Consider the following 72089-nt stretch of genomic DNA (forward strand, 5'->3'; position numbering starts at 1 on the left):
AATCCCAGCTATAAATACAAGTTGATGGGGTGTGAACTGGCAGAGACTGACCAGGAGAGAGATCTTGGGGTCGTGGTAGATAACTCACTGAAAATGTCAAGATAGTGTGCGATTGCAATAAAAAAGGCCATGCCATGCTGGGAATTATTAGGAAGGTAATTGAAAACAAATCAGCCAGTATCATAATGCTCCTGTATAAATTGATGGTGCAGCCTCATTTGGAGTACTGTGTACAATTCTGGTCATCGCACCTCAAAAAAAGATATTATAGCATTGGGAAAAGTGCAGAAAAGGGCAACTAGCATGATTAAAGGGTTGGAACACCTATGAAGAAAGGTTAAAATGCTTGGGGCTCTTTAGCTTGGAGCAACATCGACTGCGGGTTGACATGATAGAGGTTTACAAGATTATGCATGGGATAGAGAAGATAGAGAAAGAAATACTTTTCTCCCTTTCTCACAATACAAGAACTTATGAGCATTCAATGAAGTTGCTGAGCAGTCGGGTTAGAATGGATAAAAGGAAGTACTTCTTCACCCAAAGGGTGATTAACATGTGGAATTCACTGCCACAGGAGGTGGTGGTGGCTACAAGCATAGACAGCTTCAAGAGGGTAATGGATAAGCATATGGAGCAGTGGTCCATCAGTGGCTATTAGCCACAGCTTATGGTTGGAACTCTCTGTCTGGGGCAGTGATGCTCTGTATTCTTGTGCTTGTGGGGGGAGGCACAGTGGAAAGGTTTCTAGCCCCACTGGTGGACCTCTTGATGGCACTTGGGTTTTTTGGCCAGTGTGTGACACAGTGTTGGACTGGATGGGCCATTGGCCTGATCCAACATGGCTTCTCTTATGTTCTTATGTAATGGCTGCAGTCTCTGGATTTAAGCATCCACAGATGGGCCATGTTCAGAATTTGATATGTTGATTATCTGTATAAATAAATGTATTGGGTGTTGTTATTAGACAATATATGTACACAAAGCAAATGAATCTCCAGAATCCATTAAAAAAATGTAGAGCAGAAACCACTGTCAAATCCTTAAATCAATATTAAAAAATAAACAAAGCAAGGGACCCTAAATAAATGGTTTTCACACGATTATTAGAGTTGCTTGTGAAATTTCAGGAATGAAATTCAAAGCAAATTTGGATATTCCTTTACAAAAAAGCCCCCCCCCCCCAAAAAAAAAAAAATGGCAAGGAAGAGATTTTCAGTAATATTAGTAATATTTCTCTGGGGTTCCGCACACTCTAAAATGATTGTTTTCACAATAGTTGCCTACTTTATTTCTACAGTTGGTTGGATTAACATAAAAATTCATTAAGAATTTCTCTTGTTTTTTTTTTCCCCCTTGCATGCACATCAGCTGTATGTCACCATTATCATTACTATTGTTATGTGGGCCTTAGATTTCATCTCCTTCCAATTCAGTGGTTCTAATGTCATTAGTCTCTGTGTCACAGATAATTTCATATTCTGTTAAGAAATGGAATTTGAAATGAACATAAGCAGTGAAGCTTTCAGAAACCAAGTTTTTGTCTCTTTTGAAAAGGTCAAGTAGTTGTAAATCATTGTCATAATTAAAGCAGCACAAATGCCTGATAGTGTCAGCGGTCCAGAAATGCAGTACAGTTAATGGCTCAATAATGGAGTTCTGGAGCTTCAAAAAAGGCCAAAGGCTGGAGTTACTTTTCAAAATCACTGAATAAAAAATTATCCTTCATCAACGGGAAAAAAACCTGATTCTGACATCTTGGAAAAAAATAGGCTTGGCCCCTAAAGAGGTTTGACTAAACAAAGAAAATTCTAAGTGCTGCAGTAGACTGGTATTACAATGCTAGTGTGGATAAGACCAAATGATGTTCCTGTTGTCATCATTACTATGCTTGTTCTATAATATAACATGTAGGAATGGACAGATGAAGCTTTACATGTCATGGATGTATTCGTTATCACCCGGCATTTGATGTGAATATCAAACTGATATTATAGGGAGAGCTATAGTACCACCTGGCAGCCTGAGTGGAGGAATGGAAATGAGGCCTTTGGGAAGGGCGGTGTCTTAACTGATGTTGAAACAAAGGTAGTGTGACTGAAGCTTGACAGGTGTGGTCTGTACCCCAACCCACTATCTGACTAGGATTGTCAGGCAGTCCCTGACAAATGGCAGGGTAATTATGGGTGGAAAAATTAGGGGGGGGGGTATTATGATGGCTTTAGTGCCAGATTGCTCCTGGTAAAAGAAACTTAAGTTACACAGCTACAAATTGGCAGAAACTCCATTGTAACATCTAGAACTATCCTATGTCGCTTCTGTTTTTTAAAATCAGAAGTGACATTGAGCTACACACTATGCTTCAGGCAGGGCTGGTGCCAGGCTTTTTGGCGCCCTAAGTGAGGCCCCCCACCCTACTCCAGTGGCCTCCCATTCCACTGACAGCCCCCCACCCCTGACTTCCTGCCCCTGCCAACTGGTACCTGCTGCTGAGTACAATCCAGTCCTTGCCAGAGCAAGGTTGACCAGGCTCTGCAGGCAAGTGGTGCAGAGGACTGGGAAGAGCAGGGCCCTGGGGGGCATCATCTGCCACTCTGCTTCCCTCACCAGCAATGGCACATGAAGAAGCAGACCAGCCGTCTGTCAGGCACCTCCTCTCCTGCCCTTTAAGCTAAAGCAGAGGAGGGCAAGAGGCTCAGCTACCATCCACATGGCCGGTGGGTGGCTGAGGCAAAAGGAAATGTGTGTGAGAGAGTGAGAGAGTGAAAGAGGCAGACCAGGCAAGAGCTAGTTCCAGACAGACTCATTTTCTGCCTGCTGCTTCCCTTTGGAAAGTGCATAGCCCCTACCTACTGCCCTATTGCCTGGGAAAGAATAAGGCGCCTATGGCAAGCCAGCTCTGTCTCACCAGTGGAGGTGGAGGAGACTTCTGGGGAATGGGCAAGGCTGCCCCATAAGCTAGGATTCCCCAACTTTTTTCTCCTTCTTTCTCCTCCTTCTCCCACTCTTTTCAAGAAGCCTGTTTTGAGACAGGCACCAAAGGCTGGCAGGATTTCCAAAAGGATGATTCTGGAAGTCATTGCCTGCTTGGAGTCCTTTCCCAGCTCATCTCAGACACCAGGGAGGCTGTGGGGTTTAGCGATCAATAGAAGGGTACTTTGTGCAATCTCCGCTCAGGGGGCCATTCCAGACCTACTGCTGTGCACCAGGATGTGGGGTGGGGGGGGGGGGTAAATAACATTCTGGCAAAATAGACACATCGCTATAAGGTTGCCTTTTGAGAACAGACTGGGCTTCAGGTTGTTGTTTTTAAGAAGTATGGATTGAGTGAAAAAAGTTGCATGGTGCTTCTTACGCAAGACAAACTTACACAACAAAGCTTTTAAGCCCTCCAGAACTCTTCAGGCTGCCCCTGTGCCATCTTACAACAGCCCAGCACACTCTGGGCACCCCAGAACCCAATGCCAACCACTTCTCAACAGCAGGCCAGTCTGTTCCCAGCAGGAGGAGGATACAAGGAAAGAAGGGAGGGGCAGATAGCATGCCACCTTCCTGCCTTCCTGCAGAGCCTGGGAAAGGTGGGACAGCATGCCAAGGAGGCGCTGGGAACCCCAGAAAGGCAAGACAGCAAGGCTTCCAAACTTCCCCCTGGGTGAGGCTGGGCAAAACAAGGCAGCCATGGGGGGGGCATGCTGAGGAGGCACTGGGAGCTTTCTGTCAGCTGCTTGGGACATTCCAGGCTTGCAGAGGGGGGCACGCAGAAAGAGCTGTGTGAGGAGGGGGCACCTGCCACACCAGTGGTCAGATGGTGCCTTAGGCAGAGGCCTACCTGGCCTACTCAGTACCGCCAGCCCTGGCTGCAGGGTTTCCCACTTCTTCTGAGTGGTGGTGAACAACAGGAGCAGGGGAGGGGATGCCCCACCCTCAACTGGGGAATGGGAGCCCTATACCTGACAGACATAATCCAAGTGGATTTTAAATGTAATAAGTTCAGCACCCATGACTGAAAAAGTAAAAGAACACTAACTTTTATTTATCCCAGATATATGAGGACTAAGGTGTTTCAGAATAGCAAACAGAAACTATTTACAGGAGTAACACAGTCTTACTGGACCCATTTATTTATAAGGTTACAGCTGATAATCTAGGGATGCAGAGAGCAGTTAACTTTAACAGCCAGGTTTTCCAAAAAACTAGGCTCTAAGATTCTACAGTCTCCTAGCAAAGGATTTATTTTAGCCCACAGATCTGGAGGCAAAATCCTAGCTCTGCTCCTTTACTATTTTCACCAGTTCTCACTCAAAAGGCAAGGCTCTGAGTCTCCTGGGAAAGAATCTCTTCAAAATCTATCACTCTGGAGTTTCAAGCCCTATGTAACTAAAAACAGAGAGAATTTCCTTTTTCTCTCACTCCCCACACCCTTCCATTTTTCTCATTCAGCCCTTCTAGGGATCATTACTGGCTTCTAGCTCTTCGGCCTACACTCCAAACAGGACTAAAAGGGATTGTTGCTGCTGTTGTTGTTTTTCTAGAATGGGAAGCACCTTTTGTATATCAGTCACAGCATCTCAGCACAAGTTTTGTTGCGTAGAGGTAATTGAAAGTGCCTTGGTTATCCCTGGATAGTATTTGGATGGGAGACCACCAAGGAAATTATTATTATTATTATTATTATTATTATTATTATTATTATTATTATTATTACTTTCCATTTATATCCCGCCCTCTCCGCGAGCGGACTCAGGGCGTCTTACAACATCATAAAAACAATCAATCCAGTAAAACATATAAAACCATAATTTACATATATCAACTTTAAAACCATTCTATAGCGCTATTTCAGTCTAGTATAGGCGGTATTGACTTCTCGACTATGATTGCCAGCATTCTGTAGGATGTCCGGTGGCAGCCCTTTTTCAATCAAACCGCAAAAGCCTGTTTAAACAATTCGGTCTTACAGGCCCTGCGGAACGCAGACAAATCCCGCAGGGCCCTTATAGCTTCTGGGAGGGTGTTCCAAAGTTCTGGTGCTGTCACCGAAAAAACCCTGGATCTCGTCATACACAGCCTGGCTTCTTTTTAATTCAGGATTACTAGGCAATGGCAAACCACCTCTAAATGTCTCTTGTCTCAAAAACCACCAGAGGTCACCATAAATTGGATGTGATTTCATGGCACTTTGTACCACCAATGGAAAGTGTGTCATGGCAAGCACTACCATGCTGAAGTTTGAGTCAGCCTGCCCACATGATGGAAGGGAGGGGCTTGTTCTGGACTACTGTAGCACTAACTGTGGGTGCCTGACCTGGCATATTGAGTTAGAACTGCCATGTTGTTTTGTTTGTTTGCATGACAGAAGAGCTGTGTTTTGTACAGTGAACTGACAGGCTTAAATGAAATAGTTAAAGTTTTTCTTCATATGATGTTAAAGTAACCTGGATTCTATAGACCACAGAATTCATTCCAAAGATCTAAAGGAGCTTTAGAGCTGTGTGTATTTAAATAAAACAAACAGCACTTTAAACACCAACAACATTTATTCCAGCATGAGCTTTCATGAGCCACAGCTCACTTTTCAGATGCATTTAAAAAAATGAAAGTCATCGTCCTCATATCTTCACAGAAAAGGGAAGGCTTCCTGTGCCACATGATGATCCTATGTAGAAATAGGGGAGTTTCAGAGCAGTTTCTGATGGGCATTGGAATCTGGGCATGACCATGGTAGCTATTTGGATTTGAACTTGGAATGTAAAAACCCATTGCTGCAAAAGTACTTTCTGCCATATAGCTGTTAAAGACAAGGGTGGAAGGGAAAGCTTGTCTTGAACGTCATTGATTCTACCTCTGGCTTGGGTGTTAGGAATACTAGGTTTTGCTCCTACAAATTTTTCCTGTTGTTACGCAGTGTCCTTGAAGAATGATAAAATATTTGCTTGCCTGCAACTTAAAAGTTCTGTGTATAGGTGGTGTCTATTGTTAATGCATCTTTGATTGATAGAATATTAATAATAGTTAATATTCAGTTGATCTGATCCACCACTGGCAAAACCAGTCATTTTATTTTAATAACAAACTAATGGGAGATAATTGAAGTGTAGAAATAATGGAATAAATGCTTGCAACAGTAATTCCATTTACATTTTATTCTTATGTTAAATTCACTTCATCTGTTTTTATTCTTTTTCATTCTTACATAATTGCCAATAAAGACCTTTGCTTCCAATAAAGTACATGAGTGAAGGCATTAATATGTCAAATTCATATTATTAATTGATAGCAAGGCATATCTGTACTATAATACATAAAATGCTGAATTTGCAAAGAACCTTCTTATCTGGAAATAAATGTAGTTTTTTCCCCAAAAAGGATTTGCAGGAGGGAATCCTACTTGTATAAGTTATAGGATCAAGCTGTCTATATTAAAAAAACCCCACCATGCTTGCACACAATGACATGCGGTCTCATTTAACTAAGCCTAAAAAGATAAGAGGGAATGGAATACATCAGGTACATAGTTATAGGATAAGTTGTTTTTTTTTCTTTTCCCAGAACAGATAGTTTGTTAAAATATTTGATCCCGCTTCCATATAACTTAAACAATACATAGCATAGCATATGTGACATATATCAATACATCAAATGCTTCTTTTTTCCCCTTTTCCTTTTTATTCCCCCCCCTCAAAATGACCAGCAATAATACCTTGTTTTATTTCTGTAGTCATAAGCATACCTTTTGGAGTTTAACCAATATATCATTATCCCCCCCACACACACACTTTTAACCATCTTATATACTCAAACCACCTCTTCTTAACTTCCACAATCTTATCCTCACCTAGCTTTTCCTCTTTTAATAACAGTAGTAAATAGCCCCTATGCATAATTAATGAAGGAGGCATGGCCAATGACGTCACTTCCGGTGTCGGCACCAGAAACTGTGTCAACCCCATGCATAATTAATGAAGTGGGCATGGCCAGTGATTGCACATCCAGTGACATCACCGGAAACTGTAAACCCATGCATAATTAATGAAGGGGCGTGGCCAGTGATGTCACATCTGGTGACATTACCGGAAACTGCATCATCAGGGTCATGACCCCAATGACGTCACCCAGGTCATGACTCCACCCCCACGTGACCTAACCCCGCCAACCACCATCTATGCCCCACCATGACATAGCTACCCCACATAATTAATTAAGCACCTCCTCCAGGTCATGACCCCACCCCCACGTGACCTAACCCACCAATCACCATCTTTGCCCCACCATGACGTAGTGACCCCGCATAATTAATTAAGCACCTCCTCCAGGAAATGACCTTACTGACTCACACTACGTGACATAGCCAGGCCAATCAGCGTCTACGTCCACCCCGCTGTGGCGTAGCACCCCTGCATATTAATTGAGCAGGCCGGAAATCACATGTGCAGCCCCCTCCCCTGCCACCTTCTCCAGCGCCACCCACTGCAGCGTCATTGAACTTCCGCCTGTGGCACCCCACTCCCAGAAATTGGGGGCCACCACTGAGAAGGCCTGAATAGGTCTGTGTGACCCCTCTAACAACACATCCAGTCACCCCTGGCCAATAGCAAATGGGCTGGGGAGCTGGGGCCCACCCCCACCAGGTTAATTTAGGAAAGAAGCCATTTGGGCTTGAACACACATGTGCAGGCTCTTGCTGAGAACATGGAAACTCCGGCCAGGTCCAAGGTATTCACCACACCATCGCTATTGGGGAGGCCTAGCTTCAACAACATTGGCGCTCCTGGCAGGCAGCTGGTATTCAATATCCCTTCTGCATCTACTATGTACTTTGGCGGCATTGTCCCTATGCACTGTACTTAACTGGTCTCCAATGAGGCTGCGGAGATGCCCGAGCACTGCGCAACTCCAGAGGTAAATGGCAGAACAGAAAACACGATGATGCCTGCATGGAGAAGCCAGCACGATGTGTGGACGCACTTTCCAGCCGCCCTGAAGATGAGTTGGACTTGGGAATGCCCAACCTGCTGTGGTGTATTTACCGGGACCCTGCTGAGCAGTTTGAAGATGATGATGAAACTCCAGAGGGGGGTGAAAATGAAGAGGTTTTAGACGAATCCACGGAACAAGAGACTGCAGTGTCAATCTCACAGGTAATCAGGTAAAACAGTGTTTTTGAATGGGTGTATTATGAAGGCGGGTGATGAGCTTTTTCACTGAGCTGTTCTTTTTATTTTATTTTGACAGCTTGATGAGAATTTTATCCAGGCTTTCAGTAATCTTCACATCAGTAACCCTGTTGACGTGAATCTATCGTGTGTGTCATGTTTCTGTACCAAAGTTACCCGGTGCAACAAGAAAAAGAATAAAATGAATAATAAGTGGAAGAGGTAGTTCTGTTACAATAAAGACATTTGTTTTATAACCTTGTGTGATCATTTCTGAGTTAAGCGGGCAATGATGGGGGCAGTTGATGAAGAGGAGGCCTTAAGGCACAAGTATTATACACCCGGAAAAGCAGGGAGTTTTGGCGGGGTGAGGCCTCTCTTTCAGGCAGCCAAAAAGCAGTGTAAAGCTCTCACTCAAAATCATGTTACTAACTGGCTTTCAGAGCAAGATGCTTACACATTGCATAAGCAAACCCACGTCCACTTTAAGAGAAACAAGACCATGGTTTCTGGTCTCGATGCCCAGTGGCAGGCGGATTTAGTTGATATGCAGGATATTCCAAAAATAATGATGGCTACAAGTACATTTTAACAGTTGCTGAAATATTGTCTAAATATGCCTGGGCTTTGGCCTTAAAAAACAAGATGGGGGGAGGGTGTCAAAAGCCCTTAAGGAAATTTTTAAACAAGGTAGAATACCTGCCAAGCTTCAGACTGATGCAGGTAAAGAGTTTCTAAACCAGTCTGTAAGCAACGTGTTAAAGCAACACGGAGTCTACCACTTTTACACCCATAATGAAGTCAAAGCAGCTATTGTGGAGCGCTTCAATCGAACATTAAAAACAAAAATGTGGAGGTATTTTACTGCCAACAACACCTTCAGATATATTGACGTGCTGCCGCTGCTTATTAAAAGTTACAACCACAGCTTTCACAGGACAATCGGAGTCCGTCCTGCAGATGTAAACCACACCAACGCTCAGACCATGTGGAAACGTTTTACGGAGAATGTGTTGGGGCAAATGTAAAGGAAAGGCCTTTCATTAGAAAAGGAGATCATGTGCGTGTGTCTAAAAGCAAAGGAGTTTTTGTAAAAGGATATGAATGGAGTTTTATGGATGAACTATTTATAGTAGAACAGGTCATCTGTAGAGGCAAGAGGCCTGTGTACTTGCTCAAAGATTATGCCGGAGACCCCATCTTAGAAGATGAAGAAGATAAGAAGATATTGGATTTATATCCTGCCCTCCACTCCGAAGAGTCTCAGAGCGGCTTACAATCTCCTTTACCTTCCTCCCCCACACCCTGTGAGGTGGGTGGGGCTGGAGAGGGCTCTCACAGCAGCTGCCCTTTCAAGGACAACCTCTGCCAGAGCTATGGCTGACCCAAGGCCATTCCAGCAGGTGCAAGTGGAGGAGTGGGGAATCAAACCCGGTTCTCCCAGATAAGAGTCCGCACACTTAACTACTACACCAAACTGGCTCTGAATCTTAGGCTCATTCTATCCTGAAGAGCTGCAAAAAGTTAAGAGTAAAGCAGACAGAGTGTATCGAATTGAGAAAATCTTAGCCTCCAAAGGCAGGGGGAAGAGAAAACAGCATCTAGTGAAGTGGTTAGGGTGGGCTGATAAATTTAATAGCTGGGTTCCTGCTTCTCAACCCTATGATCCTATATAGAAAAAAATGGCTGACACCGGCTTCTTTATCACGCTCCCTAGCAACGCTTGTGCAAGTGTTTTTCCACAGAACAGTACAGCGACCTTTACCACCCATCTAGCATGGTCACTGAACCTTCCAGGGGCTGGGACGTTGGGCTTGTGGAAATACAGTATTCTCATAGTTGGAAGACCCTCACCGAAGACTCCACCATTGTAATAGCTACCAAGGAGAAACAGTGGAAATACAGATTCAGTAGCAGCTATTATAAAAGCATTCCTGACCTAGTGGTGAAACTGAACAACACCATACAGTTACATTCCCCCCCCCCCTGAACTGAGCATGGACTATGACCCGCTGTGTAGGAAGATTGGCCTAAGAGCACCGTCTACTAATACCTTTTCAGCTTCTAAAGAATTGGCTCACTTTTTAGGGGCACCCCCAGATAAGGCAATCCAAAATATAAACTTTACAGCAGACATCACATGGGGGTTCAACACTTTGTACATTTACACAGACATTGTGGATCACCAAATTGTGGGTGATGCATATATTCCATTACTGTGTTGTATCACTGTGCAAGGGGAGACTGGCGACTGTATCAATAATATCTATGACAAGCCGCACTATATTCCTGTGAATAAGCACCACATAGACACCATCACTATTGAAATAAAGACAGACCAGAACAAGGACGTGCCATTCCAGTTTGGTAAGGTGATCGTGAAGCTATACTTTCGTCCACGGAAAAGCCTGGTCTGTTAAGCACGCAAAGATGGTCATCGTAAAAACTATGGGGATCCTGACCTCTATAGGAATTACTATTTATTTATTTTTTATTTATTTCATTTGATTTATATCCCGCCCTATCCCACTGAAGCCGGCTCAGGGCGGCTTACAACATAAAACTCTAACAATAAATCAGCTTAAAATACATTAATAGTTAATACAATAAAATACATAAAAACACATTTATCAATATACCATGCTACATCTTCCCTAAGTCAGTTCTTCAAGTATTCCAATGTTCAAATATGCTGATGTTCATGAATTCAGATAATCAGGTATCGGTCAGTTATATGCCAGCCGGAAGAGGATTGTTTTACAGGCCCTGCGGAACTGTCCAAGATTCCGCAGGACCCTCACCTCTTCCGGAAGCTGGTTCCACCAACAGGGAGCTGCAATCGAAAAGGCCCTGTCCCTAGTTGTTTTCAGACAGGCCTCCTTTGGCCCAGGGATTGTAAGGAGGTTCTGAGACCCCGATCTCAGCACTCTCTGGGGAACATGTGGGAAGAGACGGTCCCTAAAGTAGGCAGGTCCTAAACCATAAAGGGCTTTAAAGGTCATAACCAGCACCTTGTACCGAACTCGGTATGCTATTGGCAGCCAATGTAGTCCCCGAAGCCCCGGCTGAATGTGTTCCCTTCTAGGGAGCCTTAACAACAGCCGAGCGGCGGCATTCTGCACTAGCTGTAGCTTCCAAGTTCGGCACAGGGGCAGCCCCATGTAGAGGGCATTGCAGTAGTCCAGCCTCGAGGTGACCGTTGCATGGATCACTGTTGCCAGATCACCGTTCTCCAGGAAAGGAGCCAACTGCCTTGTCCGCCTAAGGTGAAAAAATGCGGACGCGGCGGTGGCTGCTATCTGAGCCTCCATAGTTAAAGTAGGCTCCAGTAGCACCCCCAAGCTCCTGACCCTGTGTGCCACTGTTAGAGGCACACCGTCAAGGGCTGGTAAGGGAATCTCCCTTCCCGGACCACAGCAACCCAAGCAAAGGACCTCTGTCTTTGCTGGGTTTAGTTTCAATCCGCTCAGCCTGAGCCATCCAGCCACGGCTTGCAACGCCAGGTCCAGGTTTTCTGGGACACAGGCAGGCCAGCCATCCATGAGTAGATAGAGCTGGGTGTCATCAGCATACTGGTGGCAACCCAGCCCATATCTCCGGGCAATCTGGGCAAGGGGGCGCATATAGATGTTAAACAACATCAGGGAGAGAACTGCCCCCTGAGGCACCCCACAATCAAGTGGGCGCCTCCGGGACAGTTCGTTCCCGATTGCCACTCTTTGTCCCCGACCCTCAAGGAAAGAGGTCAGCCATTGTAAAGCCAACCCCTGAATCCCCACGTCGGTGAGACGGCAGGTCAGCAACCGATGGTCGACCGTATCGAATGCTGCCGATAGGTCTAACAACATCAGTACTGCCGAGCCGCCTCGATCCAGATGCCGCTGAAGATCATCTACCAGGGCAACCAGCACTGTCTCCATCCCATGACCCGGGCGAAAGCCCGACTGGTGGGAGTCGAGGATGGTACTACAAGAACCAGGCTGTCTATACTCTTCTTGGTTACCATGGTGCCCCAGTGATGTATGGGGCTGGGGTAGGTAGAATTTTCTGAAGCCTTTTCAGAAAAGCTGTCCCTCTTTTGAGAAGGGGGTTTGAACTCATGAAGCCCCATGTGAGAACCGCCACCAGAAATATAGCCAAAGATGTAGTAGGTCATGTTTCTGGTGCTGTTCTAAATAAAGTGAGTCCCCCTATGCCACAAGAGGGCTCAGGCCTCATGTACCTTAAAAGACAGCGTGGAGTTAAAAGAAAGGCATTGCAAGCGCAACTAATTGGCCCCCCACGCCCCTTTAAAAGAAAAGCTGTGAAGCGCAAGGTCCCTCAGAAGCAGAAGGCCAAGAGAAGTGCAGGAGGACATCTCCCGAGCCCCCGAGATATATTTTAAACAGCAATGGCCTTTATTCGCAGCGGGTCAGAAGAATGCACCAAATCTGAACTGGACCCATGCCAAATAGCCCCGACACAAACCAGCACTGAGAGATGTCTATATATTGAAGTTCCTCCTCTGGCTGCTTTGTCGGAATCAACCCCGTGAGTTTTTCATCGCTGGAAATGGAGATGATTATATGGATTTAAATAATACCCTGCTTTACCTGTGCTGCAAAATTGTGAAAGAAGATGGGACAGACCTTGACAGAAATGCAAGAGTTGGACAATGAAACAGCAAGCGTGTCCTGGAAACACGTAAAAGATAGTTACCTTATCTGGCAACACGAATGTTCTGATTGCATGTTTTACAACATCCTATGCACAGTTAGAATTGTATGAAATTTTAGACAGACTGCAGGACCGCGTCATTTACCATGACACCGATTCAGTCATTTTTGTCAGTAGGGAGGGAGAGTTTATTACGGCTCTCAGAGATTATTTAGGAGATCTGACATCGGAACTCCCACCATCTGAACATATTACAGAGTTCACGTCAGCATGTCCTAAAACCTATGGTTACAAATTGTCAGGTGGAAAGGTGTGTATGAAAGCCAAAGACATTACCCTCAATGTTTCTAATTGTGAAAAAATTAACTTTAATACCTTGAAGGACCTGATGTTAGATTACGCTGCCAAGCAGACATCTAAAGAGATCAGAGTCCAGCAACCCTCCATCATAAGGAAAAAGAATCAGTGGCTTATTGAGACAGGGCCACTTAAGAAAACCCTCAAAGTCGTTTATGATAAGAGGGTCCTTATGGATAAATACAGAACATTGCCATACGGCTGTTAAAATGGATGTACGGTGGAAACATCCATTTTCTGCAGTATTGGCAGGGCCTAGCAATTGTGGTAAGAACATCTTTGTAAAAAGTATTTTGGACAATGTTCAACATGTGCTTTCTGTATCACCTGATAATGTCATGTAGTTTTACAGCTGTTGGCAGAATCTGTATGATGAAATCCTCTGTAAATTCACATCTGTAAAGTTTGTTGAAGGGCTTTCTGAAACCCTAAATGATGATCAACTGCTCCCCGCTAATAAAGTAAGTCTGATTATAGTGGATGATTTGATGGACTCTGCTTCTCAAAACCCTGAAATTGAGAGAGCCTTTACCAAATACGTGCATCAGAATCTGAGCATTATATTTATTACTCAGAATATTTTCTTTCGTGGAAAAAGCACCAGAACCATAAGTTTAAATACAAAATACATGGTTCTGTTTAGAAAACCAGGGTCAAATTTCAGATTGCCACTCTGGTCCGCCAAATGTACCCAGGGAAGTCCCAATTCTTTCTGGAGGCCTTTGAGGATGCAACACAAAAACCTTATGGGTATCTGCTTGTGGATTTAAATGCGTGCACGCCAGATTCATTGAGGTTAAGAACGATGCTTCCCCCGCCCCGTGGCCTGCTGTGTATGTCTTATAAACAAAACAAGCTCCCAGTGGGCAAAAAAGGAAACAGCTGGTACACTAAACAGTCTGTCACCTCCGAATCCTCCAAAGGGTCAATATGTCCAGCCGTATAAAGAGGAATCTGCCCCTCCTTAAACTACTTATCAAGACTACCCCAAAACAAAAGAAAGCCATTCTATTCTCAGCTTCAGATGATCTTGTCGCAGCTATCTCAGAAATGGCGCTCAATACTTTAAAAGGGAACATTCCTCTTTCACCACGTCAAGTGTGCATGTTGAGGAAAGGCAACATTTCATTAAAAAACTGAGTAACAAGAGAGTACCACTGAAAAAGAAGAAATAGCTGGTGAAACAATCTGGCGGATTTATAGAGCCTCTGTTAAGCTTTGCTATTCCTCTCTTGACTGACCTTTTAACAAGCAGGTGATGGAATATGCAGAAAAAATGTACTTGGTTCCTAGCCATCAGCTGGAACACCCCCTTTAAGGAGGAGAACATCAGAGCTAATTCAATGCATTCCCTAGATACTGAAATGAAGGGTATTCTCCAAAGGCAAGATTTAACAGAGTTTCAAAAAGTAAGCCTATTTTGAAACTGCTGCAAAAATTTTTAGCTCACGTGATGCAGGAGGAAATGGAAAAATCTAAACTGAACCTGTTTCTGCCTCAGCCAGAGACAGCTTCTGGAGAAACCAATACGAGTTCTGATGTGGTCTTCCAGGAAATAATAGACAGCTTGCCTGACAGGTTTAAGATACTGTTAAACAAAATGAAACAGAACAAAATTATTTCTTCTTGGGATGGCAATGGAACCTTTGTATATCGAGGTGAAAATATAAAGGGATCTCATTTTATGGATTTGGTGAAGGCTGTCACTCAAACACATGACCTGCCTAGCCATTGCCAGCTTAAAGGTTGGGATGTTTTCATGAAGGCTATGGTTGAACTTAATGTTCCATCTTCTGTTGTGGGCGACACGACTAATTGCCATGCTTTGGAATACCTAAAGAACCCTGCCTCCATTCCAGAGATGCCACAGCTGTCTCACAGAACATCTGAAAAACACAAAGCTGCCACACACCCTGGCTGGATAACCATGTAATCATGTAAATAAATATTTTTAATTAAAAGAAATTTTGTTTGGTTAGTTTTTTTAAAAATGAACAGACAAAAGGTCAGGGTTTAAGTCCACAAGGGGGCGCTTTATTGAAATACAATGCTGTTGTTGTGGAACTCACTGCAAGATATACATGCCTGGGGTTGCACAGAGAAGTTTAGAGCGTGTCTGGGCATGTCCTTCTATTTTACAGATTGCTCCACCATTCAGTCATTCTATGCTAAATCATCAGAGTACAGCTCTTGAATCTGCTCAAAAGAAAGGCCTTTAAGAACATAAGAGAAGCCATCTTAGATAAGGACAGTCGACGTTTCTCCAAGCTAAAGAGTCCCAAGCGTTTCAACCTTTCTTCATAGAGAAAGTGTTCCAGCCCTTTAATCATTCTAGTTGCCCTTTTCTGGACTTTCTCCAATGCTATAATATCCTTTTTGAGGTGCGGCGACCAGAACTGCACACAGTACTCCAAATGAGACCACACCATCTATTTATACAGGGGCATTATGATACTGGCTGATTTGTTTTCAATTCCCTTCCTAATAATTCCCAGCATGGCGTTGGCCTTTTTTATTGCAAACGCACACTGTCTTGACATTTTCAGTGAGTTATCTACCATGACCCCAAGATCTCTCTCTTGGTCAGTCTCTGTCAGTTCACACCCCATCAACTTGTATTTGTAGCTGGAATTCTTGGCCCCAATGTTCATTACTTTGCACTTGGCCACATTGAACCACATCTGCCATGTTGACGCCCACTCACCCAGCCTCAGCAGATCCCTTTGGAGTTCCTCACAATCCTCTCTGGTTCTCACCACCCTGAACAATTTAGTGTAATCCGCAAACTTGGCCACTTCACTGCTCACTCCCAACTCTAAATCATTTATGAAGAAGTTAAAGAGCATGGGACCCAGTACCGAGCCCTGCGGCACCCCACTGCTTACCATCCTCCACTACGAAGACTGCCCATTTATACTCACTCTCTGCTTCCTATTACTCAGCCAGTTTTTGATCTACAAGAGGACCTGTCCTTTTACTCCATGACTCTTGAGCTTTCTAAGGAGCCTTTGATGAGGAACTTTATCAAAAGCTTTCTGGAAGTCAAGGTAAACAACATCTCCTTTGTCCACATGTTTGTTCACCCTCTCAAAGAAATGTAACAGGTTAGTGAGGCAAGATCTTCCCTTACAGAACTCATGCTGAGTCTTCCTCAATAACCCGTGTTCATCAATGTGCCTACTCATTCTGTCCTTGATAATGGTTTCTACCAACTTTCCTGGTATTGAAGTCAGACTGACTGGCCTGTAATTTCCTGGATCTCCTCTGGAACCCTTTTTAAAGATGGGGGTGACATTTGCTACCTTCCAGTCCTCAGGAACGGAGGCAGATTTCAATGAAAGATTACAGATTACAGATCCACAAGTTCAACTTTGAGTTCTTTCAGAACTCTTGGATGTATGCCATCCGGACCCGGTGACTTTTTAGTTTTTAATTTGTCTATCAGTTGTAGGACCTCCTCTTTTGTCACCTCAATCTGACTCAGGTCTTTCAACACCCCTTCCAAAATTAGTGGTTCTGGGGTGGGCAAAAAGTTCTCATCTTCCACAGTGAAGACGGATGCAAAAAATGCATTCAGCTTCTCAGCCATTTCCTTATCCTCCTTCAGTAATCCTTTTACCCCATGGTCATCCAAGGGCCCCACTGCCTCCCTGACTGGTTTCCTACTTCTAATATATTTGAAGAAATTTTTATTGTTGGTCTTTATGTTTTTTGCAATATGCTCCTCATAGTCCCTTTTGCCTGCCTATATGGCCTAGGACTTGCCTACCTGAAGGACCATCTCTCCCCACATGTTCCCCAGAGACTGCTGAGATCGGGAACCCAAAATCTTCTCGTTATCCCCGGGCCAATGGAAGCCCGCCTGCAATCTACCAGGGATAGGGCTTTCTCTGTAATGGCCCCTTCCTGGTGGAACCAGCTGCCGGAAGAGGTGAGGGCCCTGCGGGACTTTGCTCAGTTCCACAGGGCCTGTAAGACAACCCTCTTCCGGCTGGCCTACAACTAATCTGGCATAGGAAACTACTTGTAGCTCTATTAGATTTCTGCTTTGCTTTAATGCTTTGCTTTGCCTTGTTTTAATGTTTTTCTATTTTAAATGTCTTAATTGTGTAAATGCCTAAACTTAATTTTGTTGTGTTGGATTCCATGTGTTGTGAGCCGCCCTGAGCCACCTTGGTGGGAAGGGCGGGATATAAATCATAAATAAATCATAATAATAAAAAATCACAGGCAGGTTACTGTGCAACTGTAGAAAAAATATGCCGTGATATCCACAGACCACAGAGTCAGATGCCTGTAGTTGCCTTGGTTGGAATGCAGTCTCATTGGCATTTTTTCTCAAAAATCTCACTATGGATTTAGGAAATAAAACACTGCTAGGTGCATGTGCATATGAATCAATGAACTCGCCGCACCCATCCTCTGTCAAGTATATGGCAAGCTAAATCTAGGTAACATTCTGGCTTTTTTAGGTTAAATAGAGGGCATGGTTTCTCAAGAGATTGCAGCATCCATTATAGTTTGCCATTAGAAAAAAAGGAAGACATTATAATACAGTGGAGGATGGGTTGGTATATGCAATAAGACAAATCTTATTGCATATGCTAACCCATCCTCCACTGTATTTTAATGTCTTCTTTTTTTTCTAATGGCAAACTATAATGGATAATCTCTTGAGAAACCATGCCCTCTATTTAAACTAACAAAACCAGAATGTTACCTAGATTTATGGCACATAGCTCATGTTTAAAGCAACACTTGCTTTTAATAACATGTTTCCAATCACAGGTGTTTATCAATCAGGAAAAAGCTTAAAAGAGAATATTCAGTTCACCATTCCTCATACTGTCTATATAGTAATATAAGCCCCCAGTCCACTGACAGAATAATTTAGGACACTTTTTTATTGTTTTATAATGCAACAATTAGTCAGATGTTCTAACCATGAGTTTTATTATTATTTTCAGTTTGATTTTTCTCCTTCCCACAATAAAATGGTTGATATGATTTTATATCTTATGAAAGCTATAACAATAAGGAAAACACTTCTTAGGATTAACTGTAAGTATAAGAGGTAAATTACTATATAAGAGAGACCAAGGGAAATGGTTTTCTGATATCACACTGGTTAACTACAATGGGTAACCATATAATATTGTATATAAAGACTACTGTGTGAGCGGTAAGTAGTATTTTACAGTATGGATAACTAAATAGTATATAATAACTATATTACAAATAGTTTGATGAATTGATTATTTAATTACCAAACAGATAACTTACCTGGAATTGCACTAGTATCTATATGGGTATGTGTGAGGTAGCAGAAGTCTCTTGTATGTTGTGACCATTCAGTCATACTTAAGGAACAGCCTGAAGCCTTGGGTAAATTGAGCAGGCAGCAATATTATGATCCACTGGACACATCATATGACTCATATCAGGAGGAATATCTTTGGGTAGCTTTATCAAAATTAATGTTGGGGTTTTTTTAGAAGTATGCTGTAGTTTTGATGCTTATGTGCCAGCACCTATCATTCATATGTGGCATGAGATACGGCTGGTGAAACTGGACTGGTGCTCAGCCATTGTGAATGTCATTACGGAGTGGGTTAGAAAACAGGCTCTGCCTCCCTCATGCAAGCATTTGCTGTGTGGCTCTGAGGATGAATTGAAAACTTTTTGAAGCAAGTGTTGCAGCTTCCTTACTTTAGTTTCAAATGTGGGAGGAGAGGATCACCATATATTTTTGGTACAGTACTTTGGAGATACTGATCAACAACTGATTGCAGGAAAAACTGAGTGGTGACAGCTGCAGCATCTCCATGGAGAGGCAGAAGACAGTAGCTTTTTCTCTGCTTTTTGTAACTGGGCTTTATTGAGAAAGCTGTGAATTTACTATTGATGAGAAAGAGAACTTTTATGGTCAGAGAGCTTCTGCTATGAGTAGAAGAAAATTATTCCAGTTCCCTTTAATGGCATAACAAGGAAAACAGTACAATACGGTTTGACAATATAAAAGACAATATGAATACAACCTTTTGTGGTGCTACATAATAAGAGGGAAAAAAGGAATAATAATTTTAAAAACACAACAATCTCAGATAATGCAAAAAATAATTAAATAATGCAGTAAGAACTTAACAATCAGGGGGAGCATAATTAAATGATTTATGGACCTGCTTTCTCTCATTCACTCTTCCCCTTCCTTCCTATCCATTCCCCTCTTTCTTTTCCTCTTTTTCCACTTGCTCGGTTATTTCAAAGAATTTATCTGCTAGCAAGAATTCAATACCTCTATTAGGCTCGACCTTAAAAAACTGGAAGAGAGGACTGAGCAAACATATACACATCTGAGTGAAGAATGGGCAGTATAAGAGGATATGTTGCCTGTCCACCCCTTGAATGAAAACACTACACAAGTTATGGGTTAAACTGGGACTTTATTTACACTTAAGCTGATCTGCACCATAACATACATCATAAAGCATGGGTTGCAGTGAGCTTGCAAAGCAAGCTCCCTTACAGGGCAAACCCACCCTGGCTCAGGGCAAGGTCTGGAATGCTCCATCCCTTACCCATCACAGCCCGCAAGGTAGTGCGTAGAGGGGATGGGATCGCACAACCCAGCCCACGACTGTGAAGCCTTAAGGCTGTTAATATGCTCCCCCATCCCCGAAGGGGCCCCCAACTAGGCCACCCATACTGCCAAGTCTCTAGGTAGCCCTATTGTGGACCCCCCCCCACACCATTGCTGCTGTCTCGAGGTGCTTGTCAGTTAAAAAAAACCTTTTAACCTGTGCTTTTCTGCCACAGAGAGGGTTAGCCTTGGCTTAACTCCCCTCCCGTCATCCAGGGACCACCAGGTCACACAGATCACCCTGCAGATCAGCTAAGAAAATGTCCATCCCAGCCTCCGAGAGATGCACTCAATTGGATCTGAAGAGATGCGGCACCGAGAACTGGATCCCGGGGTGTGGAATGATGCTTCCACCCCCCGAGACCACTGCCCCTTATATGACATTGTTCAGCCACCATCTTGCTTTGTCCACCCGGGCTGGGCAATATACCCCCTCCAAACCCTCCGGGGCAACATGTTAGACCAGACCCACACTGTGCCAGGGAACTGCTGCTGCAGAGTCTTGAAATCATTCAAAACCTCTGCCAACAAGGATACTGCCTTCCTAGTGCCCAGATCATTTTTGCCCAAATGCACGACCACAACCCGGGGAGGTGCTCCTGTTGAGAGATGACCATAGAGAACAGCTGGCCCCAGAGCATTCCCCGCTTCCCAAGCCACTCAATAGTAGCACTGCTTCCAATGCCTATCTAGGTACCAATGGCGGAGTTACTGGCCCTCTTGCCTGCCCAATACATGATGGAACGCCCACAAATCAGTATACTGGTGGTCTTTTTCCTTGTGCCGCATTCTGCAAAGAAACACAGTGTCAGCCTTTACCATTTCCTCACATACACCCAATATGCCTGTGACCTCCAGCACCCCAAACACTGTACCTCCATGAGGCTAAACCCCAGCCCGGCAGCTGTGGAAGTCGCTCCAATGCAAAAGGAGTGTGTATCAAAGTTTCCTGCCTTCAGACCAGCCAAACTCAAGGCCCAGTGTAGCACAGCCCTGTGTCAAAGGAAGCCCATTTTCATGTTGAAACAGCTGACCTGACCTCTCATCCATCACTTGTAACCAGCACTACAATCCCTGTATTGGGCACAGCATCTCCTCCATGTTTCTGTACAGGGTTACCATTTGCCCCACATCCTTCTGGTCTGTTTTTGACTGCTGCAATCTTAGCATAATGGCATTTACCCCCAGCCTCACATCAGTTATCCGTAAGGCCCTGTCTCTGCCATCCCAGCGTGACCTAACTACCAGCTCACTTATCCTCAGTGCAGCAAAAAATGCTGTAAGCGTAGCTGCCCTAAACAACTCTACCTCCCACCCAGATGTACCGATATCCCTAAACAGCCCTAGGAGTGTCTGGATAATCCCTGGGGTAAAGGGTTGCCTGGTGTCATGCACTGGTGGTGCCTTCCTGACCCAACCCTGTAGCATTCGCCTCAACCTGAAGTCCCCTGTGTGTTCTCCTAAGCCCCTAGCTTTTGGCTGAAAGGCTATCGCTGCCATGTGTCCTTTAATGGTCCAGACAGCAAGGGCCCTGGTCTGCAGGACTACTGCAAACTGCAGCAAATGCTCAACCGGCACCGGCCACAGCTGACGAAGCCCTTAGCCATCCCTATAGCCATGAAAGACTTCCAGGTACCCCCGTATATCACCCTTGTATCGGAGGCTAACGATGCTGCCATTGCCCTTTCAACTTCGCCCTACCAAGCTTCCACAATTCCTCCGGCATTTGCTCTGGGTCCTGGTTTACGTTTGGGGCCAATTGCCTGAACCGCTTCCCCTGAAATCGAGACAAGGCATCAGCAATGTTGTTGTGAACACCGGGCACATTGTCAGCCACAAACAGAATATTAAACTGCAGGCAGTGTAAAACAAACGCTCTTACAAGCCTCATAACTAGAGGTGACTTTGAGGTGAGTTTATTAACCACCTGCACTACTGCCTGGTTGTCACACCAGAACTTAACCACTTTGTTCTGGAGCTGGTTGTGGCACAAGTGTACTGCAACACCATGGGGAAAAATTCAAGGAAAGTCAAATCCCTCGTAAAGCCAGATACTTTTCAGTCTTGTGGTCAAAGCGGTGTACACCAGCTTCCTTGGAAAAAGACCCTGAACCCCAGGCTACCTGCGGCATCTGAGGAGATCTGTAAGGAAGCCTCAAGCAATGCAGTGCTGCACCAAAAGGACACCATGTTGTACCCCCTAAGAAATTCTTGACACATGTACAGGTCAGCCTTGATTCCCCCTGAGACTCGCACCCTGTGCTGAGAGTTAGATACCCCCTGTAGGAAATTGCATAGCCTCCTTATAAACGCCCACCCTGGGGCCACCACCCTGCAGGCAAAATTCAAATGGCCAAGGAGCACCTGCCATTCCCTCAGGATCATGCTGTGCCGTGCACAAGCCTGCTCTAGCAACGTTACCAGCCCTGCCACATTATTTGCAGGCAAGGTGTAAATCTCCCTCTCAGAGTCAATTAGAATGCCTAGGTAGGACAATCTAGTGGCAGGTCCCTCCGTCTTCTCCTGTGCCAGGGGAACCCCCAGCTCTGCAGCCATGTTCTGAAAAATATCCATGTAATTGTGACACTCATTAGTCCCTGCACCCTGTAAACAAAAATCATCCAAGTAGTGAGTGACTCGATTGGTGCCTGCCCTGCTCTGGAAAGCCCATTCCAGGAAGGAGCTAAACTTCTCAAAGGCTGCACAGGAAATCGCACATCCCATGGACAGAGCCATGTTATAGAATAACTGTCACCCAAATACAAAGCCCAGCAGCTCAAAATCATCTGGGTGTATCAGCAATAGGCAAAAAGCTGATTTGATATCACACTTTCCCATCAGCACTCCCTTCCTGCAATGGGCCACCATCATCACTGTGCTATCAAGTGATGCATAGTGCACTGTGGCCAGGGCCTCCGGAATCACATCATTCATTGAGCTCCCATGTGGGTGGGATAAATGATGAATCAGCTGATATTTCCCAGGGGACTTCTTAGGTACCACCCCAGGGGTGATATGTGCAGCGTGGCCATGGGTAATTCCCTGAAGGGCCCAGCCACCCTCCCTTCCTGCACCTCTTTATCAATTTTTCTTTGCACAATGTGTTCCAACCCTTTAATGGACCTTAAATTATTAGACATGTAGTGTTTTCATTCCCCTTCAAAAGGGATTCAGAACTCCACCCGGAACCCCTCTTTGAGGTAAGCTGCATCCCTTCCACAGGGGTACCCCTGTAGCCATTCCTGTGAGCTTTTGCAGCTCCTATTTTTGCTGGCGTGATGTTCCACCTCTCGGGGGGGGATGTGTCATGGGCCAAACTGCTCTTGAAGCGGTCTAAGCCTGGTCACGCCTCCAACTCCACCCCCTCCTGTGCCTGAACGCCGCGCTTTGTCTCACTTCTGCCCACGCTCGGGCGCAGCCCTCAGGCGCCACTGACTTTGGGCGGAGCGGTGCTTGGGTGACCCCCCACCCACATAACTCCCCTCCACTGTGGTGGCGCTGGTTGTATGTCGGTGCAAACCCTTCCTGCGCCCACATAATGACTTGTCTGCTCCCAAAAGACTTTCCGCCCACCCCCCTCTGGATTGTGCTGTATGTCACCCTGTCCAAATGACCATCATTGTAATATTTAAAGATCATGGATGATCCTAGGACCACACCTGATCCTAAACCCTTGCAGTGGTCTCACTTACCAAACACTTGCATGCACACAAAAGCTCATACCTTGAATAAACCTTTGTTGGTCTTAAAGGTGCCACTAGACTAAAAATTTGTTCTAAATCTGACTCAGTTTGACTAGTGGTCTTCATTGTTGTGTTCTATAATTACGTCTGCTTCACCAATCCTCTCACACCTTGGTCTGGTGAGCCCCCTCCCCGTGCCCAATAGCGCCCCCCCTTTTAGAAATACTTCCAATCTGCCTCACACAACTCAGTTGTTAGGGACAGGTTTGAGTGGCGGGAAACTATGCCGGTGAGCTCTTGGCCATACAGACTTAGGGTGAGGGACAAGCAGGCACGTTGGTGACGGGTTTTGCACTGTGCAGTTGCTTTTACAGTATCTTTGACTTGCGAGGGGGAAAGAGAGGTCTCTCCCCTGGGGCTAACTGCTCTTGTTTCCAGGTCTCCACAGGTTCTGAACTCCTGGAGGCTCTGCATGCGAGGACTGTCGCTCATGGCTGGGTAAGTTCCACTGTCCCCCCCCTCAGCCTCCCCCCCCTCCTCACTCTCGACTGCTTGGTGTGCGAGCATCTCTGGCACTTGAACCAGGCAGTGGGCTCCGGCAGGGGCCATTTGCTGACCTTGCTCCCCTGTGCTGCCACCTGCTCCCTTCCCTTGGTTTGCCCTCTGCAGCATTCCCAGCCCCTGGAAGGGCAGGGTGTGTGTGTGTGTGTGGCAGCTACCCCGATGCAGGGAGGTGGGTGTGCAGACTTGGTTTTGGGGGTGGAACGGTCTATGAGATGCCACGCTGCCCCCCGCGTGGCTGGACAGGGGAGGAGAGTGCCGCCCCTTAGCCTGCCCAGGCTGACAACCTACTCGACCCCACAGGGCTATTGTGTGCAGGGCATTAAGGGGGGGCTAATAAAGTGAACTCAGAGTTCTGCAGCTGATGCACTCACACTCTGAGTTTTGTGGCCCCCACAAGGAGGTGTTCCGTGCACATGGCAGGGGGCATCAAGGCAACACAGGGTGACTCTGGGTGGGGGGGTGTCTGCTGCTGGGCTGTTCACTCCCAGACACACATTCCAGTCACTGTCTATGACAGTGAACTCCTGCACTTGGTACTTCCTGCTTGTCTGCCTGCCATTGGCAGTCTTTGACAGCGGGAGGGTGTGAGGGGATTGACAGCTTCTCCATGTTCCTGTGTAGGCCTGTCTCACCCCCACACCTGCCTCGCCACCAAGCCAGGCTTCTCGTGCGCGCATGCCCAGCCTCACTTCTATTCCCTCCCCATGTTGGTGGGATGTCTCTCCTTTGCCTTTGATGGTCTGCCCATCATTGGCTCCGTTCTCTGTTTGGGGGCGGGTTAAGGATCGCTATCAGCCTCTCTGGGGCCGCCTCTCCCCATCCATGACTGTCATGAGCTGCATCACATGCACCAGGACTGGCCAATGGGGGGTGGGTGGGCTGGCCCTCCCCTCTGACTGCCTCCGCCTCCCTTGCGTGTCTATGCCAGCGGCATTGCCATGTTGACCGTCTCCCTCACGGCAAGCTGCGCCTCTCCCCTTCCCATGTTCCAGTATGCTGAAGTCCTCAGGAAGTCTACTAGCGGCACGGCAGCTACGCTATGGCCAGCCGCCACTTAAGTCTGGATTGGGCTGCCCGTCTTACATGGCCATCTTTGGCTGATTGCCCATGAATGAGCCAGCTTTTGCCTGGTATTTTGTGTGTGTATCTCCTTGTAACTACCAGAGGAAGTTGGGTTTGAAGCACCACCAATATAATCATCGTCATCTGGTTATTCAAGTCAGAATGTGTTTATATATGTCACATGGTTGTATATGTTTCATTATCCTTTATATTCCCACTACCATAGAGTGCCCATCTATATTTAATTATAATAAATATTTCTATGTTCATCATATATCATAGGTTTTATATGCTGAAGGGGATGTAGCCATGGGTTTTTGTTTCAGCACCATAAAAGTTTACCTTTGAAACATCCAGATGGGATTATCAAACAGAAGCTCTCAGTATAAGCTGAACATGCATTCATACACAACTGGTGCAGCTTATAGGGTAGCTAATTAGTTGTTTTTCCCTGAGAAAGTTATTGGGGGGTTGAAATTGAGCTATTCACTGCTAAAATGAAGGATGCAGATCTCCTTTTCATTGCAAGTGTGCATACATTAAAAAAATCTTGTCTGGTACTCATGAGTCATTCCATTGATTGTTTGTTTTAGGCTGCCAAAAGATAGCTTAAGCTTCATGACCTAATGAGCATTATTTGATGCAAAGAATGATGAATACTTTGGAATGAGGTGTTGCCTTTATTTCATAATTTTCTGACAGATGGCCTTCAAATGGAAAGCCTAGTAATCTAGTGGGGTGAGAAAGATACCATTCAAAATTCTGGTGAGATGTTCTCCTTGCATGTTGTTAAGGGGATTAACAGCCTATGTTTAAATGCTGTCTTTGTATGGTCAGAGTTCTTGCAAAGGCAAGATTGGAAAATGGCTTTTAAGCAAACATAAGAATTATGATTCCTAAAGCAGCACATCATTCATTAGAGTGGCGGAAAGTGGCTTGCTGTGCAACATATACCAAACACTTTGTTTGCCAAGCAGCTCACTGTGGATGGAGAATGGCCCCCAACACTTCTTTGCACAATTAAATGTGCAGACTGGAAAAAAACAAAATTTGGTGGTAATGTTGGCCAGATCTGCAGGCAGAGTGGAGTTGCCCCCAAGTTCTGGTGACCATTGGTATTCCGTTTAGTTTAAACTTACAAGTTAAACTGGAATTTTGATGATGCAGAGTTCTACTTATATAGTGGTGTCTGATCTGGACATGTCAGATTGAACCTGAAAGTGATATGAATCATAGAAATATGATAATGACTAAAAAAGTGCGGCTGCATTAGTCTCTTGCAGCAAAAATAAACAAGAGTCATGTCACACTTTGATGTACTGTAAGACTCCTGTTTATTGTTATATGAATCAATGTTTTTAATAGAAGAGAGAGAAAGGTGATCTAGTTACAGTAAAATCTTTGTAAATTGACTTAAATATATCAATAAGATTTCCTTTGTCACCTGCTTTCATAAAAATCAGACTATTTTAATCTGCAACATCAATGAAGGAGTTTCTTTCCCTTCATCCACTATTATGCTGCTACTGATCTTTATCATTTTAAAAGAATATAATAATTATAGAGATTAATTAGTAGTCAGAGCAATCAAGACACAGCTCTTCAGAAATGAAAGATGTCAAAAACTAAAGGGCTGGAGGTTTCAAACAGAGAAAATAAGTTCCCAAAATCATTGTGCTTGATGGGTCAGAAAGGAAGATAAAAATGATTTTTTTTCTGTCACTAGGAATCTTTTGTGCTGATATGAAAAAGGTAATTAGTCTTCTTCATTAGAACATCTCTTTAAGTTTATAAAAATGCCTTAAGTGCTAATTAGGTAAAACCCATCAAAACCAAATTAGCAACAATTAGCACTCATGCTTATTACCAAAGAAAAGAGAAGAGGGGGCATATTTGTTGATACTGAGACATTAAGTGGGTTGTTTTATTTGGGATGGAAGATTATATCAAAGCATTGCTCTGTGGGAATTCAGCAGTCGCTGTCAATCCTCTAAAACAAACAAACAAAAAAACCACTGCATGGCTCTTTCATAAATCAGAGTACTGAAACTTCAAACAGAAAATATTCTGAACAGAAAAATCACATACTATATAGGCACTGACTTGTATCTTTACAAGTCCTATATATCTGTGGAATTTAGTGAAACTGTGGCATGAAAAAAGAATGGGAACTAGAAATTGTTTGATTGTTTTACTTTATTTTAATTCTACTTTCTGGGAATAGGTAAATATTTCTTATTATGGCAGGAACAATAAGCAGAAAGCTGAACTAGCAGAAAATTAACAAGTTTACAGAAATGTATACCTACCATGAAAGTTCATCCTGTGCCAAATACAAATACACTTATACAAATTTGGTATCTATGAAAACCAGCAAGCACATTAGAGACAAACTAGAATTTTAGAAAAGAAATCATAGGAGGTAGAGAACAAGACACAACTGACAAGGCTACTGAAGGCAATTATATCACAATGGCTCACTCAGAACTTAGTTCAATTTATGGAGAAGAAATTAGACACAATTTACCTGTTAGTTCCTGTTGTAGTCAAATCTCTACAGATTATTTTATAATGACGAAATGTTCATAGGTCATATGTCTTTTGGTTGTACATGTTACACAATGGGGATCCAGCCCCCCCACTGAGACTTGGGTAAGGGATATCCCTAAACCACTGTTTTGGGTGCATGAATACTTTAATTTTTATTTTATTTATTTATTTATTTAGAATTTATATCCCGCCCTTCCCACGAGTGGCTCAGGGCGGCTTCCAACAATAGATCCAGCATAAAATTACAAAATATTTAAACATAAGGGAATAAACATTTAAAACAGGTAAAACAGATAAAACCATAAATATTAATAAATATTCGAAATATATATAAAAGAAATCTGGCAAGTTGCATTAAGTTCTCAAGCTAGGTATAGGCTAGCCGGAAGAGGGTCGTCTTACAGCCGCTGCGGAACTGAACAAGGTCCTGCAGGGCCCTCACCTCTTCCGGCAACTGATTCCACTGATTACATAATATTATGACTGAGCTAATTAAGTGTCTCTAATCCTAACCTACCAGTAGGCAACTCACTCCAAACCATTGGCCCAATGCCACTGCAAGTCTGAGATCTGTCCTGAATTTGTCTTGACAGTAGAACTCCACAGTGGGGTCCAAGTAACTACAGTGTTCCCCAATAACAGCATTTTAATATTTATTTCTGCACCCAAACTTCTGCTGCTCCTGATGCCTTTTTAATTTTAAAAAAATACATGCAGGGGCAATTTGTATACCACCCTTTAAAGCAGGAATGTCAAATGTCTGGCCCATGGGCCAATACCGACCCACTGAGGCTCTCAATCCTGCCCATGAGAGAACACAACCCCCATGCCCCCCCCCCATCAGAGAGAGGGAACCTTATGCTGCTCTGCACAGCATAAGGCAGGACCTTATGGCAGGACCTTATGCTGCTCTGCACAGCAGTGAGGACTGGTGGGGCTGAGGCCCAGAAAGCAACTGCCCAGCCACAGTCTTGCCTTGCTCTGAGCAGCTGCCAGAACAACTTTTCACTTTGTTTCTTCTCACCTCCTGCCTCTACTCTGCTCTGTGTTACGCCCCTGGTGGCCCCCACCATGCCCACCATGGCTGCTGTTCTGGGTGTGCCCTGACTCTGATCTGGGCTCATCTAGGCATCCCGAAGGTCTCAGAATTTGGAGGGCAGAGCTGGATTACTTCACCCCTTTTGCTCTTGCCTCTCCCCAGCTGTGCTTGGGCTCCACTCCCTCTCTCTCTGTGGGCCGCCCTTGCATTGCATCAGCCTGCTTCCTCTCCGACTCCTCAGCCTCTGGCCTTTTATCCTTCCCCCAGCCCTCTCCCCGCCTCCCAGTTCCCACCCCCAGCTAGCTCTGCCCTCGCTCATAAGCCAGGACACTGAGGTGGGGCTTCCTAGGGCATGTCCTTCTTGGGTCTGCTGAGGTGCCTGGGACATCGGTGTTGTGTCTGGGCATGGCTCGAGGTTTTGGCCTTCCACGCTCTCTCTGCGAGGCATTGTTCGGGTCTCCCCCTCCTCGCTGCCACAACCACAGCTCTGCCAGCTTCCCTGAGCCCGGGGGCGGGCACATCGGCTCCTCGAACTGGTGGGTGTCTCAGCCAACAGGGCCTTGGCAGGAGGCTGCGAGGTATGTTGAGACCTCGGAGGTTGCGGGGGGGGGGCTCCAGGTGGAGTCCTGTCTCAATTAAGACAGGATACACACCCTTCCATGTGTCGGGCTGTGTGGGGTCATCCTCAAAGAGCCTGGAGAGGTAATCTGCCACCTGGTGGTCGGCCCCGGCCTAGTGATGGACTGTAAAGCAAAAAGGGAGAAGTGACATGTACCACCTGAGGATGCGGTCATTGCTATCTTTCATCCTAGACATCCACAGGAGCAGGGCATGGTCAACCACTAAACGGAAGGGGTTATTAATAAGGTAGAACTTCAATGCCCCAACGGCCCACTTCATGACTAGGGCTTCTTTTTCTACCGTGGAGTAGGCCTGCTCCGCGGGTAGTAACTTGCGGCTGATAAACAGGACCGGGCGCTCGTCTCCCAGCTCGCCCTGCAACAGGGCTGCCCCAATCCCTGTCCCAGAGGCGTCAGTGTGCAAGGTAAAGGGTTGGGAAAAGTCTGGGATTTGCAGCACCGGCTCCTGGAACAGACTGGTGTGGAGCTCTTCGAAGGCTGATTCCTGGGTGGGCCCCCACTGCAGGACGTTCGGGCATGCTTTCTGGAGGCTGTCCGTCAGTGGGGTGGCTGTAGTTGCAAAGTTGGGTATGAATTTACTATAATACCCCACAAACCCTAAGAAGCGGCATAGTAATTTCTTGGTGCGGGGGCATGGCTGCCATTCCAGGGTTACGATCTTCTCGGGCAGGGGTTGCAGCTATCCTTTCCCAACCAGGAAGCCCAGATACTTAAGTTCTTGAAACCCGAGGTGGCTCTTTTGGGGGTTGGCTTGAAGTCCTGCCATGTGTAGGGCTTTCAGCACCTGGCGTAGATGGTCCAAGTGTGTCTCCCAGGTCGGACTGCATATGATTATGTCGTCAATGTAGGCCAAGGCAAAGCCTTCGCACTGGGCTAATGCTCTGTCAATGAGCCACTGAACCATTGCTGCTGCTCCATTCAGCCCAAAGGGCATCTGCTTGAACTAAAAGTGCCCCTGGGGAGTGGCGAAGGCCATCTTCTCCCTATCAGCTGGATGCATGGGGACCTGCCAATAACCCTTGGTCAGATCTAGTGTGGAGAGATATTGTGCTTTTCCCAGTTGGTCAATGAGGATATCTGCGCGGGGCATCGGGTAGGCGTTGAACTTGGCTAGTTTATTTACCTCCCCGTAGTCCACACAGAAGTGCACAATGACATCTGGTTTTGGCACCAGGACCACGGGGCTATGCCAGTCACTCTGGGAGGGCTCTATGATGTCGAGGCGGCGCATCTCTTCCACCTCCTGGGTGATGATATCCCATCACTTTTGGGGCACCGGCCTCCACCGGGTGCGGGCCACCTGGCCCGGGGCTGTCACAATTTGATGTTTGACTAGGTGGGTCAAGACCTTGGGGTAGTCGCCCAGGACCACTCAAAGATCCTGCTGCTGCTCCGACATGGCAGGGGTCCCACAAAGTCCATAACCACCCGCTCAAAGGGGGTACCCACGAGTGGCAGGGGCGCCAGGGGCTCCCGGGGGTCTGCTTCGGAGGTAAGGCTCTGGCAGACATCGCAGGAGCGACAATAGGCCTGTACGTCTTGGGCCACGGAAGGCCAGAAGAAGTGTGTCAAGACCCGGGCCAAGGTGTTCTTGACCCCTTAGTGGCCTGCCCATTGGTGGTCATGGGCCCCCTGGAGGACCTCCGGCTGTTAACGGTGAGGGACTAGCAGTTGTTTACAGGGGCCTAGCCACCCTTTTACCTCACGGAACCAGACGCCTTCCTCATGGACGATCTGGGGCAGGAGTCAACCACACCGTTCATCTATGGTGATCCCATCCCGGACCGCTTCACGCCTTCACAGGGCCTCCAGTCCCTCATCTTTGGCTTGTGCCTCCACAAACTGAGGGTCCACTGGCCAGGCCTCCCTAATGTCCGCCAGCATCGGAGCCTGGGTCAATGGCCCCTCTCCTGGATCTTCACCTGCTTCCATGGCTGGGGCCGCAGTCTCCTGGTCGACGGAGGCAGGCCCCCTTTGGTGTCCAGGATTCACGGCTTCTAAAACATCCAGGAAACATGGGGTGTTCTGCCCGAGGAGGATTGGTTAGGGCTGTCGTGGAACCTTGGCCACCGGCATGCTCCAATACTGGCCCAGGTACTTCAAAGGGATGGACACCACCAGGCAGCTTTCTGTGTGTCCATGGATGCAGGCAATGGAGGCTGTCTGCCTTGATGGGCAATAGGACTAGTACCAGGTAGGCCCGTATCATTGAAACCGAACTGCCATTATCCACCATGGCTTGCACTTGTTGTCCCCCGAACCCTACAGGGATGGTCCAGGGAGGAGGCCGGGTTCTCACCACTGAGGTCTGCAGGGCCGCTTCCCAGCCAGCGTTACACTCCATAAGGGGGCATTCCCTCTTCAGGTGCTCCCACTGGCCGCAGTGAAGCACAGCCCCACTTCGCCAACTGGCTGTCGCTCTTCTGCAGGAGGTCATCCTTCTCCGCCACCATTGCGACTATTGGGCCGGGATCCCGGGCCCAGCAGTAGGGGTCAGCCCCGGGTTCCCCACAGGCTGGGTATGGTGCGGGTGAGTGAGGGCCTCTATCATGCAGGGCAGATGTTCGCCCCAGGGTTGACCCAGGGGCCGCCCACCCCGCAACCGGGGTTGGTACCTTTGTGGGCTTGCTGCCGTCTGTCCAGGTGGGGATGTCGCGGTGGTCGGCTACCTAGAAATTCTCCCAAAGCTCTTGGGCCTCACTGAGACATGTAGGTTTCCAACAGGCCACCCAGTGTTGAGTGTGAAGTGACAGCACCTGCAGCAGCTGTTTGATCACCACCAGCTCCACAATATGTCTCCCATCCTCCGTGGCTGGATGGTGCCAATGGGTCACCGCATCTTTGAGGGTTACCATGGGGAGTAGCCACAAGCGTAATTTTTGGCAGTGGAGCTCTGGGGTGACCTTTAGGCGGTCCAATATGGCGGTTTTGAGCTCATCATAATTGGCCGCCTGGGCCTTCTCCAGCACCTTCATGGTGGCCTGGGCCTCGCCCGTTAGGTAGGGTCCCAAGATAAAAGCCCATTGTTCCTTCAGCCACCTGGCGGCCTTGGCGACTCTCTTGAATGCCATCAGGTAGGCCTCCACGTCATCGTCAGTGGGGGCCAGGGACTCTGGCCAGCCCTGAAAGGCGCTGCCCTCGCTGGGTCAGGCCGGGTCAGTAGCGCCTGCTGGAGGTCCCGCACAAGTGCTGCCTCGGCTACCTGCTGTTGCTGGGTGACATCGTGCAGGAGTGGAGCCTGGTGTTCTACCAGCTACTGCCCAAACTGGGCCAAATCCAGAGGTATGGAGTTGGTATCCATGTCCGTCGGCTGCCCTACTTCTATGACTGAGTTGTTACTGACCTTGCCTGCAGAGGAGCTGCTGGAGCCGAACTCACTGGTCTGACGCTTGGATCGGGCGGGTTGCCACCCGGGCAGGGACGGGATATGGGGGCAGGGCTGTCCTAGGCCTGGGGTGGTGCCCACATTCTCCACCACTTTGTCACACCCCTGGTGGCCCCTGCCCCACTGTGGCCGCTGCTCTGGGTGTGCCCTGACTCTGATCTGGGCTTGTCTAGGCATCCCGGAGGTCTCAGAATTGGGAGGGCAGAGCTGGATTACTTCACCCCTTTTGCTCTTGCCTCTCCCCGGCTGTGCTTGGGCTCCACTCCCTCTCTCTCTGTGGGCCGCCCTTGTGCTGCATCAGCCTGCTTCCTCTTCAACCCCTCAGCCTCTGGCCTTTTATCTTTCCTCTGGCCCTCTCCCCGCCTCCCAGGTCCCACCCCCAGCTAGCTCTGCCCTCACTCATAAGCAAGGACGCTGAGGTGGGGCTTCCTGGGGCATGTCCTTCTTGGGTCTGCTGAGGTGGCTGGGGCATTGGTGTTGTGTTCGGCATGGCTCGAGGTTCCGGCCTTCTCCGCTTTCTCTGTGGGGCATTGTTCAGACCTCCCCCTCCTTGCTGCTGCAACTGCTGCTCCGCCAACTTTCCCAGGCCCAAGGCGGACACGTCGGCTCCTCAAACTAGCGGGTGTCTTGGCATTTGGGGGGGGGGGGGCCTCCAGGCGGAGTCCCGTCTCAGCCAGGTTGGGACACCCCGTGTGTCTCTCTCTGTGTGTGAGAAGCTTTGAGTCCACTGGCACCTAAATTAGATTGCACTGCTTCCTTCTCCTGCCTCTTTCGCTTCCCAGTGTCTTTCTTCAAGATAAGAGCCAGCTCTACTTCCTCCTCCCCTCTCCCTTTCCCAGCACTTCTGTCTGTGTGTGAAGCTGTTTTGAATCCACAAGCACCTAAATAAGACACTTTCTTCAAGATAAGAGCTGGCTTTGCTTTCTTCCCCCCCTCCCCTCCCCAACCCACCTGTCTCTTTCTCTTCCCAACCCACCTGCCTCATACCCTTCCCAGCGTGTCTCTGTGTGAGTAAAACTAGGTTTTGAGTCCACCAGCATGGCACTTAAAGACCAACAACATTTCTTTAAAGGCATGGATTTTCCTGTGCCTTGTTCCTCTCTCTTTCTTTTTTTTGGGGCTTGTTATGCTGCAGTTCTGGGTCCCCCTCCCCCTAGCCTTGCTACTGAGTGTCTCTCTGTGTGTGAAACAAGCCATAGAAGTGGGTTAGGCTGAGAGTAAGAGTCAAGTTTCACCTTTAAGACTGTCTGTCCAGAGCAACTTTACCCAGCACATTTCCTTTTATATTCTGGGTATTTTGACACTAAGTCTCTCAAATAATAGGCTGACCACTATACATTGCTGTCTCTCTATTATTGCATTGCCTTGTAGGAGTTGTAGTTATTATAGTTATTTTTTCTGGGGAAGACTCTAGTTTTGTAGACAAACACTCCAGTTTAATTTTGTAGATTCCCCACTCTAGGCAGCAAGGGAGCATCAGCAATGAAATATTGCAAAAGTGTTAATGTTTTCAGCAAGTTTGTATTTAAAAAAATAAAGCAGGGTGTAGGGGAAAGGTATTTGTGAATTTCTTGCATTGTGCAGGGCATTGGACTAGATGACCCTGGAGGTCCCTTCCAACTCTATCATTCTGTAATTCTATAATATAATTAATTGTGTTTGTGTCTTTTATAAATTTTATATCTCCTCTACCCGGCATTACATTGTATGACACTCATGGCCCAGCCTGACAAGGTCTCATCTATGTCAGATCCGGCCATCATAACAAATGAGTTTGACACCCCTGCTTTAAAGAATTTTTAATGTTGGGAATTATCAACTCATCATATCTGGAACTATGTAAGCATTGAGATTTTTCTATGGAACAATCTTGTTAGAAGTGACTTTCTCATTTAGAAGACTGAGGCCAATTAGGATTAGTTCCTTGGTTACAGTAACAAAGATTAAGAAATCAATGGGGCTAGTAAAGATTTAGCTATAATAAAGATTCAATAATAGTGTTCCATTAGATCTCTGGGAAGTAATAAGCTTCTGGTATGATTTCAAAATGTTCTAATTACTTTATTCATATATCATTGAAGGTGATGCTTCTGCAGTTATTTAATAAATTGAAAAAAACAGAGCCTAGTTTATCTCTTAACAGTAATATATTTAAAGTGCATCTAGGTGGAAGTATTATATAAGATTTCAGTCCACAGCAACTTTGATCAGTATTATACTGTGTTTTATACTTTAAGAAAGACATATCCAACACACAGTTGCATGGAGTTATCTAAAAAGTTTTCTTTAAGTAGTTAAGTAGTTAATCGTTTTCAGGCTTTTTGTAGAGAGCATTCTGCCAGCAAAAATCAGAAGGGTTTTGCATCCAGTTAGAGAAGAGGTTCAGGACTGGCCTACTCTTAATATAAACACTTAAGTGGTATTAAGAGGTAAGTCCTTAATAGCATTCAATAGTATATTAACAAATATTCCATTCAGCCTTGTGTTGTATCTTGTAATTACCATGGTTTATTCCAGGATGATAATTTTGAAGAAAATAAAGAGGTTGAAAAGAGCATTTTCCCAGCCAATTTCAGAGGGTTTTGCATGTTTAGAGAAGAGGCTAAGGACTGGCTTGCTCCCAATACACTGAATTGTAACAAGAGGCTGATAACTTTGAATGGGAAGAGTTTGACAAGATGAGCCCATAACTGGGTGGTCATTGGATGGACCTTTCCTTGAAATATTATAGAGCTGTATTTATTTATAATGTGACAAAAATATATGATTCTTGAAAAAAAAGTTTTACTAAATGTGTTAACCAGCATATCACAGTGTGTGTGTGTGTGTTTGCTGTTTTTACCTTTCATACCATGACAGTTGGTTCCCCTACAGAACCATCTTCCATCTCCACAACCTCAAAGCCATTGGACTATGTAGTTCAAGACATTCTACTTTTCCTTCCCAAATTTCACTCTTCTGCATCACTTCTTGGCATCACTGTTGGTCTAAGATGGAGGAGACCAGAGTTTAAATCCCCATTTAGTTATCAAGCACTCAATATGGCCTTGGACTGGTCACACATTTCAGCTAAACTTATGTGGAAAAGAGAAAGGAGAAAGGAATATTTCCTTTCATTCATGAATGAAATACTTAAATTGTCTCAGTGAAGGAGTTTGTGACATCTTTCCCCTCCTCTTACTCACTGAGATTCTGACTATTATGAGTGAAAAATATATTTTTTCAAACCACATAATTGTTGATGGCATATGTTTTTTGAAATATAAATAATTTAATATATATGTCTGTCTGTCTGTCTGTCTGTCTGTCTGTCTGTCTGTCTGTCTATCTATCTATCTATCTATCTATCTATCTATCTATCTATCTATCTATCTATCTATCTATCTATCTATCTGTTACTAACTGTGGGATTGGACTAGGTTCAGGTCCGCCTCCCCACCCCCAAAAAATCAAGATGTTTACGCCCCTGCATTCACATATACTCAGTTGAGCCTGAGCCTAAAGCATTATGAGGTGGTGGGTTATGTAGTGGTGATTGAAGACAATGAAGCAGTAAGGTGGGTGAGAGAGAAGAACAGGCAAGAAGTTGACAGGAAGAGCAATGAGGAAAGCAGAAGGGTGTGGGAAGGCAAATAAAGATAGGTAGGTTGGTTTGTGAAAGGCTGAGAAGGAAGCTGGGAAAAGGAAGAGGTGGCGGAGGGTGCTGGGAGAGTGAAAGAAAATAGTGTAGTGAGGAAGTTACGGGGGGGTGGGATGAGATGCTTCCAAATCCCTTTGGGTTCCACACTCGTCTCTTATGTTTTAATGTATACATTCAACTACTTTAAAAAAAAAAAAACCCAACCCATTATGTTGCACATATTTCTTACTTCACTTCTGTTGTGTCGGCAAACATTGGTTGTTTTCATCTAAGATCTGTGATTTTTATCAAATTAAACATTTTGTCTCCTCTAAAATTACCTGCTGCTCATAAAAGTACAAAAAAGAACTTTCTGTGAAAGAACATCAGAAGCTTAGGAATGGCACAGCATGTTCTGGGAACTGACTCTCCCACGCACCCACCCACTCCATGCATTTATCTGCTTAGATAAGACTGATTGGATATTATTTAAAGTGAAATGTATTAACATGAAAGATATTAATTTCCCAAGCTTGCGATGAGTAGAGACAGATCACCCCCAACACATGATACTGAAAACAGATATATAAAAATCAAACTTTCTACTGTTGGTGATAACCTTGCCTTTTATCCAGATCCCATCCATTCTTTGATCATGACGACTTTGAAACAATCCAGAAGTGCATACAACAATTAACAAAGCTTTAATCACTGTTATAAACCTCCTGAGAGCAGTCACTGTAATAAAATTGGTGTATTAAGGATATGAAAAAATAATTGCAGGTGCAACTAAACATGATTAATGATCAGACAACAGCTTCCACATGAAAAGAATATTAAACAGTTTTAGATGTAGGTCAGAGCCAAAAATTATTATTCTGTTGGCTCATCTGTTCCCATTTCAGAAAATATAGAATAAGGGCATAACAATATCCTTTTACAAATGAGCATTGATTCCAAATTATATGTAACTGGCAAGCAATAGGACTCAGTGGCAAGGGTAGGGGCAGGAGATGTAGCCAAAAGGACATCAGTATCATGTGCCTAATTCCAATATGTCTACTATAAATCAGGGTCATACTCTATCCAACACAAGCATAAGCCTAATTATTTTACTGGCTTAATCCCATTGGTCCTGGGTGACCCAGGAATGAAGAGGGTAAAGTCAGAAGATGAAAGATAAATAATGGCTATAAGGAAGGTACTACTTCTGAGCATCATTCTCCTTCTCATGGAAACCCAAATTTTGTCCCATTAGCTTTTACTTGGTTTATGCATGATGATTATGATGATTAATTGTGACAGTCATATATTTGACTGGTAGGTGGTGTTCTGCAATTTGAGATCTAGAGAAGTTCTTGGGAACTGCAGATGTATCTTCACAGGATTAATATTATTACCATCAGGGCTCCATACCTTGGAATGAAAACAATAGATACCAGAATGTAGGTTAAAATAAGTTTCTTAATGGCTGATCTGCATAATTAAGTACTTCATCTTTAGAAGAGGTCACCCCTTTTGGCAAACTCCAAGGTGATTGCCATGGGTGCCAGAGGTTGACAGGTTCCAAAACCATCCCTATTGACACACACCCATCCTGTAGTATTGGGCCTACTGTAGTTAAACCTGCTCCTTCCTTCCCTCCATCAGGGCCACTCTTCCTGCTTTATTTAATTAGTCAAGATAGCTGTATGCTGCCTCTTCAGAATTCCACTTGAGACAGCTTACAATTAAAGCCAAGTAACAATATTAAAAACAATACATTAGACGAAAGCAGCATAAAAAGCTGTCTATCAGAAGCAAGCCCTAATTAACACCTGTTTTTTGTAAAATTATATGTAACTGGACATATAAAAAGTGGACATATAACTGAACATTGTAAAAAAAAGTGGTTTAACCTAGCACCTAAAAGAAAACAAAGTAGGTGGCAGGTGAGCCTTGAGGTGTAGGGTGTTCCAGAGGTAAGGTGCCACCCCAGAAAATGCCATCACTAATCACCACTTGCCTCACTTCTGAAGGCTTGGGCACAGGAGGGCTTGAAAGGCAGATGTTTACTGGCAGTCTGGATAGTATGAGAGGAAATGGTCCTTCATGTACTCCTGCCTCAAGCCATTTATAGTGCAATCCTAAGTAGAGTTACTCCATTCTAAGCCCATTGAAATGAATAGGCTTAGACTGGAGTAACTCCCCTTAGGATTACACTGTTAGAGCCTTACAGATGGTGGGAAATGCCCAGGGCAAGACTGAGTTTTGTTTTTGTTTTGGTCACCCAATCAGTCCTGTTGAAAGGGTGGCATCACAGGAAGCCATTGCCCTGGTCTCAGTGAGGGAGGTATTAGTGGAGGCAGCTTCCCTGTGGTATGGAGGGGAGATAGGAGAAGGGAACAGTGGGCTTCCCATGGGCATGAAGAGGGCAGCAATCTCTTTATCCTTGGGTTGGTCCTGGAAATCTCAGATGGCTGCCAGCATTTGGGCAACACCAGCCTAGCCCAGATAGCATTGTCCATCGATTCATGCCCATCCCTAATGTGGACTATGGAAAGATATTTTCTGAAGCCTAAAGGCTACTTCCTTGACCCAGAATTATTCACATACCTCTTGTTGGCCTCCTAACAGCTATTGCCATCTGGTTCATAATGGCTGCTAACAGACTGGCAGTTTGGAGCGGTTGGAAGGCATTCTGAATTGGGCCAGCTCAAAAAGAACTGCCCTGAAGCTTCCACACGCTCCCCAACGAGGCAGCCCCATCCCATCTGCAGGGCAACTTGGTGTGTTCAGACGGGGAGGTACCTCAGAAGCTGAACTGCTGTTTTTCTCCCCTGAGTCAAGTGCTTGTGCATTCATGCACTCAAATGCTCTGGTTTGGTTTTACAAAAAAAAAAAAGAAAGAAAGAAAGCCAGAAATGGCTTAGGGAAGCTTGGCAGTTTCACACCACCAAGGCACCTCCCTTGCGCCCTTCTGCTTCCAGACGTGGACAGGGCAACTGACTGTCGGCTCAGAAATTTGCTACCACTTCAGAAGTGGTAGCTTTTTGAGCTGGCCTGCAGAGGCCAGAGGACAGGGTAAATACAGGACAGGGACAGGTGGCAGATGTTTGTGTGTGGAAGGATTTTTTGGTCAAGTTCTGAGGCATCTCTGAGTTGACCCAAAGTGCCAGTATGTAATCACCCAACCTGTTCTGGTGCTGATTTCCTTTTACTAGAACATTGCTTCCCATCATCATTATTCCCAGAAGATGGTTCCCAAGTAGATTGGCTTGTTATAGATTGTTGATCAACTTGATCAAGCATTTAAGAATAGTTAACTTATGCACTACCACAGGTTATCTTATTAGCTCTGTAGCCCCAAGATGATGCTGATAAGTAAATTAAGTAGCCTACAACTAGGAAATACATGTCCTTCTGTGATTTGCAAAAACACCAATTGGCAGGGAACTTTATTACCTTTTATGGCTATGCAGACCAAATGGCCAAGCCACACTGTTTTATCAGGTGACCACAGCCAGTTTGCTCTCTTAAACAACAAACTGCATGTATTTCAGCCCACAATACCTGATCCCCTCATCTGATGACGTGTGCTTAGAGAGCATACGAAAGCTTACGTTCTGAATAAAACTTCATTGGTTTTAAAGGTACAACTTGACTCCTGCTTTGTTCAACTGCTTCAGACCAACATGGCTGCCCTCTTGGATCTACCAAGACCATAGTCACTGATGCAAAACCACCCAGACTTCCCACCATCCTAATGGTGTTGCATGGCTATCTAAGCAAGTATGATATGTTGGGGCATGCAGCTGGGTGCTTCCAGGGCAAAAACAGACTTTAATTTTCACCTTTGAAAAACAAACAAATCCACTTCTGTTTGTCAGTGTGCTTTCAAATAGTACAGTACATAAGCTTTAAAAAAGTTAATTTTCATTCATTTTCCTATTGTCCACCCACCCCTCAAATGAAATGCCACACAAGTTATGGGTTAAACTGGGACCTTATTTACACAAAAGCTGAGAGCAGCTTACAATCTTCTTCCCTTCCTCTACCCACAACAGACACTCTGCGAGGTAGGTGGAGTGGAAAGAGCTCAGAGAGAACTGTGACTGACCCAAGGCCACCTAGATGGCTTGTAAGCCACAAGAGGGAATTCCCTGTGGGGTTCAGCCAGAATAACCCACATAGGACAGGTCAGTGGAGAAAGGATATTTAAAGCTTTATTGGAATGAAGTGAGAGGGAGCATAGAAAAAGCCAATAGCTCTGATTCTACCTTCCTGTTTAACTGCTTCAAAGGGAAAGAATTGCAAAAATTGTAAGCTGGAAGAGGGACAGCCTAACATTGGAGGGTCCCTCAGAGCAGCTAAGTTTATTTTCACCCTACCGTTCTCGGCAAGTGGGGCCTGGTGCGGATGTGGAGGGCTGCTGAGATGGCAGTCTGGAGTGTGGATGTGGCTGAACGGGGCCGGGTGACGAGCAGACCTGGATGGAGCCGAGTTGAGTCGGAGGGACCCGTTCGACGAGTGGGCGCTGGGTCGCTGACGTGGTCGGGCACTGGGAGCGGAGCGCTGACTGGAAGATTGACGGCTGGGCTGCCTCTGGCAAGGAGAAGGACCTCAAAGCCATCCTAGGGCTGACGAGTGCACAGGCGAAGCGGAAATCTATGACGAGCCGGACGAACTTACAAATTGAGCTGTGGAGCCTTACTGTGTGGTGGGGGAGCACAAGGGGGGGCCTCTACCCCCCCCGGGTCTGCCACACTACATGGGGAGAATATCGGACTCAGGCTCGCTCGCTTGCTCTATATGTGTCACCTACATCCCGCTCTACACCCTGCTGTACGACCACTGCACTCAGGTCTGAACTTTACTCCACAATTACATTGTAGAGACTGAATTTTATCCCATTACTACATCAGAAAAAATTGGGGACCCTGCTTTTCATACAAATTGCAATTGGAGAGAACTTTACATCTACGTTATCTACATCTATGTTATAGAAGCACAATAGCACTTTACTCTGTGATAACAACTACCTCCAACCATTTACAAACTGCCAGTTTATAAACTGAGTTGCTTAGGGGTTTGTTAATTAACTTATAGATTAATTGGATTGATTGGTTTCAGAATAATATATATTTTTGGCAAATTAATTAAGGATGGATTATCGTTAGGGTGGGATTTATATTTAAATAATTAGGCATTAGAATTAATTTAAGTATTTTAGCCAATTAATTTAAAAGGGAGATTGTAGGTAGGGTTTTAACTGGGTTGATTGACTTGAAAAATTTGTAGCTGGTGGGGTGGAGTGGCTTGGGGAGTTAACCAAGTGTGGTGTGGGAGTTGTGTACTTGTAGCAGCTACAACAGAATCAGCCACCACTGGGAGGTGACTGGCCTAGGGATTCCAGTGCTCCTGCGGAGGGGGAGGTATGACGATGGGAACAGACAACGACACAAGGGAAGGAGACCAAGACCAGACCATGCTCGACCACCTTCCAGTCTGCATCCCATCCCGAGGGTGACAGGTAGAGGGGCCAGGTTGAATGACTCACCTCCATCATTGTTGTTATGCAATGCCAGGTCCATTAACAATAAGACCTCTGTCCTCCAAGAGGTTTTATTCGAGCAGGACATGGACCTGGCTTGCGTGACTGAGACCTGGGTTCAGGAGGGAGACACTGTGGCTCTCTCACAAACAGCTCCCCCAGGTTACTCAGTCTTTCACAAATTGCGGACTAGCGGGCGGGGGGGGAGTGGCCCTATTCATACGAGAGGCTTATTCCTTTAGGGCTCTCCTGGCTCCAGAGATCAAAGGCATTGAATGTGCCGTTCTGGCGTGGGAGGCTGGAGAGGGGTTGGCGATCTGGCTGGTGTACCGTCTGCCTAACGCACCAGCTAATGCCTTACCATCCCTGACTGAGGCTGCAGCAGACTGGGCATTGGAGTACCCAAGGATGGTGATCCTGGGTGACTTCAATGTCCATGCTGATGACCCGGCCTCTAGTCAGGCAATGGACCTAGTGTCATCCATGGCGACACTAGGACTCTCTCAGTTTGTTACATCCCCCACCCACAAGGCGGGGCACATATTAGACTTGATCTTTGCGGCCGGGGTTAGGGTGGATGATATAACTGCAGAAGCGGTGCCATGGTCAGACCACTTTGCCCTTAAGGCTCGTGTGGATGCTCTACTCCAAACCCGTTTAGGCGGTGAGCTTATTATAGCTCGCCTGCGGAGTCAGATGGAACTGGAACGGTTCCAAATGGCTCTACGGGATCCCTGGTCCCCTGGCGATTCCCTCGATGACCTGGTTGATGCCTGGCATGGCCGACGCTCCAGAGCCATCAATGAGATTGCACCTCAATGCCCTCTGCAACCTCGCATTAAGCTGGCCCCGTGGTATACCCCGGAATTGCGCCAGCGGAAACAAGGACTCAGATGGCTAGAAAGGCAATGGCGGCGTACTTGGGACGAAGTGACTAGAACATCTTTTACGAGGTCCTATGAGATGGCTGTCAAAGCCACAAAGAAAATATACTTTGCGGCTAAGATTGCGTCTGCAAATTCGTGCCCGGCACAATTCTTTAGGACAATTCGGAATCTCACAACACTGCCACAAGGCAGACCAAATGCTGAGGGATTAGAGATAGGCTGTGAGGCTTTTGCGATTTTTTTTGCAGACAAAGTCATGTCGCTCCGCCACAACTTCCCCGCCACATTAGATACAGTATGTGAACTTGAGGCTCCGTGCCTGTCTTCTGGTTTGATCCTGGATCGCTTCGACACACTCAGCTTGGAGGAAGTTGACAGAATCCTCTCTACTGTACGTCCAACAACCTGTGATTTGGACCCATGTCCCTCCTGGCTAAATAAAGCTTGCCAGAGATGTCCTATATGGGACATCATAAATAGATCCCTCTTGGAGGGCCTTTTTCTAACACCCCTTAAAGAGGCTGTGGTCTGTCCCATCCTGAAAAAAGGCTACATCAGACCCGACTGAATTGGCGCATTACTGGCCGGTCTCCAATTTGCCCTTTTTGGGCAAAATTATAGCGAGGGCAGTGGAGTTGCAGCTGCAGAGTTTCCTGGATGATGCTTCCACCTTAGATCCATTCCAGTCCGGCTTCCACCCGGGCCATGGGATGGAGACAGTGCTTGTCGCCTTCATGGATGATCTCCAGCGGCATCTGGATTGAGGTGGTTCGGTGGTACTGTTGTTGTTAGACCTATCGGCTGCGTTGCTGACCCACCACCTCACCGACGCAGGGATTCAGGGGCTGGCCTTGCAGTGGCTTTTCTCTTTCCTTGAGGGTTGGGGACAAAGGATGGCAATTGGGGGAGAACTATCCCAGAGACACCTACTTAATTGTGGGTTGCCTCAGGGAGCTGTCCTCTCCCCGATGTTGTTTAACATCTACATGCGCCCCCTTGCCCAGATTGCCCGGAGATATGGGCTGGGTTGTCACCAGTAGGCTGATGACACCCAGCTCTATCTATTGATGGACGGCCGGACTGACGATGTCCCTAAAAATCTGGACCTGGTGTTGCAAGCCGTGGCAGGCTGGCTTAGGCTGAGTGGGTTGAAGTTAAATCCAGCGAAGACAGAGGTCCTTTGCCTGGGCCGTGGCGGTCTGGGAGGGGAAATTCCCCTACCAGCTTTTGATGGTGCACCACTAGAAGCAGTGCGCAAGGTCAAGAGCTTGGGGGTGCTACTGGAGTCTGACAATGGAAGCCCAGATAGCAGCCACTGCTAAATCCGCCTTTTTTCATCTTAGGCAGGCGAGGCAGCTGGTTCCCTTCCTGAAGCGTGATGACCTGGCAACAGTGATACATGCAATGGTCACCTTGAGGTTAGACTACTGTAATGCCCTCTACTGTAATGCCCTCTACAGCTGCCCCTGTGCCGAACTCAGAAACTGCAGCTAGTGCAGAACGCAGCAGCCAGGCTGTTAATGGGACTCCCTAGGCGGGAACATGTGCGGCCTGTGCTGCGGGAACTGCATTGGCTGCCTATTGTGTACTGAGTTTGTTACAAGGTGCTGGTTATCAGCTTTAAAGCCCTATATGACCGAGGACCTGTCTACTTTAGAGACCATCTCTCCCCATATGTTCCCCAGAGAGTACTGAGATCTAGCTCAAAAAATCTGCTGAAAATCCCTGGGCCAAAGGAGGCCAAACTAAAAGCGACAAGGGAGCGGGCCTTCTAGGTAACAGCACCCCAATGGTGGAACCAGCTACCAGAGGAGGTACGGGCCCTATGGAGCCTTAATCAGTTCCATCGGGCTTGTAAAACCATCCTCTTTCAGCTGGCCTTTTAAGGTGGAACCATTGCACCATCACCACAAAAACTGTGTTCATATGCATATTAAGACTGTAGCACCATTTTATGTTATATTGTAATTTAAATTATTAATTTGGGTGTTGTTTTTATGTAATTGTATTTTAATTGCAAATTGCTTTGAATTTTATTGTTGTATCATGGTACAATGTACTATGTCATGTAAGCTGCCCTGGGCCTGCTTCAGCGGGGAGGGCGGGATATAAATTAAAATTTATTATTATTATTATTATTATTATTATTATTAGCACCATGACATACATCATAAAGCACGAGTTGCCTTGAGCTTGCAAAGCCAGCTTTCTGACAGGGCAAATCCACCCCAGCTCAGGGCCCTACCCATCATGGCCCGCACGCCAGTGCAGAGAGTGGATGGGCGCACATACCCCCGATCCACAACTGCGAAGTCTTAGGGCCGGTTGTATGCCCCCCCCAACCCCAAAGAGGTCCCTAACCAAGCCACCCAGACTGCCAAGCCTCTAGGTAGCCCAATTAAGGACCCCCCTCCATAGCTGATATCTCATGGTGCTTGCCAGTTTCAAATCCTTTTAACCTGTGCTTTTCCCACCTTCCCAGTCAGGGCCTAACCAGTGACACCAGGCCTATTTTTTCCTCACCCCCTTTGACCATGTGGAGCAGGCAAAAAAAGGTCCCTTCTCTGCCAATCAGAGTGAGGCCCAAAAAATTCCTGCTCAGCCCCATAACTGATGACTAGCTAATCTCACATGGTCTTTCCAAGAGGGTGGGCAGGTGGGAAGCTTGCTTTGGGAAAGACTGATCCGGTAATGGCACTTCTGCCCTACCTGGCCAGTCAATCACCTCCTGGATTGGCTAGATCTCCCGCACCATATCTGAATAGGCTCATCCCCTCCTCGTGGTTTAATTTGATGAAATGGGGTGTGGTCATTCTCCGCGGTTGCTCTATGGCACCAACCAGTTTTGCCCACCCACCCCTCAAATGAAACACCATACAAGTTATGGGTTAAACTGGGACTTTATTTACACAAAAGCTGATCTTCAACATTTCTCTCGGCTTGACTTCGCGAACGAAGATTTAAGAAGGGTGCAGTAGTCCACGTCTGCTGCAGGCTCGCTGGTGGCTGACAAGACCAATGCGGGACAGGCAGATCTGGCCACAGTGGCTGCAGGGAAAAGTCTGATTAGGGGGTTGGTGCTGTAGCAGTGCGATTCTTCCTCAATCTCCTTTTGTCCTCAAGACCAGCTATGCGTGCGTTCTCAAAGGAAGAGACAGCCTGGTGGATGGTGTGCCTCCATGCTTTGCGATCTGAGGCTAGGTCAGACCACTGGTGATGGTTGATGCGACAGGTGCCAAGGGATTTCTTCAAGGAGTCCTTGTACCTCTTCTTTGGTGCCCCTCTATTTCGATGGCCGGTGGAAAGTTCTTCAACATTACATACACCATAAAGCACGGGTTGTCTTGAGCTTGCAAAGCCAGCTTTCTGACAGGGCAAATCCACCCCGACTCAGGGCTTACCCATCACGGCCCGCACACTAGTGCGTAGAGGGGATGGCTGCACATATCCCTGGTCCATGACTGTGAAGCCTTAGGGCCGGTCGTATGCTCCCCCAACCCCAAAGAGGCCCCCAACCATGCCACCCAGGCTGCCAAGCCTCTAGGTAGCTCAACTGAGGATCCCCCTCCACAGCTGATATCTCAAGGTGCTTGCCAGTTCCAAATCCTTTTAACCTGTGCTTTTCCTGCCACAGAGGGGGTTAGCCTTGGCTTAACTCCCCTCCCGCCAACCAGAGACCACCAGGTCACGCAGACCACCCTGTAGATCAGCTAAGAAAATGTCAGTCCCCACCTCAGAAAGGTGCACTCCATTGGCTCTGAAAAGATGCGGCAACAAGAAATGGATCCTGGGATGTGGAATGATGCTTCCACCCCCCCCCCCCCCAAGATCACTGACCTACCTATGACATTGTTCAGCCAGCACTGGGCTTTGTCCACATGAGCCAGGTTATGCACTCCCCTCCAAACCCTCCATGGCAACATGTTGGAGCAGACCCATACTATGTCAGGGGACCACTGTCGCAGATTCTCGAAATCCTTCAAGACCTTGGCCAACAAGGAGAAGGCTGGCCTAGTGCCCAGATTGTTTTCGCCCAAATGTATGACCACGATACAGGGAGCCGCTCCCATTGAGAGATAGGCATGGATGAGGGGCAACAGCTGGCCCCAGCGCATTCCCCACTTTCCCAGCCATTTAATCATGGTGCTATCTCCAAGGCTTAGCTGGGTACCAATGCTGGAGCTCCCAGCCCTTCTGCCTGTCCAATACATGATGGAATGCCTGCAAATCAATATATTGATGGTCTCCATCCTTGTGCCGCATCCTGCAAGGAAACCCATACTGTTTTCGCACACAGCTTACCACGCAGTCACAATCCTGTTCCCTCCGCAGCATCTGTCGGATTTCCCACCATCTGCGCCGGAGTTACAGGAAGTGCCGTGGCTTTTGCGTAGCAAACGTAAACTGGGTTTTAGCGGTTTACGTTTGCTACGCAAAAGCTGCGGCACTTCCTGTAACTTTGGCGCAGATGGTGGGAAATCCGACCAGATGCTGTGGAGGTAACAGCATTGTGACTGCGAGGTAAGCTGTGTGCGAAAACGGTCCCAGAATCAGCCTTTCTGTTTCCTCACATAAACCCGATATGCCTGGGACTGCCAGCCCCCCACTTGCTGGATGTCTAAACCCTAGCCCGGCAGCTGTAGAAGTCACTCCAATAAGAAAGGAGAGGGCACCAAAGTCCCTTGCAGCCAGACCTGCCAAGCTTAAGGCCCAGCGTACTACTGCCCAGAACTGATACTGTGTCAGTGGAAGGCCTCTTTTATGTTGAAACAGCAGACTCAACCTCCGGTCCATCACCCGCAGCCAATGCTCAAGCTTGCCCACTGGGCATAGCCTCTCCTCCATGTTTCTGTGAAGGGTAATTGTCTGCCCCACCCCTCTCTGATCCGTCTTGGACCGACATACCCTCAATGTGACCGTGTCCACCCCTAGCCTCACATCTGTTATCAGTAAGGCCCTGTCTCTGTTGCCCCACCATGTCCTAACCACCAGCTCACTTATTTGAAGTGCCCCAAAGAATGCCATCAATGTGGCCACCTTAAACAGTTCAACCTCCCACTGTGATGTATAAATGTTCCCAAATAACTGCAGCAGTGTTTGTATAATCTCTGATGTAAAGGGCTGCTTATTATCAGGCACTGGTGGTGCTTCCCTGACCCAGCCTTCTAGCATATGCCTCAACCTGAAGTCTCCTGTGCAGTCTTCCAAGCCGCTGGCTTTCGATTGAAAGGCTATTGCCACCAGATGGCCCTTAATGGTTTGGACAGCCAGGCCCCTGTTCCGCAAGAAAACCACAAACTGCATCAAATGCTCCACTGGCACTGGCCACTGCTGCCCAAGCCCTTGACTATTTTGGAACCCCTTAAAGGCATCCTGATACCCCTTGTATGTCACCCTTGTACCTGGGGCTAGCGATGCTGCAACCGCTCTGTTGACTTCACCCTGCCAAGACTCCACAATTCCCCTGACATTAACTCTGGATTCTTGTTTGCATTTGGGGCCAGCTGCCTGAACCATTCCCCCTGAAAGTGAGACAAGACATCAGCAATGTTCAGCACATACTCAGCCACAAACAGGATATTAAACTGTAGGCAGCGCAACTCAAATGTTCTTACCAGTCTCATGACTAAAGGAGACCTCGAGGTGAGCTGGTTAACCACCTGCACCACTGCCTGGTTGTCGCACCAGAACTTAACCACCTTGTTCTGAAGCTGGATATGCCATAAGTGTACCTCCACCACCATGGGGAAGAATTCAAGAAAAGTCAAATCCCTTGTGAGGCCAAATATTGCCTAGTCTTGTGGCCAGCGCCGTGCACATCAACTTCCCTGGGAAAAGACTCCAAACCCCAGGCTTGTGAGAAAATGACCCCTCTGTCACATACATGGTTGCCAGGGCGCCTGGAGAAGTGAGCTTGCACCCGCCTGGCCAGTGAGTGCGAGTAGAACTATCCAGGAACTACATAGGACTCATGTGCACCAACTACTAATTATACCAGTGCTTGAGACAGGCACAGAGTGTCTGCAGACGCACACAGACGTTTCCCCGCTACCGCGTGGAGTCTGCCATGGCGAGGAGGAGGCTACGCCGCCACGGAGCTGTCCAGGCGAACGGTGTTGAAGCGCTAAGCATGGAAGCCACTGTGTTTCGCTAACACCACATGTAGCCATCTTCCTGCCTGGTTGAGCTTCATTCCTTCTTAGTGGGAACCTCACGTACACACCTTGAGTCATTCCTAGCCCGCAAGCAACCTATCTAGTTTATGAATGGATTAATGGCTCCATTATTGAGCCTGATTGCTAAGTAATATCCTGAACAACAGTCCTCACCCAGGAGATGATGAGAAAGAGGAAGGATCTCTCCTGCAACCTCCAAGCCCTTTTTGTCTACACCGGAATACCTAGGTCCATATCTGATTCCCTATTGTCACCTTCCCAGTTAATCCCATCTCATCCCAAGCACCCAACCATTTCCATACTGATATCATTGGAGCCGCCCCAGGCCCTGTCGCAACTTGGAAGTTTCCAGGATGCCCAGGATGAAGGTGATGTTCATTGGTTGAAGCATACACCCAATCAGGTGTCGCCATGGACTCGCCATTGGTCCAGCCGATGTCCAGCCTTCTTGGTCATCAGCGGAACCTCCCATTACCACTCCCAGTCACCTCCCATCCCCTCAGGACTAAGGTGACTCTATATAACCTGTGGACTAGCTACCCACAGGTGTGCTCTCTATTCAGCAACCCCCTTACCCGCTGTATAGATCCATCCCCGATTCCTGATCAGTTTCGGGTCCATTCCCCCATTCCCTCATTCGTCGCCATCGGAGTCTTCTTTGGAGTCTGCGAGAGGTAGTATCACCCTGTATGTCCATCCTTTTATGTACCCCTATCGATCTCTCTATGTTTCTTTAGATCTGTGTGAATGTGTGATTGCTTTTGTACCTTGTGTGAAAGAACTACTGTTTCAAATAAATTATAATTGATTTTACTAAATTAGAGTCCAGTTTATTGAGCATTGACTATCTGAATGGTTGAGCCTGGTATACACAGATAACAAAGATTCCTATTGGGCTAGCTGTCTCTCAATCTAATTCCCCAATCTCATTTTGAGAGCAGTTTCCCTAACAGGCTACCTGAGGCATCTGAGGATATCTGCAGGGAGGCCTCAAGCAATGCAGATCTGCACCAAAAAGACACCCCGTTGTACCCTTTAAGAAAGCTGAGCCACATGTATAGGTCAGTTTTGATCCCTCCAGAGACTCGCACCCTGTGCTGAGGGTTAGAGACCCCTTTTAGGGCACCACATGCCCTCCAAATGAATGCCCGCCCTGGGGCCACTATTCTGCAGGCAAAATTCAAATGGCCAAGCAGCACCTGCCATTCCCTAAGGGTCATGCTCTTCCGTGAACAAGCCTGCTCAAGTAGTGTCACCAGCCTTGCCACCTTGTCTTCCGACAAGGAGCAGAGCTCCCTTTCAGAGTCAATTAAAATGCCCAGGTAGGACAATCTAATGGCAGGTCCTTCCATCTCCTGTGCGAAGGGCACCCCCTGCTCCATGAGCATGTTCTGAAAAATATCCATGGAACTGGAATATTGATTAGTACCTCTCCCCCCCCCCCCGAACAAGAAATCATCCAAAAAGTGCCTGACCAGGTTGTTGCCTGCCCTGCGTTTGAAACCCCATTCTAGAAATGAGCTAAATTTCTCAAATGCTGCACAAGAGATTGAGCATCCCATGGGCAGGGTCATGTCATAGAAGAATTGCCCCCCAAAGGCAAAACCCAACAGTTCAAAGTCCCCTGGATGGATCGGCAGTAGGCGGAAAGCCGATTTGATATCACATTTCCCCATCAGTGAGCCCCTCCCACACTGGGTCACCATTGCCACTGCACTATCAAATGATGTGTAGCGCACTGTGGTCAGGTCTTCTGGGATCCCATCATTCACTGAGCTCCCATGTGGGTGAAATAGCTGGTATTCCCCTGGGGATTTCTTAGGCACCAGCCCTAGGGGATATATGCACAGCGTAGCCATAGGCAGTTTTGTGAAGGGGCCAGCCACCCTACCTTCCTGAACCTCTTTATCTCTTTTCTGCTGTACAATCTGTTCCAACCTTCTTACAGACCGTAAGTTCTTAGCCATGTAGTGTTTTCTTTCCCCTTCAAAAGGGATGCAGAACCCCACCCAGAACCCTTCTTCCAGGTAAATGGCATCCTTCCTCCAGGGGTACCCTCGTAGCCAGTTTTGTAAAACCTCAAGCTTAATTGGGCTGCGTGCCTTTCCCAGGGGGGCCCCCTTTTGCCTTCCTGGAGCTACCATCATTGCCCCTGCTGGCTTGTCAGCCCTCCCCACTCCTGCATGAAGCCGCTGGGTGATAGCCCCCACAGGTGCTGCAGTTGTGCTTAAATTTGCATGACTTCCTAGAGCACTTTGTGGCATTGAAGTCCCAACAGATGAGGTGGGGTTGAACCCACGACTTATTGCCGGCTCCTTGCCCCACCTCAATACGTGACTGTGCTACTAGGTGTCCACTATCAGTGTATCTGCCTTGCATCACTGCTGCAGGACCCAGGCATTGGGACCAGAGCTGCTGGTGCTCCCTGTCCCAAGGGAGGGCAGGGTTCATTGCTGCACGTGAATGGAACATTTCATCATATCGCAGCCAAGCTGCCCCAGAGTATTCTCTGTATGCCCTGTGAATGAGGTCCTGATATTTCACCAACATGGGCCCCAGGTTGGGGTAGGCCTCCAACACCACTCCCATGTAGATGGTATAAGCCAAGAGCCAATTGTCAAAGTTCTTGTCAATCTGCATGCGTTTAATCTTCTCGAGCTCCCTCAGATCATCCTTTACACTTGCCTTCAGCTCCACATCCCTGAATAATAGCATGAAAATCTCCACATATTCCCCCCTCCAAATCTTAGCTCTCGTGTCAGGTAGCAGATGACCCCCCCCAGGAGAAGCGAGTGTTCCATATCGGCATAGGGTTGATATCTGGCCGGGTTATGTGGCGGCTTGTTCTGCTCTGGCAATGGGCCTTGGCACACATTTCCCACTGATTTGTCCCCTGCTGCCCCTGCCCCAGTACCGATCAACCCTGTGGCAGGCTGACCTTGACCTCATCCCATTGGGAGCCCACTAGGCGTGGGTGCTGCCAAGGCCGGTGGTAGTTCACCGGCTACCCCTGCCCCACCCACCCATGAGGACTCACTGCTTTGTGTCCAGTTTTCTGTTGCTGCTCCAGCGTCTGTTGTCTCCTTGCCCGCCTTGTCCTGTAGCTGGATCAACCTGACATAGAGGGCTTGCAGCTCCTGCTTGCATGCCATAGACGTGGTGCGCTTATTAGGGGCAGCTGCCTTAGATATGCCAGCATCGCCCCTCTTACACTTCTCAGCCTTGGCTCTTTCCATGGCCTAGATCTTGGCTGCCAGGTCCTGCAACGAGGGCCCTTCCTCATCCTCCGAGGAGGATAGGGCTACTGGCATGTGCCTGGGAGCCCTCTTAGCCAGACCACCCTTCTTCTGTACTGCCTTCTTGGCTGGCATACTGCGTCCAATGGGAAAAAGGGGGGGGGGTGACCAAAATTAATAAAGCATAATATTCAGTAAGCCATTGGGTCCTGGTCCCCTGCCACAGCAACAGCTCCCCCTCCACATCAGTAGCCCGGCACTTTAGCCAGTGATGTAAGACTGCCCCGGCAGCCCTAACAACACAAGTCCAGTCGTAGGGATGCTGGGTCCATGCTGGGAAGTTACCTGGGAATCAGTGCTCCCTCTAAGCTGAGTTAGCATGAGATAGTTTTTATTCTTATTCACATTCTTATTCTCATTCTCCTTATTAGTCATAGCTCGGGAAGGGTGACCCCCAAGCACAATAATTTATGCAATAGCTCATGACTTCACTGCTAGCAACTCACAACCTTAATACTAGTAACTCACAAAGTAGAATTTTTGCTCATAAGACTCTACAGCTTAGAGGGAACATTGCTGGGGACTTGTGGGGTAAAAGCAGGAGCAGGTGGGTTTTGTGGAGGTGAGGGCCCATGGCCTGGTACCATTCTGCAAGGTCCCCCCACCAAAGCATCCAGCTTCTCCAGCAGAGCCAACCCCTGCCAACTGGTGCTTAGCTGTAAAAGTGGGCAATCTCCAGGCCACACCTGGAGGTTGTCACCCTTCACTGTGATAGTGCTGAGATGCCCTGTATGAGCCTGGGATCCACTTTGATGGCTGCAAGAGCACTGCCACTAATCCCAAACGCATGGAAGGAATAGATCTAATCCCAAACGCATGGAAGGAACAGGAACCGCTCACTCCCCCCTCATGAACTAGCAACCCTGCCTCAAGCCCCGGCTGCTCAAGAGAACGCACTCTCCAGCTCACGCAGTTCCTGTATGCTAAAGGCACACGGGCTGTGCGATACTGTGGAAAGGCTGGAAGGGGGGGAAGAGAGAGAGGTGCTGACGCCAGCCGCTTTTCCCCTTGCCTGCACTCAAACCCCGCATGCCGCACATTGTGTCTGCTTTGTCCCGGGTGCACCTGCACTCATTGGCTGCCAGACTCTGCACAGGGGAGGGGGCTGCCATCTACTTCATTCACCCCTGTTCCCCCCCACCCCTGCTGCAGCCGCGCCTGCTGGACAAGGTTCCACTAGGGAAAGGGGAGGTCGCTTTGTCACCTGCAGCAGCACAGCAACCGAGGGGGGGGGGCGGGGAGCAGATGCATTGTCTCTAATATCTATGAATGGACATAAACAGAAAAGCATCAGGCAGATCACAGTCTGTCAATTAACTCATCATAGTTGCTGAGGCATATTTTGAACTGTTAATAACCTAGTGCAAGACAACTAATTTTTTTCTAGTATATTTTAACCAAAAGAACAATATTCTCAACTCATTTTAAAAATTAATAGTAGACAGGCAATTGCTGAGTAATTAATACAGCATAAAGAAGGGGGTATAGAACTTCTAGATGTGCACAAGGGATGCCTTGGCCAATGATCCTTGATATGAAAAATGGTGTGTTATAAGTATGTTCCTATTTTCTATGAGAATATGAAATGGAAAATTACAAAAAAATAATCTTAGGTGCAAACACCTGCCACAGATCAAAAAAATGTCTATTTCAGTTGTCCAATGATCATTGTAGCTTATATGACTAATATTCCATTCTTTGTGAGAATGGAACTTTTGAGTTATAGAATATTGTCTTTCAGTAAAGAATATTGAATTCCCACCTGCCAGGAAATGCAGCTGGCATTGACCACTTTCTATCCTTACCTTTAGTCAATGTTTCATTGGTGGGTTTAATGCTACAACTACCCCATTCCAGCCATATACCTCAAGAAAACAAAACATCAACTTATGATACTATTTTCTGTAGTTTTGTGTTGTTAGCTTTCCAAATAGTGCTTCAGAACTGTATGAGAGAACCAGTATGTGATGTGGAAAATTTCAATGGATGCGAGCAAGGTTTCACTGGAGCTGTAATGCAATACATTGTACTTTAATTTCCTTTGCCGATCGAAAGATCTGGCAGACACCTTCTGTCAAAAATTACTTTGAAGATAACCTCATCTGCTGTCTTCAAGATTATGGCTGATGTTTTAACCTGTCATTTTCAGACATGGCTATTGGTCTGATAACTATTCAGAACAAAGTTTTGTTTCATAAGGTGGGCTGATGATGATGGAGTGAATTTTATACTTTCCAATAAGATATTATCCCCTACTTTTGTACTTCATCATCAGATAAGACAACCTCAGACCCAGAACGAAATTCTATTTTAAAAAGGTTGCATTAAAATATGTTTTCAATATTCTAAACATTTTATATAACACATGTGCTATAGCTATTCTTGAGTACATTTTGCTCTGTAATGACCAGTTTTGTGAACATTAATGGAAATTTGCAGTATCTATTGCATATTTGAGACTCAATCCAAATTTTGTTAATTAATTTAACCATTATGTGAAACTGACTGTCCCTTATGCCATATTGCCCATGTAGTCATCTTTATGTCATTGTGGAAAACTGAGTTATCTCTCATACCACATTGCCTATGTAGTTGTCTTGGATTCCTAGTCCCTCTGTCATTTTGTTCTACATCTCCCTTGCCTCCCTGCTCAAGATAATGTAATTATTGAAGTCTAGCATGTGGAGAAGCCACTCATGCCACTCTCCTCTGCCCTGTAAACAACATTGTGAATGCTCATGGTTCTATACAGACAGTTGATTGTACATTCATTCTGATTATTCAAATTAAAATCCTGGGTGGATGGGAATTTCACAAGGAGGGTCCATAGCTTTCACAGGAATACCAGCATATTTTATATCAGAATATCACAGCAATCATCCATTGTGCTATTTCTGTGCAGGATTCTGGTGAAAAAGATTCTTTCACCCATATGTCTCTTACACTAGAGGCTCCTTCACTTACCTTTTTCTTACATTCTTATTTCTGTTTTCATTTATTTAAATTGTCGCTTAGCTAAAGGTGTGATATTACAATCTGTTCCCTGAAGTTCATTTTTCTGCAGATAAATTGAACAACACAAATGCTCTTGTCTTGAAGAAAAAAATACCTGGGATAAGGATAAAGAAAGGAAAACTGAGATAGGAGGGTCAATGTATTCCTTTGACACTCTCAGTACATTTTAAACATGATTAGGGCAGGCCTACATTTGAACACACATTTGGGTCAGGTACCACCATTTTGTCTGAGTAGTACAAGTACCTTGGTGCATATAATTTTCTAATTAGGAACAAATATAGCAAAGCTCGATTCATGTGATGCTTATGTTTATCTTAACAGGCAGAACAAGTATTCAGTGGATTGTGTCCATAAAAAATGTACCCCCACAAGAAATGCAGTATGCTCAGACATCTTTGAAAGTCATTGACTACTAATGGTTCTAATTAAACTAATATTCTTTTGATGAAGGAGCATTTCAGTTCCAATCTGTTAGATTTTACTGAATATAAATATCAGTTTCCTGGTTTTTCTTGAGCAATTAATTGTCATACTTTGTGATGCAAACTCATTTGTATATAACTAAATAGGTTTGCTACGCATTCTTTATTTTATTGGAAAAGTGTCAATATCATTTCTGACCTTATTATGTACCAATATGCCATCTTAGGAATTAGGGTTGCCAGGTCCAACTCAGGAAATACCTAGGCACTTTGGAGATGTAGCCTAGAGACTTTGGCAGTCAAGCTTGGAGTCTTTCCCATTCCCTAAACTAACTAAATAAAAATATGGTGGTGATGTTCCTCTGAAGTCTTCATTTCCTCATCCACTTTTTTGCCTTCAAATGGTTTGGCAGCATCTGAACTTCCACTATATGGAGGTATAATTTGTTGTGCCCTGCCCACCCCCCCCACCCTTCAAGTCCCTTGTCAGGCTTTGGTAGCATTTCCAAGCATGGCTTTATTAATGGATATACACACACACTCTCAAAGCAGCCAAAATAAACACAGTTTGGGGGCCCACACTTTTGCAATCACACTGGGGCAATGGTATAAATCACTTTATACGTAGGAGTTGCTGAATGTAATAACCTGCTTCATTTCAACCAACTTCTTCAGATTAACAAAGAAAAATGAAAGTAAGAGAACAGTCTAGGGAGTGGAGTTTTCCTCCATCTCAGAATTAGGTTCTAGTTAACTCTTTACTCTCCATTTTTTACTGTAAACAGGACTTCTGAAACAAATGCCAAAGGAACAGAGAGACTGTGCTCTTTTTCTCTCTTACACACTTCACACACTCACTGGGAAGAGCCATGTGGTTTGTGCCTGCTCACCCCCCTCCCATGCACACATATTCCCAAACAAAAAAAGTTTGCAAGCTGCTTCTAAAATGTCCTGCTGAGATTTAGAGGCACATCATGGCTGTTGTGCCAGGCGCCTCCTACTGACTAGGGGTGAGAAGGAGTCTGCAAAATTGGGGGATCCCCCGCCCTGACCTGAAGGCTGGCAAGCCTATTAGGAATTAACAGAATGCTGTTTTCACTCCCGTTGACTGAAGTAGCCAATGCACTTATATTGAATCTCTCTCTCGGCTTGGCTTCGCGAACGAAGATTTAAGAAGGGTGCAATAGTCCACGTTTGCTGCAGGCTCGCTGGTGGCTGACAAGACCAATGCGGGACAGGCAGGTCCGGCCACAGTGGCTGCAGGGAAAAGTCTGATTTGGGGTTGGTGCTGTAGCAGTGCGATTCTTCCTCAATCTCCTTTTGTCCTCAAGACCAGCTATGCGTGCGTTCTCAAAGGAAGAGACAGCCTGGTGGATGGTGTGCCTCCATGCTTTGCGATCTGAGGCTAGGTCAGACCACTGGTGATGGTTGATGTGACAGGTGCTAAGGGATTTCTTCAAGGAGTCCTTGTACCTCTTCTTTGGTGCCCCTCTATTTCGATGGCCGGTGGAGAGTTCGCCATACAGGGCAATCTTGGGAAGGCGGTGGTTTTCCATCCTAGAAATATGCCCTGCCCAGCGCAGCTGCGTCTTCAACAGCAGTGCCTCGATGCTGGTAACCTCTGCCCGCTTGAGGACTTCAGTGTTGGTCACAAAGTCACTCCAGTGGATGTTGAGGATGGTGCGAAGGCAGCGCTGATGAAAGCGCTCAAGGAGTCGCAGGTGATGACGGTATAAAACCCACGATTCGGAGCCATAGATGAGGGTTGTCATCACAACCGCTTTGTAAACATTGATCTTTGTGCCTTTTTTCAGATGCTTGTTGCTCCACACTCTTTTGTGCAATCGGCCAAATGCACGGTTTGCCTTTGCCAGCCTGTTGTCAATCTCCTTGTCGATCTTGGCATCTGAGGAGATGATGCACCCCAGGTAGCTGAACTGCTGGACTGTCTTCAGAACTGATTCACCCACAGTGATGCAGGGAGGGTGATAATCTTCCTGGGGTGCAGGCTGGTGGAGAACTTCTGTCTTCTTCAGACTAACTTCTAAAGCAGGAGTATAAAGCCAGAAGTATGCTGTATTCATCCCTCCTCTTCACTATTCAAACATTTTGCTGCAAACATTTGATTAGAAACCAGATGCTTTCTATCACTTCCCCCCAGAACCACTGTCAACAGTAAACCATTTTTCTTTCAGTATATAATTATTTGTTCACTCGTGGCTCTTAACATATCATTTGGAGATGCCAGATTGTTCTAATCAGGTGTGTCAACCATTCATTAGGGAAATGGGGGAAGGCTAACTGATCATAAGTCTAGCAGCCACCCTGAGAAGAAATATTTATTTATAGCCCATAACACTTATGGGGATAGATTATACACATAAGGGAGGGAGAAAGAAACAATTACTCTAATGGAAAGGAAGAGAATGTGATTAACATGGAATGTGACCCAAAGAGAGTGATGTGTTACAACAATGACATATGGGACAGCTATATGACTGGCCTGGTCCTCCTGGAGGAAAGAGATAGTGCCCTGCACAGAACAAATAAAATATACCCTGTGCCACAGCAATTCTTCAGATTTATGAAGTCCTAAAATTGTGTTTGCTTTTTACTTTCTTTCAGAATCATTTTGTCTTGTTGACTTTGCATGTATGACTTTGCTTGCAAAGAAACAAATATTCACAATATAGAAAGAGAAAAGAGGGGTTGCATAAAACCATGAATATCCAAGCCTACTGGGGTCATGATACCAATCAGAATGTCTGTGCTTCACTGTATGTATATCATGCACATTTACTTTCCCAGAGTTAATAGGATTTCTTTAAATATATAGCACTCAGGAAAAGTAAAATCCCTTAAGAAATGAAAAAAAAAGAAATTAAAAGTGGGACAAGGATTTACAGAAATGATAGGAAGCACTTACATTATCACTCTACTGGTATTTCGTACAAAGTAGTAAACGTGAAACTGACACCGATGAAGAGTTCATATAAGGATTCTGCATAGACAAGTGGGTTACAATATATCACTAAACATAAATTACAATTTTCAGTGAGTTACTAGAGTACATCAGTATTCAAGCAATAGATTTTTGTTACACGTTTGTATTGGTGGAAATTATGATACCGCTACAGCTATGTTATCTAGAGGTCTCATGATATGGTTTCCAGCTGAATAGTGTTTTTGCAAGGCTATAATGCAATGAGATGGGAAAATGTTAAGCTTCTTCTAGATGAACTGTTTTAATTAATATGATTGCTACCACAATTTAAATTAATTAAAGCAAAATAATGCAACAAAGGAAACAAAGAAGCTCTTAAGTTGCTCTTGAATTAATAGAGCTATTACTAAAGTATACCTATATACATACACCAAAACCCCCCCAAAATCTGATGTTTGAAACACATACCTTTAATTATTCAGTAGCAGTAGCTACTATTAAAACATTGAGTTGTTAAGGTCAACTATTCATTTCTAAGAATGCTGTACTCTTAACTTTTAAAGGGTCCAGAAGCACCTTTAATACCAACAAAGTTTTATTGAGAATGTAAGGTTTCACACACTCAATAAAACTTAGTTGGTCTTAAAGGTGCTACTGAACTCCAACTTTGTTCTATTGCTTCAGACCAACACGACTGCCCACATGGATCTTTTTAAAGGGAAGTTTGCCAGTTTAAGAATATAATAGTTTACTTTTATATACATTGGGCCTATTCCAATAACTATCTCAAAATACAAGGCCTGTTGTTTTCTGGTAGTCTGTACAGATTTCTAGCCATAGCAGGCATATGGTGTCAGAACCACTGAAAATATTTCCATTACAGAAACAAATACAAAAAAGTTTCTTTTAGGGACCAAGTTTATCTTATTTAATTTTGAAGGAACAGTTAAGGCAATATTCTGTTCACTTTTTGTTCAATTGGAATCCTATACTTATAAAAGCCAGGTCCTACTAGTGATGACTCACCTACCATGCCTTTGACTGAGCCACGTGTCACTCAATTCCTCCAGCCCCAGAACAGATGAGGACTGGGCCACTGGGAAAGCTGCGTTCACGTTCTATTGCAAACAGACGAAGTGGAAGCACAGTGAACAGGAAGTAGGAGAAAAACATAGACTGTGCCTAACCAAACAAAATACAATCAAAGTTAAAAAAAACACTTCTCCAATTATATTGAAAATTAATTCCATAGTATACAAAAAAACAGGCAATAATATACAGAGAAGGTACCATCCATACACAGAAGAAAACAAATTCACATTAAGGAAGGGCTCCATGAATTTCTTAGTCTTTTAAAGTTGAAAGATTATTCAAGTTCATACGTAGGTTATGATTAGAGTCCACTACCATAAATTGGCTTCAAAGGATAAACGTCCTTTACGTAATCGCTAGCTGAAGAGTCACATTTTGCAATAAATTCATGAAAGGCAAAAGGAAGGACTTATTCATAAAATGAAATTTGGGAATTCTGACTTATGGCGACCCCTTGGGGTTTTCAAGACAAGAGATGTTCAGAGATGGTTTCCCATTTCCTGCCTCTATATCCCAACCCTCATATTCCTTGGAGGTCTCCCATCCAAATACTAGCCAGGACTGATCCTATTTAGCCTCCAAGATCAGGCTAGTCTGGGCTACCCAAGTCAGGGCAAAGGATACTTGTAGGCTATCTGCAGGCCTCAGATTCAGTGGGAGCTCACAGAAGCACAGCTCCTGAACCCTTCTGAGAGTTCCACCTCCTTGTCCATTGAATAGTATGTGCAGCTGCATAACAATCCCTGGATGAGCTTCACCACCTATTTGTCTACAAAATGACCCCTGGTTATCAGTACTGTGTTTACAGAACAAGGGATTGCAGCAGTCATTTACATGAGTCAACTTCTCTTTTGCAAGTATTGTTACAGCATTGGGCTGAGTTGATAGTACTTCCTGGTTTGGGAAACATTTTCCCACCAAAGAATAAAATAAAAAGTTTGCTACTCATTTATACTGACATCTCTTTGTTCTTTCTCTCATCCCCTCCGCCAGTAAGGTTCGGCCCCTCCCCAGCCAAGCCGGCTTGCCGGCGCTTAGGCTGGGGGCCGGCTTTGCCTCCTTGGAAGGAGGGAGGGGCGACATCACCCGACATATGGGTGTTCGTCCGGGTGCGGAGCCGGGGCTATATAAGCCCCGGCTCCCGCCCCTTAGCACGCAGTTCCCTTTTGGCTCTCTGTTGGAGAGCCACGTGCTGTTGCGGTGCAACGCGGCGCGGCGAGGCCTGGGCGGTGAGGGACCTCGGCGGCGGGAACTGTTGAGCAGCGTGGCGTTGGTTTCGGCGCTGTGCCAAGGCGCGTGCGGCGGCTGTCAGGCGCTGGCGAGGCTGAAGCTCCGTATTGTTGCTGACTTGGGCGGTATCGGCAGGGAGGCCGGGTCGGGCAGGGCCAGCGCGGCCGCTTCATTATTGCGCAGCCCTTGGGGGGCTGATTCTGGGCGGCATTTCGAGGGCTGGGAGCCATTGCCACTCTCTCTTCCTCGTAGAGAGGACAATGCGCAGCAACCCCTCGTTAGGGGGAGTGCAGGCGGCCGGCCGTTTACAGGGCAGTAGCCTTTTCTTTGGGGGACAATGCGCAGCGGCCCCTCCTTAGGGGGAGCGCAGGCGGCCAGCCGTTTACAAGGCAGTAGCCTTTTCTTTGGGGGACATCGTGCAACGGCCCCTCGTTGGGGGGAGCGTGGACGGCCGGCTGTTTTCAAGGCAGTAGCCTTTTCTTTGGGGGCGGGGGTCTCGCAGGATTGAAGTGCTTCCTGCCATCCCGGGCCCCGTTGCATTGTTAGCTGTTCTCTTTGCAGGGGATCTGGCCTTGTGGTTGCCTAGTGGGGGGTGAATTATTACCCCTCCCCCCCTTTTTTCTTCTCCGGCTGGATAGCCTGGGCCCGCCTATTTGGAGTGCTGGTTGTTGCCTCGGCTGGGGCTCGTTCTTCCGGTTACTCCCCCCCTCCCCCCCTCCTTTTTCCTTTGGGGGCAGGGAGCCTGTAGACCCAGTCTGCTGTTTTGAGGCTGTGCTGTGGCCCTGGCCTTCTGATTGGGAGTTTGGGACGCCCCCATTAACTACACAGTCCCACCATCATACCATTTGGTGGTGGGAGGGGCAGAGAGGGAACCTTGGAGTGCTTGGGGGTATCAGCCCCTGTTATCTTGCAGCTTGTGCTGATAGAAGCTTGTAGGATGGCACCTAAAAAAGGGCAGGGCAAGTCAAAAGGCAAGCAGCCCGCCCGCCCACCCCGTGGGCGGGGCCAACAGGGAACTCCAGCTGAAGAAGCGGGGCAAAGTGAACGGGTTAGGCTGGCTATTATGAGTCAGCTGGATGCCCTGGAGCAGGACAGAGTTGCCAGGGGCGCTCCCATTTTGGGGGGGGGGGCGTCACCGTGCCACCGGCCGGTTGGCGCGGCTTACTTTTGAATCAGAATTGCTCGCATGGCTATCTGCATTGCAGGGTGGGCCGTCTGAGCCTGAAGCACCGTTGGAACCGGAACAGGAGGAGGATCCGGAGGAAGGTCCATCGGGCGTGCCATCGGGTGGCGGCGCATCTGGCAGCGGTGGGCAGCAGACCCCTGGAGGTGCGGGTGTCCTTTCGGGCGATGGTGGTAAGCCCCCTTTTCCGCCTGTTCAGGGGTGGCCTTGGGGTCCAATTCAACTTCCTCCCCCACCGCCGGCGGCGGGTGGGGTAGCGTGGGGGGCCGGACAGATTGGAGTTGGGGAGCAGTCGGGCCCTGTCCAGCCGTGGGCTTGGGGTTTTCATACACCAAGCCTGCTGTCCAGTTCAGTTTTTTCCCCAGTTGGTCAGCAGGTGGGCGCTGTGGCGCCGCCTGCTGCCCCCGCCTCCCTGCCCACCCCTGGCATTTTGCCTTGGGGTGGTCAGCAGTTTGGACAAATTCAGGGGGCATGGCCAGCGGCCCAGGGTAGTGGGTGGTTTTACCCCCCCAACCCTTACGCTAGCATCCCTTTCCACATCCTCCCTTACGACGATACCTCCTTGCCTCTGGGGGATCACTTGACAGCTGCCACGCGTGAGAAAATTCTCCGCGGGGAGTATGTGGACGTGTTCAGCCTCCTTTTCAGAGAGCTCGAAAAGAAAAGTAAGGACGAGCTCGATGATAAGGAGAAGGGAAAACTGAAACGCAGGAAGGTCGATCGGTCCTGGGCAAACTGGTTGCCCGGTTTCCTGATCTACGCCGGAGTCATCGCGAGAGCACAGCCGGCGCAGGCGGCAGCCCTTTTTCAGTACATAGATATTGTCTATAGGGCTTATACGGACTTCGTCGGTGCAGCGTGGCTGCAATACGACGAAGCCTTCCGTATGAGGGCCGCTGTCAATCCTGGGATGCCGTGGGACCAAATAAATCAGCAACTGTGGTTGCAGCTGATGTCCCCGGCAAAACCAAATGCTGGAGATAGGTCTGACAGCGGTCATCTAGTGCAGCGTTCGCAGCAACAACAGTCTACTACAGGGGCCCGCGTTTCCGCGGGCCAGCCGGTTCAAACCCGGTTGTTATGTTGGGAGTTCGCATCTAAGGGTGTGTGCCCCAGGAAACCCTGTAAGTTCCGACATGAGTGCCCGCTGTGCAGTGGGGCCCACGCGCTTTCGGCCTGCAGCAGATCAAAGCCCGGAGAGGGTGGTAAATGCCCCGGTGGCAGCGGCGGCGGTCAGCAGCCCCCTGGAAAAGGGGCCCCGCCCCATCCGCCTGCCGGCTCTCAATAGGTTGTTGTGTGCATACCCATGTAAGGCAGATGCTAGATACTTACGGAACGGGTTTACCTTGGGGTTTCGAATTCCATACAGGGGGCTCAGGGCCCCCTTTTTAGCCCCCAATCTGCGATCGGTTGTTGGGCTCGAACATGTGGTTCGTGCAAAAATTGCCAAGGAATGCTTGGAAGGTACGGTCCTTGGACCTTTTGATGCACCGCCGGTTCCCACGTTGAGGGTATCCCCTTTGGGGGTTGTACCCAAGAAGGCAGCGGGTGAATATCGTATTATCCACCACCTGTCTTATCCTAGGGGAGCATCGGTGAACGACGCTATCCCTGAGGAGCTATGCTCAGTGCGCTATACTTCCTTTGACCAAGCGGTCGAGGTAGTTCGGGGCTGTGGGGTTGGGGCCGAGATGGCAAAATGCGACATCAAGTCCGCATTCCGCCTCTTGCCTATCCACCCCGATGATTTTGAGTTATTGGGGTTTTCCTTTGAAGAGAAATTTTATATGGATCGGGCATTGCCAATGGGTTGCTCCATATCTTGTGCTGCTTTTGAGCGCATCAGTTCCTTTTTGGAATGGGCGCTCAGGGACAGGACTGGTGTTAGCGACACGGCGCATTACCTTTACGACTACCTTTTCGTCGGTCCAGCGGGATCTGATCAGTGCGCCAGGTTGTTAAACTCCTTTCAGGAGCTAGCCCTCGAGCTTGGGGTGCCGTTGGCACATGAGAAAACCGAGGGTCCTAGCACGGTTCTCACTTTTTTAGGCATTGAGCTAGACACTCTGCAGCAGACGTCACGTTTGCCGGAGAGCAAGGTCGCTGACCTTAAGGTTTGGTTGGCCACCTTGAAGGGACAGCGGAAGGTTTCGCTGCTGGAATTGCAGCAGGTTGTGGGCCACCTTAACTTTGCCTGCAAAGTGGTGGCCCCGGGCAGGGCCTTTTTGCGACACTTGTGTGATGCCATGAGCCGGTTGCGCCTCCCCCACCATCGGGTCCGCGTCACCGCTGGAATGCGAGCCGACCTGCAGGTCTGGGAGGAGTTTTTGGAGTCCTTCAATGGTGTTTCTTTTTGGAGGGAGGATCTGAAGATTGAAGCTGAGCTTCAGATTTCTTCAGACGCGTCTGGCGCCAGTGGTTTTGGTGTCTATTTTAGGGGACATTGGTGCGCTGAGCAATGGCCCGCGGAATGGTTGGACAGCGGGCTCGGTAGAGATCTGACGTTCCTGGAATTTTTCCCCATCTTAGTGGCTGTTTGGCTTTGGGGGGAGCAGCTTGCCAACCATTCGGTTCTTTTTTGGTGCGATAACATGGCAGTAGTACATGTTATCAATTCATTGACTTCTAAATCTGTTTTGGTTATGAATTTGGTTAGGTCTTTCACCCTGCGCTGCCTCTGGTTGAATATTTTATTCCTGGCAAGGCACGTACCGGGTGTATGCAACGGTGTGGCGGATGCTCTGTCTCACCAACAGATGGAGCGTTTTCGGCAACTGGCCCCAGAGGCAGATCCTTGGCCGGCGAAAATGCCCGCGGAACTCTGGAGTCTTGGGAAAAGGAAGCCGGTAGGGCCATTCAGTTGGCGCTAGCTCCTAGTACGAGGAGGGCGTATCACAGAGCGGCCGTCCAATTTTGTGAGTTCAGGAGTGCCGTTGCACTTCCGGATTGCTGGCCGATTCCTGCGGCGCACATTATGCAATTTTGCATGCACCAAAAGGAGAGAGGCTTGGGGTTGAAAACTATAAGGGGACAACTGGCGGCATTGGCTTTTGAAAGCAAGGCCCGCGGTCTCCCTGAGTTCACGGGGGATTTTAGAGTGAGGAAGATGCTCGAGGGCTGGGCAAGGGAGCGGGCCCTGCGAGTGGATGACAGACAACCTATCTCCCCGTCTGTCCTCCGTGGATTGTTCGGGGGATGGCCCAGTGTCTGTTCTTCCCCTTTTGAGGCAGCGTTGTTTCATGCTGCTTCGCTGTTGGCCTTTTTTGGGGCCTTGAGGGTAAGTGAGCTGGTGGTCCAGTCAAAGGCTGATGCTTCTGGGAGAGCACTCCAGTCCGGGGATATAAAAATTACTAATAGTCAGCTTGTTCTGACGATTCACCGGTCCAAGACTGATCAGAGGCATAGGGGATCTGTCATCACGATTGGCATGTGTGCATTACAGGAATTATGCCCGGTGAGGGCTGTTCGTCGCTACGTCCAGCTTAGGGGTGAGGTCCAGGGCCCTTTTCTGAGGCATGATGACGGCTCCCCTCTCACCAAATATCAGTTCTGGTCGGTCACAAGTAGGGCCCTAGTCCGATTGGGTCTGAAGGGCATCAAATTTGGGACGCATTCCTTCCGGATTGGGGCAGCCTCCACAGCAGCTTCAATGGGTTACACGCCCTCCGCCATCCGGCATATTGGTCGATGGCAGTCAGCGGCTTATAAAACTTATGTGCGCCCCTTGGTCACCTAATGGGTAGGTGGGGGGCTGGGTTGGTTTGCATTGTGTATGTTATGCTGACAGTTGTTTGTTTTTTTTCAGGTGCTGTGGCTCGTGGTGAGAGACGTCGCGTTCTCATCTGCGGGCACAGCATGGTTTTCTGGGCTGCCCATTTCACCAGACGGTCTCCAGTGGGCACCCAGCTTGGCCTCAGTGAGTGGGCTACTGTGGAGTGGCTGGGTCGTCGGGGGCTGCACTGGCCCGGGATCATGCCACTGTTGTTTAGGGAGCGGAAGGCACCACCTCCACACATTCTGGTCGTCCATTTGGGTGGTAATGACTTGGGGCTGCTGTGTGGGAAGGCTCTCTCCCAGCAAGCTTTGGCTGACCTCCGCGAAATTCGGCGGAGGTGGCCTGGGGTTATTTTGGTACGGTCGGCAATTTTGCCGCGTAGGATGTGGAGGTATGCCATTTCGCCGGGGGGAGTTGAACGTGCCAGGCGCAAGGCCAATAGGGCCATTCAGAAAACCATGGAGGGGGGATTGGGAATTTTTCTCCCGCATCCGGCCATACGGGTCGAGCAGGCCGACCTGTATCAGCCGGATGGCGTTCATCTTTCGGAGTTGGGCAACCGGGCCTTTTTGGACGAGATACGGCAGGGGGTGCGGTTGGCTCTGGGCCACCCATTGGGGCGCTAATGCCTAAGCAGAGGCTTGGCATTGGCGGTGGCTGGAGGAGGTTTGGCCACAGGGTGTTCCAGGGGAGCACCTATGGCCTAGCACCGTTGGTGCGGTGGTCTGTATGAACGGTAGGTTAGGTTTGTTAGTGGTATTTGTTTTGGTCGCAGGCTGGAGGAGGTTTGGCCACAGGGTTTTCCAGGGGAGCACCTATGGCTTAGCACCGTTGGTGCGGTGGTCTGTATGAACCGTAGATGGGCTACACGGCTCAGTGCAGGGAATGCAGATCACAGGGAGCCTCACCTGGGTGGATCTTTCCATGGGGATTGATGCCAGCCCTGATGGTGATGGCTGGAGGCCTGGCCGCTCAGCTACAACCCGAATACGGCGGGCTTGTGCTGGGGGCAGGGTGGCTCGCCCTTTGGACAAGGCGGGGTCCGGGGTTGACCCCAGGGCTTGTCTGGTTCAGGTTCTTTCACCCCCTGCCAGTTACAGTTGTTAATTGTTTAATAAAGCGGCCTGGTTTAAAACCCAACACTTGTGTCTGCCTCTTCATTCCGACTGGGGGGGGCAATGTTATCATGTAACTAAGTAAGAGCCCCGTGACTGCAGTACTGCAGTCTGAACTCTCTGCTCACGACCTGAGCTTGATCCTGGTGGAAGCTGGGTTCAGCTAGCCAGCTCAAGGTTGACTCAGCCTTCCATCCTTCCGAGGTCAGTAAAATGAGTACCCAGCTTGCTGGGTGGAAAGTGTAGATGACTGAGGAAGGCAATGGCAAACCACCCTGTAAAAAGTCTGCCATAAAAATGTCATGATGTGACGTCACCCCAGAGTCAGAAATGACTGGTGCTTGCACAGGGGACTAACTTTACCTTTTTAAGTAATTTCATATCAGTAATGATGCCATCCCATTCACTGCCTGGTTTCTAATTGTCTGAAATTACTTATGCAAGTAATTAAAAAATGTTCTTACTTTCAGTTGGCTTACTGAGGGGTTTTATGGACCACAGTAACATAATCTCATCACTAAATCTAATGGGCTAAGTAGAATGTAATACCTCCCCATTAAGTATGTGGCCCCTGATTCATTGGGATCACTTATATGACTAATTAAAGAAAAGTAACAAGTGAAAAAAAAGCATTAGCAGCTACAAAGACATGAAAATTTACACTGTCAAAGTATTTTTTACTGTTAAACTAGTAGTTTATTAATAAACAGTATTCTGCATTCTACATTTTACATTTAAATATAAAATAACTGAGCAACAATCTAATTATAGGTAATTTACCACTAACATAATATTTCAAACAAAAGAGTATGTTTGAAAAGGTTCATGACTGCAATTATACTTTCAACTATAATCTACTTTCAATGTCAAAGTATTTTTTCAATATGTTTTCTGTCCTTTGTAATGATTGTTTTTATTTCAGGAGTCTATATGGAAGAATTTTAAATTGTAGCCTTAGTTAATGGTAAAGGATACCTATTATCCTTTGTCTCTGGTCATTCTAGATATGAACAGTAACTGACATGAATTGACCATTGCTACAATATTAGTGAAGTGAAATGTTCATTTGCTTACCATACCTACTTTAAACCCTCATTTTCCACAACCAACTGACTTTCTCAGATATTGGTACAGTTTTCCCTATATTGTTGCCTCTTCTTCTTTTTGTCTTGTCCTTCTTTTGTCTTGCTTGAATTTTGTTTAATGAATGGTTAGCTAGAAAGAATACAGAAAGCAATTTCTTTAATCTCAGAAAGAACACAAGAAAAAGTGAATAATATGAGCTTTGACAATGAATAAAGATTGTTAATGCCACTTTCAGGATTTGACAATGTAGCATGTGATTGCTTGCTCTTAGTTACTTTCATCCTCTGACACATCAAGGCTATGTGCAAAAAAGATGTCCTGTGTCAGTCTTAGGTAATTAGGACTTGATTAATCAAATTTGCAGCACTTCATTTTGATGATAATCTTCAGTTGAAATGGATTTTGCCTTTGACTAATGGATGCTAAAGTTGATAACTGGGGACATTTTAATCACACAGCTGAAGTGATAGATGGCTAGCCTAGTTAATTGAATTATTTGACAGCATATTATCTTTAGGACTTGTACATTTTAGATTTCTAGGTGCAAGGCACCTTATAGGGCAGTTTAAAAAAATCACCTTATTTAATTGGGGCTACCACAAGCCCATACTAAAAATCTGATGCCTTCATTTTCAGTTTTAAATGTGGATAGCCCAATATTATATTGCCTGCCATAGCACTATGGGATAGTAAATGGAAAGTTTGGAATCTGTTCTTCTGTGGTCAAAAGAAGCTTCTTCTGATCCAAAGACCATCACTTGAGACAGAAGCATCTGGGGGAACCAGAGATGATGAGAGATATTATTGATTTAGCCACACTGATAATCACATCTAAGTGGCTTATTTTAGCAATGCAGACATGCAGATCAGCCATAAAAACAGGAAAAATATGCAAATGAACTGAAAAAAGAGGCTGAAAACTGGCACACTGTTCATTTAAGTCTGGAATTAATTTAAGATATTCTCCGAGATAAAATATAGCACAAAATATTTCAGAAACACAGAATTAATTTTTGGATTCCTCCCCCCTCCTAATTTTGGTTTCAGTGGGATCATTCTCAAAAGATCTATTATAAATGTGTTGTGATGCCCCTTTCCACTTACACAGAGTGCCTACCACTCTCAGCAACCTCTCTCTCTTATGCCCAGAGTTATCACTAGGTAAAGATGTCACAAGTTATCTCTCGTGTCTCTTTTAAAATATACAAAGACCCATGACCATTTCACACTTCAGATCTTCTCTCTCATTCCCAAAGACATCCATATAGGGTAGGCCAGACCCCTTTAATAATAAGCCCTCCCTCATACAGAGCTATTGGGTTGGGGTTCAAACACTGTTACAATCATTCATTGCCACCATTTATTCCTACCCTATTAGAGAGAGTGCGTGAACTGGTCTATACCAGTCCTGTGGTCAGAATTTTGAAGGTCGGAGACATGTAAATGGGTCAGAGAATACTTAGTGGTCCCCCGCCCTCTTCTCTTAAATTAATTCCAGACTTAAATGAACAGTGTGCCACAGTTTTCAGCCTCTTTTTTCAGTTCATTTGCATATTTTTCCTGTTTTTATGGCTGATCCGCATGTCTGCATTGCTAAAATAAGCCACTTAGATGGCACCTGGATTGTTTGTTTGTTTTTTGGCCACAATGTGACTCTGGGCGTTTTCGCACAGAGCTTACCCCGGAGCGACGTCCCTCTTCACCGTGCAGCATCTGCGCGGATTTCGCACCAACTGCTCCGCAGAACCAGGAAGAGCCGCGGCTTTTGCGTCGCTAACATAAACTGGGTTTTAGCAGTTTACATTTGCGACACAAAAGGCTCGGCACTTCGCGGCTCTTCCTGGTTCTCCGGAGCAGTTGGTGCGAAATCCGCGCAGACGCTGCGTGGTGAAGAGGGACGTCGCTCCGGGGGTAAGCTCTGTGCGAAAACGCCCACAGAGTGTTGAACTGGATAGGCCATTGGCCTGATCCAATATGGCTTTTCTTATGTTCTCGGGTGCCCTGCTGCTGCAGTGACTCAGGGTGCCAGACCTTCTCTCTCCCCCTCTCCTTGCACTAGAGTGGCTCCTCTCATCATGGCTACCACAATGTAAATTGCAGGGTGGAGGAAAGGAGATGCCTGGGTGATCATTGCCACTGCCACTACTCTAAACACTCAAAAGCAGGGACAAGTGAGATGTGCACACACACAGGAAAGGTAGGAGTAGCCTGGGATCATATAGCAAAATATATTATTTTGATCCCATAGAGCAGAATGGGAACTCTGTTACTGGCAGCCAGCAGTAACTATAAAACCTTAGCGGGCTGGTGTTCCAAAACTGGATAATTCCACCCCTTCTGCTGCTTTTGAGCTATGTAAACAATTTGAGTAGAGACATTTGTCTGGAAATGTATCTATTCATGAACTATCATGAACAGCACCAAAGTTGGCCAGGTGTCCATGCCCATGAACATTGCTTCATGAACCACAAACGGCACAAAATTGCTGATGAATTTTACTTTATGAGCCATTTCCCTCCCCCCTTCCTTATAAATCCGTGTTCCTCTGTATTTATATAAGGAAATGCCAAATCCAGAGTTTTCAAGCTGTCTGTCAATCAGAGGGCCTGATGTTGAACATCCTCTTCAGTTCAGTGACTGAAGAGGATTTTGGGCCAAAATACCCATTATAGTGCTCTAGGTTCCACCTCAGACCCTAGAGTTTCTTTCTGGTACAAACATGGGATACTAAGGGTGGTTAATTAGAGGAAAATGTCTGTATTCTTTTAACTATTGTATGTTTTGTATTGTACCTGGAAACACTGCTGAAAGGTGCAATAAAAGTGTCTGGCATTATCATATCTCTTTACTAGCCTTGTATCACCTCTTGAGGCTGACAGTTAGAAGATAACAATGGTGAAGTAATTGGAGACGAATCATATGAAAGAATTAAGAAATGTGTTAATTGCTCTCCAAAGAGATAGTTTTCAATACAGTCATCTTCACCCAAACCTATAAAATATCTAATGGGTACAGACCTCAGAGGGGATTGAGGGCATACTGTATGTGATTTGAGGTCTGTGGTTTTTAAATGTTGTGTGTGTGTGTGTGTATCTATATCTATCTGTCTTTATGTCTGTCTATCTATTTCAGTTTTTAGATTTAAATTAAAATTATAGAGCAATCCATTTTTCCCTTTCAAGTAACAATAATATTTCCAATTACTGTCATATTAAACTTTTTGCATTTCAGGGCAGATTTCCTATATCCTATCTGCATCACTTGTATTTATCTCTATAACTGCTATGCACATAGTTAAGCAGCCATTTCTTGTGGAATGCAAGCATTTTTATCAGTGGCATTAAAAATGTTCCACAGTAACTAGACCATTTGTCTCTATTAACCAACAGTTGTTAGATTTTAAAAAATAAAAATTCGTAGGGTCTTCTAAAAAGCTGGAGCTAATTACTTATAATTTCACATCAGTTTATTTATTTCAAAATGTCAAGCATGCAGATTCAATGACGAGTCAAGTGGATACAAAACTACATTTATTGATAGACTGATACGCTTTCTTAAGACAGGTTCTTGAGAGTGATACAGATAGTACATTGATACAGTTCTTTTAAGACACACTTCAAAGGGTTCCCAAAGGTGGGGGCTAGGAATGCTCTCTAACACATAAACTATCATAAATGTCTTCATTCTCACAATGTTATCAGTATCTTGTCCTTGCTTTCCCTCAGATGTTTCACACTCCCAACCAGGAATGCATGGGAAGGTGCGAATACTCTTTATCTTTGTTAGCTTCGTTTTTTTCCTACTCTACTTTACAGCAATAAGCAGGAAAGGGGGAGGGGTAAGAATAACAAACTACTTCAGTCCTCCATGATATTTCACAGACCAGTTTTATGGAAGGCCATTAAACTATTAATTACCATTGGAATTTTACCATGCTTGACACAAACCCCCAGGATGTAAATTCTGTAAATATGCCAAGTTTACCT

This window comes from Heteronotia binoei, chromosome 21, assembly GCF_032191835.1.
Source record: "Heteronotia binoei isolate CCM8104 ecotype False Entrance Well chromosome 21, APGP_CSIRO_Hbin_v1, whole genome shotgun sequence".
NCBI classification, from domain to species: Eukaryota; Metazoa; Chordata; class Lepidosauria; order Squamata; family Gekkonidae; genus Heteronotia; species Heteronotia binoei.